This window comes from Hylobates moloch, unplaced genomic scaffold (genome assembly GCF_009828535.3).
Source record: "Hylobates moloch isolate HMO894 unplaced genomic scaffold, HMol_V3 SCAFFOLD_15, whole genome shotgun sequence".
Taxonomy (NCBI): domain Eukaryota; kingdom Metazoa; phylum Chordata; class Mammalia; order Primates; family Hylobatidae; genus Hylobates; species Hylobates moloch.
The window spans coordinates 86,320,273-86,390,753 of NW_026652290.1; the positions used below are offsets into that span (position 1 = coordinate 86,320,273).

At 45.6% G+C, this 70,481-nt stretch overlaps 2 protein-coding genes and 1 long non-coding RNA gene across 6 annotated transcripts; 1 reads left to right on the forward strand and 2 right to left on the reverse strand.

Moving 5' to 3' along the window:
• Positions 1–9,796: 9,796 nt before the first annotated feature.
• Positions 9,797–29,107, reverse strand: GEMIN6 (gem nuclear organelle associated protein 6). Of its 3 annotated transcripts, none has more exons than XM_058428695.1 (3): positions 28,749–29,107; positions 12,940–13,086; positions 9,797–10,248 (listed from the first exon to the last, which is right to left on the reverse strand). In XM_058428695.1, the coding sequence occupies exons 1-3, from the start codon at positions 28,820–28,822 to the stop codon at positions 9,873–9,875; spliced, it is 597 nt and encodes a 198-aa protein (XP_058284678.1). In that variant the 5' UTR covers positions 28,823–29,107; the 3' UTR covers positions 9,797–9,872. The 3 variants fall into 3 exon arrangements, with proteins under 3 accessions (XP_058284678.1, XP_032034963.1, XP_058284679.1); XM_032179072.2 differs by lacking the exon at positions 28,749–29,107 and adding an exon at positions 13,777–13,892; XM_058428696.1 differs by lacking the exon at positions 28,749–29,107 and adding an exon at positions 13,749–13,828.
• Positions 29,108–29,212: 105 nt separating this feature from the next.
• Positions 29,213–35,677, forward strand: SRSF7 (serine and arginine rich splicing factor 7). 2 transcript variants are annotated; one of them, XM_032179073.2, is made up of 8 exons: positions 29,213–29,336; positions 30,358–30,538; positions 30,829–31,005; positions 31,882–31,956; positions 32,675–32,785; positions 33,870–33,923; positions 34,432–34,467; positions 35,382–35,677. In XM_032179073.2, exons 1-8 carry the CDS (start codon positions 29,309–29,311, stop codon positions 35,434–35,436), a joined length of 717 nt encoding a protein of 238 aa, XP_032034964.1. In that variant the 5' UTR covers positions 29,213–29,308; the 3' UTR covers positions 35,437–35,677. The 2 variants fall into 2 exon arrangements, with proteins under 2 accessions (XP_032034964.1, XP_032034966.1); XM_032179075.2 differs by lacking the exon at positions 34,432–34,467.
• An 11,574-nt stretch (positions 35,678–47,251) lies between these two features.
• LOC116484176 (uncharacterized) lies at positions 47,252–50,781 on the reverse strand. Its single transcript, XR_004252484.2, has 3 exons — positions 50,643–50,781; positions 49,457–49,631; positions 47,252–47,869 (listed from the first exon to the last, which is right to left on the reverse strand). It is a non-coding gene; the product is annotated as an uncharacterized LOC116484176 (long non-coding RNA).
• Positions 50,782–70,481: the final 19,700 nt, after the last annotated feature.

Sequence of the window (70,481 nt, forward strand, 5' to 3'; positions counted from 1 at the left end):
TCTATGTTGAATGAATTTATACTATAGAAATTGTCCATGTCTGGTTTTCTTTCGTGGTAATAAAATACATGAACCTTCAGGTGGACAAAAAGAAAATAATAATAAAAGACAGGATAGCAGCCAAGAAGGTCCATTTATGTCCTGAGAGTCCACTTTGAGCAAGTGTTGCTTCATTCCATCCTTTGGGTCCTCTTTTTTTTTTTTTTGAGACAAGATCTCACTCCAATGCCACTGGAGCGCAGTGCTGCGATCACCGCTCACTGCAGCCTCAACCTCCCTGGGCCCAGGGGATCCTCCTGCCTCAGCCTCTGGAGTAGCTGGGACTACAGACATGTGCCACCATGCCCAGCTAATTTTTTGTACTTTTTGTAGAGTCGGGGTTTCACCATGTTGCCCAGGCTGGTCCATCCTTGAGTTTGAAATGTATTTTAACAACAATGCCTGTTAACCTTTCAAATAAGACTTTATTTGTTCATAGAGATTAACAAATACGGGGCCCTATCCTGTACAAACAGTATAAAGAAGTTTCCTCACCCGGGAGACAATGTAGGGGTTCTTTTATTTTTCTGTTTTCTGAGACAGGGTCTTGCTCTGTAGGCCAGGCTGGAGTGCAGTAGTGCAATCTCTGCCTCTCGGGCTCAAGTGATCCTCCCACCTCAGCCTCCCGAGTGGGTGGGATTACAGGCATGCGCCACCATGCTGGGCTAATTTTTTTTTTTTTTTTTTTTTTGTACTTTTAGTAGAGACGGGGTTTTGCTGTTGCCTAGGCTGGTCTCCAACTCCTGGGCTCAAGCAATCCACCCACCTCTGCCTCCCAAAGTACTGCGATTACAGGCTTGAGCCTCTGTACCCGGCTCAATGTAGTTTTTATTTGTTTTAAACAAATGGTTCTCAAATGCGGGCAGTTTTGAGGGGGCAGGAAACATTTGGCAATGTCCAAAGACATTGTTGGTTTTCACAGCTTGTGGGGTGGGAGTTGCTACTGGCATCTAGTGCTTAGAGGCCAGGGATGCTGCTAAATATCCCACAAGGCACAGGATATCCAAAGAAAAAACTACTATAGCCAAGGTGAAGAAAATCCTGCTTTAAACAAAATGAGGTAAGTAATCACTAACAAAGTCTAATAGCTATTAGGTGTAAATTATGCCCATAGACATCTCTGAAAACGAAAATATATTTTGAATTACAGAAAGTGAAAATCTCGGCTGGGCGCGGTGGCTCATGCCTGTAATCCCAGCAGTTTAGGAGGCCAAGGCAGGTGCATCACCTGAGGTCAGGAGTTCGAGACCAGCCTGGCCAACATGGTGAACCTCTGTCTCTACTAAAAATACAAAAAAATTTAGCCTGGTATGGTGGCACACGCCTGTAATCCCAGCTATTCAGGAGGCTGAGGCAGGAGAATCGCCTGAACCCAGGAGGCAGAGGTTGCAGTGAGCAGAGATCGTGCCATTGCACTCTAGCCTGGGCAACAGAGCAAGACTCTGTCTCAAAAAAATAAAAATAAAAATAAAGTGAAAATCTCTGGCAAATCAACTCTAATAAATATGTACTGTGTGAATAAGAGCTTGTGTATACATTGTGTTGTTATCAAGAATTCTGAGTACTTAAGAATTTGAAGAAATTGTATGTACAAATGAGAAAAGCCTGGCACAGATGAATAGGGATATATTTACTTTAAAAACATGTTCTACCATTAAATTTTGTTTTGGCTTTTTACCAAAAAAATCACTTTTGTTTTGTTTTTGTTTTTGAGATGGAGTCTCACTCTTGTTGCCCAGGCTGGAGTGCAATGGAGCGATCTCAGCTCACTGCAACCTCTGCCTCCCGGGTTTAAGCAATTCTTCTGCCTCAGCCTCCTGAGTAGCTGGGACTACAGGCACCTGCCAACATGCCTGGCTAATTTTTATATATTTTAGTAGAGATGGGGTTTCACCATGTTGGCCAGGCTGGTCTCAAACTCCTGACCTCAGGTTATCTGCCTACCTCAGCCTCCCAAAGTGCTGGGATTACAGGCATGAGCCACCGCACCTGGCCAGAATCACTTATTTTGAAAATGTGAAGACATGACTTGTATGTGAATGCTGCTACTGCTAAACCTCTGCACTACAAAATTCAAGTTGTCACACTTAGGCCCACATTAAAATGTTTAAAACACACACATGTACACACACACACCCTGTTACCTTATCTTTGAACAAAGTCCAACCTAGTTGACTTTGGCCAATATGCTTTTTTTTTTGAGACAGAGTCTCGCTCTGTCACCCAGGCTGGAGTGCAGTGGCACAATCTTGGCTCACTGCAAGCTCCGCCTCCCGGGTTCATGCCATTCTCCTGCCTCAGCCTCCCGAGTATTTGCGACTACAGGCGCCCGCCACCACACCTAGCTAATTTTTTTTGTATTTTTCGTAGAGACGGGGTTTCACCATGTTGGCCAGGATGGGCTCGATCTCCTGACCTCATGATCTGCCTGCCTTGGCCTCCCAAACTGCTGGGATTACAGGCTTGAGCCACCATGCCTGGACTGTTTTGTTTTAAAGTATATGACTCTAGGGTTATGAATGTAGAATTTTTTTTTGTTTTTTGTTGTTTTTTGTTTGTTTTCTTTGAGAAGGAGTGTCACTGTGTTGCCCAGGCTGGAGTGCAATGGCATGATCTCAGCTCACTGCAACCTCCACCTCCTGGGTTCAAGCAATTTTCCTGCCTCAGCCTCCTGAGTAGCTGGGATTACGGGCACTCACCACCACGCTAATTACCACCTGGCTATTTTTTGCATTTTTAATAGAGATGGGGTTTCACCATGCTGATCACGCTGGTCTCGAATTCCTGATCTCAGGTGATCCACCCACCTCGGCCTCCCAAAGTGCTAGGATTACAGGCGTGAGCCACCACACCTGGCTGACTGTAGGATGTTTAAAGTGAAGCCTGATTAGAAACTTTAGTTCCTAGGCTCAGTAACCCTTCTCCTATAGCGTGAACTGGAAAAATCTGTTTGTTTTAGGACTTGATTACTAGTAAGATTACCAGACAGAACAGCAAAGACATGCTATGCTCCTTAGAAGACAGATGTCTTTACAAATCAGGAGCCATGCTATAGGATGGACACCAAGGTACTATCCCATGTGGTAAAGAAACTAATCCACTGATTATAGACCAAGAGCAAAACAATTAGTAATTAGAAACGTTTCTGTTAATGCTGCCCTTCTGTCTCTGAAATTCACCTGTGCACCTTCCCATTAAACTCCAGCTGTTGCTATTACTTCTAGCTCATAAATATTTATACCATCCTTTTTTACAGTAAGCGTGACTAAGACTGAATTAACCGAAGCATGAAATCTGATTAGTTAACAAGAAAGCCACCCGGCGCGATGGCTCACGCCTATAATCCCAGCACTTTTGGAGGCCAAGGCAGGCTGATCACCTGAGATCAGGAGTTTGAGACCAGCCTGACCAACAAGGAGAAACCCCATTTCTACTAAAAATACAAAATTAGCCAGGCGTGGTGGTGCATGCCTGTAATCCCAGCTATTCGGGAGGCCGGGACAGGAGAATCGCTTGAACCTGGGAGGCGGAGGTTGCGGTGAGCTGAGATCACACCATTGCACTCCAGCCTGGGGCAACAAGAGTGAAACTCCATTTAAAAAAAAAAAAAAGCCAATTGTCCAGTTTATAACTAATGTTTGCCACTTGGCTAGTTTGAAACCCATATTGGGGTTGCCAAAATGCCCCCCATGTTTATGCTTATAATTTATTTCCCTCCCTCCTTCCCTCTCTTTCTTTGTACACAGTGTCTTGCTCTGTTGCCCAGACTAGAGTGCAGTGGCACAATCTCGGCTCATTGCAACCTCCGCCTCCCAGGTTCAAGTGATTCTCATGCCTCAGCCTCCCGAGTAGCTGGGATTACACACGTGAGCCACCACGCCCAGCTAATTTTTGTATTTTTTTTGTAGAGATGGGGTTTCACCACGTTGGCCCGAACTGCTGACCTCAAGTGATCCACCCGCCTCAGCCTCCCAAAGTGCTGGGATTACAGGCGTGAGTCGCAGCACCTGGCCTTAAAATTTCAATTTAGCATATTTTAAATAAGTGCTATGTGTCAGTCACCCTGTTAGGAACTCAGAATACAAAGATAAATAGGGATACATGCGAACAGAGAAATAAAGTTTATTTGAACACTTTTTTTTTTTTGAGACGGAGTTTCACTCTGTCGCCCAAGCTGGAGTGCAGTAGTGTGATCCTGGCTCACTGCAACCTCCGCCTCCCGGGTTCAAGTTATTTGAATAATTCAATCTGGACCATAATTTAGCCTCCAGAAGGGTCTGAACAGTATGGATGTCTGTCGAAATTAAAAGGGAGCTAAGGGATTCAACCAAGTCTCTTAATTGTGCTTTTTAAGACTTTCTCAGGCGGGGCTCTGTGGCTCATGCCTGTAATCCCAGCACTTTGAGAGGCTGAGCTCAGAAGTTCCAGACCAGCCTGAGAAACATAGTAAGACCCTTCCTCTACCAAAAAAAAAAACTTTTTTAATTAACTGGGCATGGTGGGTGTGCCTGTGGTTCCAGCTACTAGAGAGACTGTGGTGGGGGCACTGCTTGAGCCAGGTGTTCCATACCAGCCCTGGCAACATAGGGAGACCCTGTCTCTAAAAAAAAGCAAAATGTAAAAATTAGCCAGGCACGGTGGCGCCCGTATTCCCAGCTACTCTGAAGGCAGAGGTGGGAGCCCAGGAGGTAGTGGTTGCAGTGAGCTGAGATCGTGCCACTCCACTCCAGCCCAGGTGACTCAGTGAGACCCTGTCTCCAAAAACAAACAAACAAACAAACAAAAAACAAGCACCGTTAAGAACATACAAATGAGAGAGGCTGGGAGAAAATATTTGCAAATCACTTATCTTCGTTTTTGAGAGGTGTGATCTCGGCTCACTGCAACCTCCGCCTCCCAGGTTCAGGCGATTCTCTTGCTTCAGCCTTCCGAGTAGCTGGGACTACAGGCGCACATCACCACGCCCAGCTAATTTTTGTATTTTTAGTAGAGACGCGGTTTCACCATGTTGGCCAGGATGATCTCAATCTCTTGACCTCGTCATCCGCCCGCCTCGGCCTATCCAAAGTGCTGAGATTACAGGCGTGAGCCATTGCGCCCGGACAATAAATACCCTATTTTAAAAATGAGTGCCTTCCTGGAAGAAGTTGCAAAAAAAGGGGGGGGAGGGGCAAAATATCTCAATAAACGTTTCAACAAAGAAGATAAACAAACGGTTTAATATGCACATGAAAAGATGCTCAATATCCTTAGTCGCTAGGGAAATGCAAAACAAAACCACAAGGAGATACTGCTTCACAACCTAACTAGAATGGCTGTCATCAAAAACAAAGGCTGGGTGTGGTTAGTGCCTCAAGGCTATAATCCCAGCACCTTGGGAGGCTGAGGAGGGAGGATCATTTGAGTCCAGAAGTTGAAAACCAGGCAGGACAGCACAACCAGACCTCCTCTTTGCTTAAAAAAAAAAAAAAAAATTAGCTCATGTGGTGGCCTGCACCTGGAGGCTGGATTGCTTGAACCTAGATGGTCATGGCGGCAGTGACCTATGATTTTGCCATTAAACTCCAACCCCTGTCACAGAGCCAGACTCTGTATCAAAAATTAATTAAAAATAAAAAACTCAGCAAAGTCTAAGTAATCACAATTTTATTTTTAAAAATGGGCTAGGTGCAGTGGCTCACGCCTGTAATCCCAGCACTTTGGGAGGCCAAGGCAGTCGGATCACCGGAGGTCAAGAGTTTGAGACCAGCCTGACCAACATGGAGAAACCCTGTCTCTACTAAAAAAATACAAAAATTAGCCGGGCGTGGTGGCGCATTCCTGTAATCCCAGCTACTTGGGAGGCTGAGGCAGGAGAATCACTTGAACCCGGGAGGCGGAGGTTGTGGCGAGCTGAGATGGCACCATTACACTCCAGCCTGGGCAACAAGAGCAAAACACCATCTCAAAAATAAATAAATAAATGAATAAAGATTACAGAAACAAAGAAAAAAGCATACACATTGATTACAATTACCTACATATTAATATGCAAAAGCGAAAAACATGTATGGGTACTGGAATAATTTTATTTTTGCTTGAAAAAACACTTAATGGGGGCCGGGTGTGGTGGCTCATGCCTGTAACCCCAGAACTTTGGGAGGCCGAGGTGGGTGGATCAGGAGTTTTAGGCCACCCTGGCCAACTTGGTGAAACTCCGTCTCTACTAAAAATACAAAAAATTAGCTGGGCGTAGTGGTCCACGCCTATACTCTCAGGTACTCAGGAGGCTGAGGCAGGAGAATCACTTGAACCTGGGAGGCAGAGATCGCAGTGAGCCGAGATCGCGCCACTGCACTCCAGCCTGGGCAACAGAGCGAGACTCCGTCTCAAAAAAAAAAAAAAATTAGCTGCATGGGTGGTGTGTGCCTGTAGTCCTAGTTACTCAGGAGGCTGAGGTGGGAGTATCGCTTGAGGCCAGGAGTTTGAGGCTGCAGCGAACTATAATCGCGCCACTGCACTCCAGCCTGGGTGACAGAGCGAGACCTTGACTCTTAAAAAAAAAAAAAGCATTGTGAAATTTTCATCAATTCTCAGCAAATTAGAACAATTGATTGAATGTTTTAAATGTCACTTAAAAAAAAACTAAGTGCATGGAAAAATCAACTTCAGTATCTTTAGAAGAAAAAAGTGGACTTAGGAAATCAGATGAAAAGGGGATGGTGAGAAATCAGTGCAAAGATTGGAAACTTTGCTTCCAAGTTTACAAAATACACAGTGGAAGTCGAAACAGCCTTTTATTTTAAAAAGTATTCTTGATAATGTGTTCAAAGACTGCCCTGGCTACCGCCCAGAACTGGCAGTAAATAGAACCAGCTTTGGGGAGGAATCTATCTCCGGGGAATCTGGAATCACAGATGCTGACAGCCCAAAGGAGGAACTGGAAACAGGTGAGTGAAACTCCTGGGGAGAATCTCAGCTGAGGAACTAGCTAGGGAAACTCCCTAAGCACGAAGGTTTCTATGGCAGATCAGGATCACTTACCCCTTCAAGCACTCAGGTTTTGTTTGCAGGCAAATTGTTTACACAATCAGAGGACTCAGTTGCCAGGAAATAGTCAATGTTCCCAGCTCATTAGTCTGATGGCAAATAAATCTACCAATATCAAGGCACCAGGCCTGGTCCCTGAGCCAAGATCAAGTCCAATTGATGCTGTGGATAATTTCCTACATGGCTTTTTTTTTTTTTTTTTTTTTTGAGACAGTCTCATTCTGTTGCCCAGGCTGGAATGCATACAATCTTGGCTCACTGCAACCTCCGCCTCCCAGATTCAAGCGAGTGCCTCAGCCTCCTGAGTAGCTGGGATTATAGGCGCTCGCCACCACACCCAGCTATTTCTTTTTTTAGTAGAGACGGGGTTTCACCATGTTGCCCAGGCTGGTCACGAATCCTGGCCTCAAGTGATCCGCTCGCCTCGGCCTCCCAAAGTGCTGGGATTACAGGCGTGAGCCACCGCGCCCAGCTGGCTTCTTCCTTTTCAAAGGCCTCCCTCATCTTGTCAGAGTCATTTCCTTGCTGACTTCAGTCTGTTCATGTTTCCCTTCTATTTGCTTTCTGAAGACATCCAGGGTTTGAACAGGAGAGTCTTAGCCACTAGGAGAAAGGCGATGTGTGCTAAATTTTGCTTTCAGGATCATGGAACTTCGAAGCCGTGAGGGAGGAACTTTCTGTTCCCCTAAAGTTTCTGAACTGCTTCTGCAAGTGTGGTCTGGGAACGGTAACATCATTATCTGGGAGTTTGTTGGAAATGCAAATTCCTGGGTCCCAACTAGAACTACTGAATCAGAATCTGTTGGGAGGAGGGTCCAGCAATCTGTTTTGAAAAGCCCTGCAACTGATTCTGATGCTTGCCAGCGTGGACTATACCATCTTGTTATTAGACAACTATGCAGGAAAACAGCTGTATTATCAGACTGTATTCAAAGGCCCTGAAACCTAAATATTTGCTGATTTTGATGCTTGCCAAAGTGCAAGAAGCACTGGGCTATACCATCTTGTTATTAGACAACTATGCAGGAAAATAGCTATGTTATCAGGGCCTGTATTCAAAGGCCCTGAAGCCTAAATATTTTAAAATATTTCTTACAGCTAGACATGGTAGCTCACACCTATAATCCCAGCACTTTGGGAGGCCAAGGTGGAAGGATCACTTGAACCCAGGAGTTGAAGACAAGCCTGGGCAACATATCAAGACCCTCTTTAAAAAAAAAAAAAAAAAAGCCAGGCACGGAGGCTCTCATGCCTGTAATCCCAGCACTTTGGGAGGCCACGGCGGGCAGATCATGAGGTCAGGAGTTCGAGACTAGCCTGGTCGACATGGTGAAACCCTGTCTCTACTAGATATACAAACATTAGCTGGGCATGGTGCTATGTGCCTGGTAATCCCAGCTACTGGGAGGGGGGTGGCGTGAGGAAGAATGGCTTGAACTCAGGAGGCAGAGGTTGCAGTGAGCCGAGATTGTGCCACTGCACTCCAGCCTGAGTGACAAGAGAAAGACTCTGTCTCAAAAATAAACAAACAAACAAAAAACAGCCGGGTGCAGTGGCTCACACCTGTAATCCCTGCACTTTGGGAGGCCAAGGCGGGCAGATCACCTGAGGTCGGGAGTTTGAGACCAGACTGACCAACATGGAGAAACCCCATCTCTACTAAAAAAATGCAAAATTAGTGGGGCGTGGTGGCACATGCCTGTTATCCCAGCTACTCGGGAGGCTGAGGCAGGAGAATCGCTTGAAGCTGGGAGGTGGAGGTTGTGGTGAGCCAAGATTGCACCATTGCACTGGTGGATTGCCTGGGGAACAAGAGTGAAACTCCATCTCAAAAACCAAAACAAAAACTCCACGAAAAAAACAGAAAACAGTAATTCAATAGGTAATGCTGTGTCACAATAAATTTTTTTTTTTTGAGATGGAGTCTCGCTTTGTCACCCAGGCTAGAGTGCAGTGGCGCGATCTCGGCTCACTGCAAGCTCTGCCTCCCGGGTTCATGCCATTCTGCCTCAGCCTCCCAAGTAGCTGGGACTACAGGTGCCTGCCACCATGCCCGGCTAATTTTTTTGTATTTTTAGTAGAGAAAGGGTTTCACCGTGTTAGCCAGGATGGTCTCGATCTCCTGACCTCATGATCCACCCGCCTCGGCCTCCCAAAGTGCTGGGATTACAGGCGTGAGCCACCGTGCCCGGCCAAGACAAATCTTTTAAAAACAGACATATACAGTTAGTGAAGAGACTTAACAAGACCATGATCTTACCATAATATTTTATATTGAATCTAACATGTTACATTTTTTTCCAAATGCTTTTCTTGCCTAACAAAAATGGGGGCGTAACCTCATGACAAGAAAAGACCCATACAGATGAAACCCCGTCTCTACTAAAATATAAAAAATTAGCTGGGCGTGGTGGCGTGTGCCTGTAGTCCCAGCTACTTGAGAGGCTGAGGCAGGGGAATCAGTTGAACCTGGGAAGCGGAGGTTGCACTGAGCCCAGATTGCGCCACTGCACTCAAGCCTGGTGACAGAGCGAGACTCCATCTCAAAAAAAAAGAAAAAAAAAAAAGAAAAGACCCATACAATTCTAATGTCCCTGTGCTAATTTTATGCATGGGATGCTATACTTGCCCTGGTTCATTAATTTCCCAAGGAAATTAGCACTTATAACCCACTCCGATTTTACCAAAACAACAAAGAATTTTACACACACACACACACACAGTCATGTGCCTTTACATTCAAAACATTTTATGAGGGATAAAAAACAGTCTTTTTCTATCAGTATGTTCACACTTCTGGCCTCTCATTGGGAAGCTGTAAGATGTCCTTCAATAAGATCCTGAACACGCGACAGAATAATCTCATTAGAGCTGCTGCAATTTTCTGGACCATACGGTGGGTCTATAGTCAGGACCCCAGCCACACAGAGAGTCCTGGGAGAATCTCCCTGTTCAGTGATGGGGATGTGGTTCTTCTCAAGCCATTTCTTTAGGCTGTTCTTTCTCTCTTCCAGATCCTCTGAGCTGTACGCTTTGCAGTCTCCAGACGTGAACAAATGCATCAGCTTCTCCCTTACTCTACGGTCGCCTTCATTCATAGTTTCAACAGTCTGCACAGCATGTCCCATAATTCCGGTCACAGACATGCTGCCATCTTCAAGGAAGTTCACAAGGACGATACTTTGGAGGAAAAGTAAGTTTAGAGGCATCATCAACCCAAGTAGGTCACTAAAATAATAGATGACACTCTACTCTGTTTGAAATTAATCCTGCACCAATGAATGCTTCCATTTATTCAACAAACATTCACTAAGGATCCTAAATACGTCAACTTTTTGCCCAGCCTACAACCAATCATTGTGGGATACAATTAAAGGATCAGGGCCGGGCGCGGTGGCTCACGCTTGTAATCCCAGCACTTTGGGAGGCCGAGGCGGGCGGATCACGAGGTCAGCAGATCGAGGCCATCCTGGCTAACATGGTGAAACCCCGTCTCTACTAAAAAATACGAAAAATTAGCCGGGCGTGGTGGCGGGCGCCTGTAGTCCCAGCAACTCAGGCGGCTGAGGCAGGAGAATGGCGTGAACCCGGGAGGCGGAGTTTGCAGTGAGCCGAGATTGCGCCACTGCACTCCAGCACGGGCGACAGAGCGAGACTCCGTCTCAAAAAAAAAAAATAAAATAAAAAAATAAAGGATCAAACAAGAGTTATGAATGCCTTAAATGTGTATTAGAAAAGAAGGCAGGGTAGCCGGGCGCGGTGGCTCACGCCTGTAATCCCAGCACTTTGGGAGGCCAAGGCGGGTGGATCACGAGGTTAGGAGTTCAAGACCAACCTCTGGCCAAGATGGTAAAACACAATCCCTACTAAAAATACAAATATTAGCGGGCGTGGTGGCAGGCACCTGTAGTCCCAGCTACTTGGGAGGCTGAGGCAGAGAATTGCTTGAACCTGGGAGGCGGAGGTTGCAGTGAGCCAAGATCATGCCACTGCACTCTATCCTGAGTAAGACTGTTGCGGAAAAAAAAAAAAAAAAAAAAGAAGGCAGGGTAGACTTAGAGTCAAAAGAACAGTAACTAGGCCGGGCACGGTGGCTCATGCCTATAATCCCAGCACTTTGGGAGGACAAGGCGGGCAAATCACTTGAGGTAAGGAGTTCAAGGCCAGCCTGGCCAACATGGTGAAACCCCATCTCTACTAAAAGTACAAAAATTAGCCGGGTGTGGTAGCACACGTCTGTAATCCCAGCTACTCAGGAGGCTGAGGCAGGAGAATGACTTGAATCCGGGAGGCAGAGGTTGCAGTGAGCTGAGATCGAGCCATTGAACTCCAGCCTGGGCAACAGAGCAAGGCTCCATCTCAAAAAAAAAAAGGCCAGGTGAGGTGGCTCACGCCTATAACCCCAGCACTTTGGGAGGTCAGGTGGGCGGATCACAAGGTCAGGAAATGGAGACCGTCCTGGCTAACACGGTGAAACCCCATCTCTACTAAAAATACATGACTGTAATCCCAGCTACTTAGGAGCCTGAGGCAGGAGAGTCACTTGAACTGGGGAGGTGGAGGTTGCAGTGAGCTGAGATCACGCCACTGCACTCCAGCCTGGGCAACACAGCGAGACTCCATCTCAAAAAAAAAAAGTTTTCGTGGTTACATTTATTTAAAGTCCTTATCTTTTTTTCTTTTTTTTTTGAGACGGAGTCTCGCTCTGTCACCCAGTCTGGAGTGCAGTGGCACGATCTTGGCTCACGGCAAGCTCTGCCTCCCAGCTTCACGCCATTCTCCTGCCCCAGCCTCCAGAGTAGCTGAGACTACAGGCGCCTGCCACCACGCCCGGCTAATTTTTTTTTGTATTTTTAGTAGAGACGGGGTTTCACCGTGTTAGCCAGGATGGTCTCGATCTCCTGACCTCGTGATCCACCCACCTCGGCCTCCCAAAGTGCTGGGATTACAGGCATGAGCCACCGTGCCCGGCCTTAAAGTCCTTTTCTTTCAAGAGATATAGTGAAGTATTTATAAACAAAATTATAGGCTGGGGATGGTGGCTCAAGCCTATAATCCTAGCACTTTGAGAGGCCGAGGTGGGCAGATCACCCGAGGTCAGGAGTTCGAGACCAGCCTGGTCAACATAGTGAAACCCCGTCTCTACTAAAAATACAAAAAATTAGTGGGGCATGTTGGCACACATGTGTAACCCAGCTACTGGGGAGGCTGAGGCACGAGAATCACTTGAACCTGGGAGGCAGAAGCTGCAGTGAGCCAAGATCGTAACTGCACCACTCCAGCCTGGGCAACAGAGTGAGACTTCATCCCCCCGGCCCCCCCCCCCCAAAAAAAAAAAAATATATATATATATAGTAAGAATAATTTCTATGCCCAATTTCTATGAAGTTGCCTGGTCTGATAAGTAATCCATAGTCAGAACAGCATTTAGATTCAAAGGCAGTTAAGTTCTCATATGTAGGCTGGGTACAGTGACTCAGCCTGTAATGCCAGCACTCTGTGAGGCTAAAGCGGGCAGATCCTTGGAGCTCAGGAGTTTGAGACCAACGTGGGCAACATGGCGAAACCCCGTCTCCACAAAAAATACAAAAATTAGCCAGACGTGGTGGCGAATGCCTGTAGTCCCAGCTACTCTGGAGGCTAAGGCGGGAGAATCGCTTGAACCTGTGAGGCGGAAGTTACAGAGAGCCAAGATCTTGCCACTGCATTCCAGCCTGGGTGACAGTAGAACCCTGTCTCAAACAAACAAAAAATTCTTATATGAAAATATTAATAATTAGCTTTTCATTTATCTGCTTTCTTAGTTTGTCTGTAACATACAGGCAGCACGAAGGGGTGTCAAGATTTCAGGCAAGTAGGATGCATACTCACTTGGCAGAGACTGGGTCTGTAGTTAAAACCCATCCTTTATACTCCTTCTTCTCACTGGCTGTCACTCGGACCTCTTTGTAAATGTAATCTTGCCATTCTAAGGGGCCTTTCTTCATCCATTCACTCATGATTGCCGCCTGGCTAGATCTGAAACAACCACCAGTGCTGGTTAATATATGTTCCACCTAAGCAAATGTCTTATCCCTAATCTCCATCCTATCCTAGAGACAGAGAACATCTGTTTTTTGCCTCAAGTTCGTAATAAGTTACTTAATACAATTAAGTATTAATGCATGTACTGATAGGAAGTGATACTATAGTTGGGGAAAAGAACACGTGTTAAGGCTGCTTGAGAATTTTTATCAGGAAAAGGAAAATAGTTAATATGTACAATTCGGCCTAAACCAGAGGGGTCACCGATTTGCCGCGGGTGCAGTCTGAGGAAATTCATCTGGCACAGATCTATTCCGATCCACAACCACATTCCAAATCGCCTTCCCTCTGGCCTGCAGATGATGCTCAAATCCTTCAACTCTGCTTTTCCTTCCATCGATCAAAGGAGTTCGCCCCACTCCTCAACTGAAGCAGAAAACTCTCCTGATATCCACCCACGCGCTCTCTGGCTCTGTGTCTCCGCTGGATCCCGCCATCGAGAGGCACCCCCAATTTATGACAACTGCCCCTTAAAATTTGTTTGAAGGATGCACAAACGAGGGGGCAGCGGCTACAGCTCTAGAGCTTAGATTTCTGGTCCTGTCCTGCAGCCACACGATACCTAAGGCTGTACTCAAAACCAAGTGGTACTTAACGTTTAATCCTGACAAACGAGAAAAATACCAGTTAAAAAACCCCTCGCAGCACTGGGTACTCAGCAACCACGCTTTGAGGAAGGATCGTTGAGCGGAGCCAGCCTGAGACCAGCATGCTTTGCGCCGATCGTCACTTCCTTCCCCCAGAATCCTCTGTTTTGTAGTCCTACTGGGAGGTCTGAGAGTCGCGGGGCCTCGAGTGCAGGGTGCGGACAGGGGCTGAGATTCTTCTGTAGTAATAATAATAATGAGCCGCCATGTCCTCTAGGGCTATCCCTCTCCATTGCCACGACGGACAGTTCAAATAATCTTTTTTGTTTCTTTAAAGAGGAAAAAGCAGCCGGGCGCCGTGGCTCACGCCTGTAATCCCAGCACTTTGGGATACCGAGGCGGGCGGATCAGGAGTTCGAGACCAGTCAGGAGTTCGAGACCAGCCTGGCCAACATGGTGAAACCCCGTCTCTACTAAAAATACCAAAAATTAGCCGGGCCTAGTGGCGGGCGCCTGTAATCCCAGCTACTTAGGAGGCTGAGACAGGAGAATCGCTTGAACCCGGGAGGCGGAGGTTGCAGTGAGCCGAGAAGGCACCATTGCGCTCCAGCCTAGGCAACAAGAGCGAAACTCCGTCTCAAAAAAATTAAAAATAAAAATAAATAAAGAGGAAAAAGCTCGTGCCAGGTCCTCAATGATAGTAGACTTGGAAATGCGCTTTTGCCTTAGAATCAAAGCACACGAACCCTCAGAGTAAATCCTAAAGCTCTATGAATGTGAGGTGAACGTGCCGTGGAGAAGAGCGATAGGGCTGCTACAGGAAAGGGGTCCTGATCCAGACCCCAAGAGAGAGTTGTTGGATCTCGCGCAAGAAAGAATTCAGAGCGAGTCCGCAGTGCAAAGCAAAAGCAAGTTTATTAAGAAAGTAAAGTGGTGAAAGAACAGCTGCTCCATAGACAGAGTAGGATGTTCCCGAAAGTAAGAGGAAAATGTCCACCCTAGATACAATAGTCCTATGTGTGAGGAGATGCACTCTGCTACAAGGGTTTATGATAAAGGATTAATTATCTTAATTACTATATTTTTCAAGCATCAATATTATTATCTTTAAAGCAAAATTAGGAATGCCTTTGTTCTCCAGCTATTGGGATATCTGGACACTCCCAAGTCTGGGTCTGTTTAGTAAACTTTTTTTTTTTTTTTGAGACAGAGTCTCATACTGTCACCCAGGTGGAGTGCAATGGTGCAATCAAGGCTCACTGGAACCTCCACCTCCCGGGTTCAAGCGAGTCTTGTGCCACAGCCTCCCTAGTGGCTAGGATTACAGGCATGCACCACCACATCTGGCTAATTTTTGTATTTTTAGTAGAGATGGGGTTTTGCAATGTTGGCCAGACTGGTCTCAACTCCTGACCTCAAGTGATCCGCCCGCCTCAGCTTCCCAAAATGCTGGGATTACAGGTGTGAGCCACCACGCCCGGTGGTAAACGTTATTAATTTGTTCCCTTAACCGTAAACATCTAGAGGCTGGGAATGCCTAACTTTCTGAGAATGCAGCCCAGCAAGTCCCAGCCTCATTTTCCTAGCCCGCACTCAAAATGGAGTCACTCTGGTTCCAACGCCTCTGACAGGGCCAAGGTATTTCTTGTTTGCTTGGCTTGTATAGGCAATTAAAATGCCTGGTCCTTTGGGATGTGCCCTCAGTACAATCTTGAGAAAGGTGCAGAAGCTGGAAAGAAATGAACCAAACCGGGTTGAATTTTATCTAGCAGATCACTCTCTACAAACCCCTCCAGTGGAAAAGTGCAAAAGACTTGCTTCTGCTACGGATTTCTGGTCACGCACTTAACTGGCTTCTGGCATGATCCAGAATCTTTTTTAGGACTGAAAAATGGTACAAGGTGGTAAACACTGAATTCCTGGAAATGTAAAAACCAAGGGAGATTTACAAAAACCGAATGAAAACACTATTAAACAAAGGTGTAGAAAACATCAAAAATTAATCAGCTTTTCCCTTACTCCTTGAGATTTAGGTTCCATATAATCTTCAAAGTATATTTTCTTATTGTCATCATTTGAATAATCTTTCCCATAGCCTTTATTCATTGCATGATTGGCTGATTATATTAATGTAGTTTTAGCGGATTCTTAGATTTTGCTGGTTAAAGCCCTCTGTAAATCTACAAAGAACTCATATAAGTGCCAATTGTTATCACAGTGTGAAGGAAAACACTTGAACTTGTAAAAATTCAGTCCAAAAGAGTTACAACCAACATGTGACAAACTGTTCATTTTCTTTTTTTTTTTTTTTGAGACGGAGTCTTGCTCTATCGCCAGGCTGGAGTACAATGGCACGATCTCACCTCACTGCAACCTCCGCCTCCCGGGTTCAAGCGATTCTCCTGCCTCAGCCTCCTGACTAGCTGGGACTACAGGTGCCTGTCACCACACCCAGCTAATTTTTGTAGTTTTTTAGTAGAGACGGAGTTTCACCATGTTGGCCAGGATGGTCTCGATCTCTTGACCTTGTGATCCGCCTGCTTTGGCGTCCCAAAATGCTGGGATTACAGGCGTGAGCCACCGTGCCCCACCAACAAACTGTACATTTTCATTTTAAGCTATACTCTATACTCCAGAATGAAAGACTTTGGCCTTTGTGCGTGTGTGTGTGCGTGTGTGTGTGTGTGTGTGTGTGTGTGTGTGTGTATTCTGCAAGTAGAAACTAGTGTCAAGGTAAACTTCAGTTACTCCCCATTCTTTTTTTGTTTTGTTTTTGGTTTTGAGACAGGGTCTCATTCTTTCTCCCAGGGTGAAGTGCAGTGCAAGGATCATGATTCACTGCAGACTGGATTTCCTGGGCTCAAGCGATCCTGCTGTCCCAGCTTCCAGAGTAACAGGGACTACAGGCGTGTGCCACCATGCCCTCCCTGCTAATGTTTTTGTTTGTTTGTTTGTTTGTTTTAATTTTTGGTAGAGACGAGGTCTTGCCATGTTGCCGAGGATGGTCTCTAACTCCTGAGCTCAAGTGATCTTCCTGCCTCAGCCTCGCAAAGTGCTGGGATTGCGGGCATGGGTCACCCTGCCTGGCCAGTTACCCTTTTTAAGGTGATGAGATTGGGGCAATTTCCCTACCTTTTTGCCCCTTTAGCCTCCTAAGTAAAATTCTCAGGAACTGCTGATGCAAATCACTGACTCCTAAGAGACTGTAAGTTCTCAGAATGGCCCTCTCCTGTAGCTGGTTGTCACTGAGTTCAAATGGTGCCACCTCCTTTCCTAGCTCAGCCCTTACCCTTGGTCCCCCTAGAACCTCTCTCACTCCAGTTGGTGTCCCTCCCTTCACATTCTCTTCTTTTCTGCTTCTCCTCTATCTCCTTCCAAAGGTTTGCCTGCCTCACCCTCAAACCCACAAATACACACATACCTTCCTCTGCCAAATCCAAAATGACTTATTTTATTTTATTTATTTATTATTGTTATTATTTTATACAGTCTTACTCTGTCACGCAGGCTGGAGTGTAGTGGCGCCACTCGGCTCATTGCAGCCTTGATCTCCTAGGGTCAAGCAATCCTCCTGCCTTGGCCTCCCAAGTAGTTGGGACTACAGGAACGCTCCACCATGCCTGGGTAATTTTTTGTAGAGACAGGGTCTCACTGTGTTGCTCCACTGGTCTTGAACTCCTGGGCTCAAACAATCTGCCAGCCTTGGCCTCTCAAAGTACTAGGGTTACAGGGGTGAGACACAGTACCCGGCCACTTATTTAACAAACTTCTGTTTGTTAGAAGTTGTGCCAGGTACTATTCTAATGACTTTCAAACATTCACTCATTTGGTGAATGAGTAAATAGCCTATAGACAATGGAGAAATTTTGATATATGGAGTGGCATGATTCAATTAGTATATTAGAAAGGATTAGAATCAGCAAATAAGCTACAGAGAATGGGGAAATTTTGATTTATGGGATGATGATTTGATTAAATTTGCATATTAGAAAGGATGCTGGGAAATTGGATATGGGGAAAATAGTGAAGTATAGAGCAGCTATACCATGAGACATTATGTAAAATATACTTTCCTGCTTAGACAAATAGTATTACGAAAAAGACTCCAGAAGGCCAGGTGTGGTGGCTCACGCTTGTAATCGCAGCACTTTGGGAGGCCGAGGCGGGCGGATCACGAGGTCAGGAGATCGAGACCACAGTGAAACCCCGTCTCTACTAAAAATATAAAAAAGTAGCCGGGCGTGGTGGCGGGCACCTGTAGTCCCAGCTACTCGGAGAGGCTGAGGCAGGAGAATGGCGTGAACCCAGGAGGTGGAGCTTGCAGTGAGCCGAGATCGCGCCACTGCACTCCAGCCTGGGCGACAGAGCGAGACTCCGTCTCAAAAAAAAAAAAAAAAAAAGGAAAAGACTCCAGAACAACCATCTCTCTAATAGAAAATCCAGGCCGGGCACAGTGGCTCACACCTGTAATCCCAACACTTTGGGAGCCCAAGGTGGGAGGATTACAAGGTCAGGAGTTCAAGACCAGCCTGATCAATATGATGAAACCCCAACTCTACTAAAAATACAAAAATTAGCCAGGCATGGTGACTTGCGCCTGTAATCCCAGCTACTCGGGAGGCTGATGCAGGAGAATCACTTGAACCCGGGTGGTGGAGGTTGCAGTGAGCTGAGATCACACTACTGTACTCTAGTCTGGGCGACAGAGCGAGACTCCATCTCAAAAAAAAAAAAAAAAAAGAAAGAGAGAAAGAAGGAAAAAAAGAAAGAAGAAAATCCAATTTTAGCCTGGGAGAGGTGGCTTATGACTGCAATCCCAGCACTTTGGGAGGCCGAGGCCGGTGGATCGCTTGAGGTCAGGAGTTGGAGACCAGCCTGGACAACATGGTGGAACCCCATCTCTACTAAAAATACAAAAAATTAGCCAGATGTGGTGGTGCGCACCTGTAGTTCCAGCTGCTCAGGAGGCCGAGGAACCAAGAATTGCTTGAACCTGGGAGGCAGAGATTGCAGTAAGCTAAGATTGCACCACTGCACTCCGGCCTGGGCGACATTGAAAAAAAGAAAGAACGAAAGAAGGGAGGGAGGGAGGAAGGAAGGAAGGAAGGAAGGATCCAATTTTAGAGAGGGTGTCTCCAAATTGTTTACTGTAATCTGCCCTGCCCAGAGGGAAGGTTTTACAACCTCAGAGAGGGAGGATTGGTTTCCCTAGCAGTAAAGTGAAGGTAAGATTGTTTTCCAAGGATGAAAATGCTTTGGTTGGATGTGGTGGCTCACTCCTGTAATCCCAGCACTTTGGGAGACTGAGGCGGGAGGATTGCTTGAGATCAGGAGTTCGAGACCAGCCCGGCCAACATGGTGAAACCCCATTTCTACTAAAAATACAAAAATGAGCCGGGTGTGGTGGTGCGCATCTGTAGTCCCAGCTACTTGGGTGGCTGAGGCAGGAGAATCGCTTGAACCCAGGAGGGGGAGGTTGCAAGGAGCCAAGATCACGCCACTGCACTCCAGCCTGGGCGACAGAGCAAGACTTCATCTCAAAAAAAAAGAAAAGAAAAATCATCTGTTCAATGGAAATGTTAAGAAAAAAAGAGAAAGAAGGAAAAAGTGCTTCGACGGCACTATATCTGTGTTTATGTACAGGAAAGCAACAGTGAGGTACCTTCTCCAAGCTCTAATAAACTGGCACTAAAAATTAAACTGAATGAGGCCGGGCACGGTGGCTCACGCTTGTAATCCCAGCACTTTGGGAGGCCGAGGCGGGCGGATCACGAGGTCGGGAGATCGAGACCACGGTGAAACCCTGTCTCTACTAAAAATACAAAAAATTAGCCGGGCGTGGTGGCAGGCGCCTGTAGTCCCAGCTACTCGGAGAGGCTGAGGCAGGAGAATGGCATGAACCTGGGAGGCGGAGCTTGCAGTGAGCCGAGATTGCGCCACTGCACTCCAGCCTGGGCGACAGAGCAAGACTCCGTCTCAAAAATAAATAAATAAATAAATAAAAATAAAAATAAATAAACTGAATGGACATGAGCACTTCGCTGGGTGCAGTGGCTCACACCTGTGATCCCAACACTTTGTCAAGACCCTGTCTAAAAAAAAAAAAACAGAGCATACACCAAATTTTGTTAGAAAAGAGATTAAGGGCCGGGCGCAGTGGCCCAGACTGTAATCCCAGCACTTTGAGAGGCTGAGGCAGGTGGATCATCTAAGGTCAGGAGTTGGGGCATGGTGGTGGGCACCTGTAATCCCAGCACTCTGGGAGGCTGAGACAGGTGGATCACTTGAGGTCAGGAGTTTGAGACCAGCCTGGCCAACATGGCAAAACCCTGTGTTTACTAAAAATACAAAAATTAACCGGGCATGGTGGCGGGTGCCTGTAATCCCAGCTACTCGGGATGCTGAGGCAGGAGAGTCTCTTGAACCCGGGAGGCGGAGGTTGCAGTGAGCCGAGATTATGCCATTACACTCCAGCCTGGGCAACAAGAGCAAGACTCCGTCTCAAAAAAAAAAAAAAAAAGAAAGAAAGAAAAAGAAATTCAAATGTTAATAGTTGTTATCACAGTATTAACATAGTATTTGGTAGGAAATCTTTTTTTTCTACTGGGAGTCATTTAATACCTGGAAACTGGGGTGGGAGTGGGTACAATGGAAGGCCAATTACAAATAGCAAGCTGGGATTACAGGTATGAGCCACCGCACCTGGCCATAACCTAGCTTTTAAAAGATTAGTGATTACTGTTGCTAACAACCTGAAACGTAACTGAATCTTCAGTGTAAAAACAAGCATTTATCAGGCCAGGCACAGCCAATTAGCTTGCTACAAGAGCAAAACTCCGTCTCAAAAGAAATAAAAATAAAATAAATAAATAAAAGCTAGGTTATTTATACATTTACCTGACAGGCTCAGTTCTGAGTGGAAAAGCCATGTAGCCAATTAGAAGAGAAATTTTTTTCTCCTTTTTTTTTTTTTTTTTGAAACGGAGTCTCGCTCTACCACCCAGGCTGGAGTGCAGTGACACGATCTCAGCTCACTGCAACCTCTGCCTCCCACGTTCAAACGATTCTCTTGCTTCAGACTCCTGAGTAGCTGGGATTACAGGTGCATGCCACCATACCTGGCTAATTTTTGTATTATTAGTAGAGGCAGGGTTTCACCATGTTGGTTAGGCTGGTCTCAAACTCCTGACCTCAAGTGATCCACCCTCCTTGGCCTCCCAAAGTACTGGGATTACAGGAGAGAGCCACCACCCCTCACCAAATGTTTGTGTTTTTAGTAGAGATAGGGTTTCACCATATTGGCCAGGCTGGTCTCAAACTCCTGACCTCAGGTGATCCACCTACCTCCACTTCCCAAAGTGCTGGCATTATAATCCTTTTTTTTTTTTTATTTTTTTTTTTTGGATCGTATCCCGAGGTGGATCAGGGGACAATTCGGCTCACTCAACCGCCACCACACCTGGCTAATTTTTTATATTTTTAGTAGAGACAGGGTTTCACCGTGGTCTCGATCTCCTGACCTCGTGATCCACCTGCCTCGGCCTCCCAAAGTGCTGGGATTACAAGTGTGAGCCACCGCGCCCGGCCGGTCCTATTTTTTTTAATTTGACATTTTTATTTTTCTTTTCTTTTATATATAGAGGTGAAGTATTTCTATGTTGCCTGGGCTAGTCTCAAACTCAAGCGAGTTCAAGCTTGAGTTCAAGCCTGGGTTCAAGCAATCCTCCGACCTAGGCCTTCCAAAGTGCTGGGATTACAGGCATGAGGCACTGCACCCAGCCTGTATTTTTAAACATTTGTCTTCTGATTATGTTTCTTGTATCTGTCTTCACCACTGATTACGACTGGCACTTAGTCATTAAACTAAGTTATGCTGGGAGTAGTGGGTCATGCCTGTAATCCCAGCATTTTGAGAGGCAGAGGTAGAGGTGTGCTGAGGTAGGAGGATCATCTGATCCCAGGAATTCAAGACCAGCTTGGGCAACATGGCGAAACCCTGTCTCTACAAAAAAAAAATACAAAAATTAGCCGGATGTGGTGGGGCATGCCTGTGTCCCAGTTACTCTAGAGGCTAAGGTGGAAGGATCACCTGAGCCTGGGGAGGTCAAGGCCACAGTGAGCTGTGTGGGTGATAGAGTGAGACAAAGAAAAGAAAAAGAAAAAGAAAAAGAACCTAGGCCGGGTGCTGTGGCTCGCTGGGACCAGTGGCTCACGCCTGTAATCCCAGCACTCTGGGAGGCCGAGGCGGGTGGATCACCTGAGATCAGGAGTTGAGGTAAGGAATGTCGTAGTACACGCCTGTAGTCCCAGCTACTTGGGAAACTGAGGCACAAGAATCACTTGAACCAGGGAAGCAGAGGTTGCAGTGAGCTGAGATCATGCCATTCGCACTCCAGTCTGAGCAACAGAGTGATACTCTGTCTCAAAAAAAAGAAACAACCTAAATTAACATTTACCAGATTGTTATGATTATTTTCAATATACATATACTATAACAAATTTAAGATATAGTAATCATTTAACTGTTAATACTACAAAAGTCAAGAAAATATACCAGTGAATACAAACGACTGATGTCCTTAAAGTAGGAAGAGTTCCTATGAATCAGTAAGCTAGAACATATACCCCAACAGAAAAAAATCAGCAAAGGACATAAACAAATTGCCAATAAGCATAATATTCAACCTCACTGTAAATCAACAAAATACAAATTAAAAAATATAAGATTCTTTTTTTTGTTGTTGTCTCAGGAGTCTCTGTCACCCAGGCTAGAGTGCAGTGGCACGATCTTTGCTCACTGCAACCTCTGCCTTCCGAGTTCAAGCGATTCTCCTGTCTCAGCCTCCCGAGCAGCTGGGATTACAGGTGCGTGCCAGCATGCCCGGCTAATATTTGTGTTTTTAGTGGAGATGGGATTTCACCATGTTTGCCAGGCTGGTCTCGAACTCCTAACCTTGTGTTTTGCCCACCTTGGCCTCCCAAAGTGCTGGGATTACAGGCATAAGCCACCACGCCTGGCCAAAAAGATCCTTTTTTTTTTTTTTTTCAGACGGAGTCTCGCTCTGTCGCCCAGGCTGGAGTGCAGTGGCACAATCTCGGCTCACTGCAAGTTCTGACTCCTGGGTTCACACCATTCTCCTGCCTCAGCCTCCTGAGTAGCTGGGACTACAGGCGCCCTCCACTACGCCCGGCTAATTTTTGTGTTTTTAGTAGAGATAGGGTTTCACCACATTAGCCAGGATGGTCTCCATCTCCTGACCTCGTGATCCGCCTGCCTCGGCCTCCCAAAGTGCTGGGATTACAGGCATGAGCCACCATGCCCCGCCCAAAAATCCATTTTTAAAATCAAATTTGGCAGATTAAAAAATTAACATCCAGTATTAAGGAAGGTACTGAGAATCAAATACCATTGCAGACATGTTTTTCACTTCAGCGTTACCTATAACATAAAACATGAAAGCAATCTAAACTTCTTACAAGAGAGGATTCCTAATTAATGGAATATTATGCAAACAAAACGTTGTAGAAGAATATTTAATGACTTAGAAAATTGTTTATGGCACAATGCATTGTATTAGTTGGGGTTCTCCGGGGAAACAAAACCAGTAGGATATCTATATCTATATCATCTATCTATCTATTGAGATTTAGTGTAAGGAATTGGCTCATGTAATTATAGAAGTGAAATAGTTTGAGTTTGCAAATCTATCAAAAAATAAAATGTCAATAAACTACAGGATTTTTAAAGAAAACAGACAGTCACAAATAGTGACTGGGAAGGTATAAAACTGAATGTGACTTTTAATTTTTTTTTTTTTTGAGACAGGGTCTTGCGATCTCGCCCAGGCTGGAGTGCAATGTCATGATAGCTCACTGTAATCTCTGCCTCCTGGGCTTAAGCCATTCTCCTGCCTCAGCCACCCAAGTAGCTGGGGTTACAGTTGCATGCCGCCATGCCTGGCTAATTTTTGTATTTTTAGTAGAGACGGGGTTTCACCATGTTGGCCAGACCGGTCTCAAACTCCTGACCTCAGATGATCCACCTGCCTCTGCTTCCCAAAGTGCTGGGATTACAGGTATGAGCCACCGCACCCAGTCTTGAATGTTATTTTTTAAAAAAGATTCATGGGGCCGGGTGCAGTGGCTCACGCCTGTAATCTCAGCACTCTGGGATACTGAGGAGGGCAGATTAGGAGGTCAGGAGTTGAAGAGCAGCCTGACCAACATGGTGAAACCTGTCTCTACTAAAAATACAAAAAATTAGCCAGGCGTGGTGGCGTGGGCCTGTAATACCAGCTACTCAGGAGGCTGAGGCAGAAGCATAGCTTGAACCACAGTGGCGGAGGTTGCATGCCATTGCACTCCAGCCTGGGCAACAGACCAAGACTCCATCTCAAAAAAAAAAAAAAAAAACCAGAGGCCGGGCGCAGTGGCTCACTCGTGTAATCCCAACACTTTGGGAGACCAAAGTGGGCCCGGGCCTAGGAGTTCCAGACCAGCCTGGGCAGCACAGTGAGATTCCCTTCCCAATCTCCCCCACCCCCACCATCTCTACAAAAAAATAAAAAGCCAGGAGTGCTGTTGCATGCCTGTAGATCCGGTTAGTCAGAAGCTGAGGTGGGAGGATCCCTTGGGCCTGCGAGTTCCAGGCTGCATGAGTTGAGATCGCACTCCAGCCTGGATCAGGGAGAGAGATCCTCTCTTAAAAACAAACAAGCAAACAAACAAAAACCCACCCCACTGTTTCCTAGAATTATTCCGTCTGATTATGTACCATGGAAGGTTGTTTACTGTTTTTGGCTTTGTTTTTTAATTGTTTTGTAGAGATGGGGGTCTTATCATGTTACCCAGGCTGCTCTTGAACTGGACTCAAGCAATCCTCCTGCTTTGGCCTCCCAAGTGCTGGGATTGCAGGTGTGAGCCACCAGGCTCAGTCTATTGTATTTTTATGCACAAATACCTTTATTCCTTCTTTAGAAAAACAGCCCCTGGACCGGGCATGGTGGCTCACACCTGTAATCCCAGGACTTTGGGAGGCCAAGTCAGGCGGATCAACTGAGGTCGGGAGTTCGAGACCAGCCTGACCAACATGGAAAAACCCCATCTCTACTAAAAATACAAAACTAGTTGGGTGTGGTGGCACATGCCTGTAATCCCAGCTACTCAGGAGGCTAAGGCAGGAGAATCGCTTGAACCCAGGAGGCAGAGGTTGCAATAAGCTGCAATTGCGCCATTGCACTCCAGCCTGGGCAACAAGAGCGAAACTCTGTCTCAAAAATAAATAAATAAATAATAAATAATAAAATTATTTAAAAAAAATAATATCGATAGGGTCTTGCCATGTTGCCCAGGCTGGTCTCAAACTCCTGAGCTCAAGCGATCCACCCACCTCTGCCTCCTGAGTGTTGGGATTACAGGATGAGCCACCTCACCCGGCTGTTTCATAATACAATGTAACATTCCTCAGAAAACCTCAACATTACCTAGATTGTTTTACACACCTAAACCATCCATTTAGGTAATATTTGTATCAGTGGGGCATTCCTACATCACATTAATCCTTTTCCTAGTTTCACTCTTGAAGTTAGTCAAAGCACTGCAGTTCTTTAACTATTGCTCTCTCTAGCCTCTCATCTTTTAGTACTGATGGTTGTCCTGTACTTGGCTAATGAGAAATTAATTTCTTAATACAGTATGAAAGAATTATGAACATGCCTCTTCCTTCCCAGAATGTCCTAACAGCATTCTAGAGGAAACAGAAAATCATGAAATGTTGAAAAAGAAAAGAAAGCTGAACATAGCTGTTTGGCTTGACCTACAGTACACACATACACAGCACATACATAAATACATATTAAAGACTAGTATTTGTTAGCATAGACTACTTATTTATATTAAAAATAGATTATTGGTGTGGCAGAGTGGAACGCTGGGGTCCAGGAGGCGGACTCTGAGGTCTGCCCACTTCTTACCCTGCCTTAAAAACAACAACAAAAAAACAAAATAGATTAATGTGCAGAAGGTTTAAATTTGTTTTTCCTTTCTTGTTTTAACGTTTTCACATCCTAGCTCAAATGCTGATAATGACTTAAAAGTGAAACTGAAATGGTGAGAGAAGTAAGATTAAAAAGGGAACTTTTTCTTTAATATTTATCTGGAAATACCAAATGTAGAAAATGCAGATACATTTTGAAAACTGCTGTAAAAGGCTTATGAATTACTCCCCTTTCCTAAACTAATAATATTGTTAAAATTTAACAATAGTAACATGTTAATAACTAATATTTCATATTAGGAAATATTACAATATTTGAATTAAGTAGTTTTCATATTCAAACAATCTGAGAATGTAATCTAAATTTAACACAGATTTCTAGAGGCAGAAACTTATGTGGGTGAATGTGATTTCAAAAAGAATCAGCAGGAATAAAATTTCTCTGCACAGTAAAATCTCCCTGATTTGGACTGACATTTAGTGAAAAGAATTGGTTGCCTGTTCTTAGAGAAAGCGTGTTCAGTAGAAAGTAGAATAGTCTATGGAAATAGTATACAGTACTATTATTTTTTCATGGTAACCAGATTAACAAAGCCTGGCCTTGTACTGGCCCTGCTTTCATAGGAATAAATAGTATGTAATTAGCTTATTGAACACCTGTCTCCAAGACAGGCATGTCTGTGAATCAGGATTTGAAAGCAATTGGTTATAAATTTTAAAACTGCTTCTGTTTACTATTACTTGCTTAGAAATTTCTTTAGTACACCTATAGACTTTGTTTTGTTTTGTTGGTAGAGATGGGGGTCTAGTTCTGTTGCCCAGGCTGGTCTCAAAGTCCTGGCCTCAAGCAATCCTCCCACCTCAACCTCCCAAAGTGCTGGGATTACCGGCATGAGCCACGAAGCCTGACCTAGACTTTGTATTCAGAGTCAAAAAAAGTTTATTGAAAAAAAAAGTTTATTGAGGTTTATTAGGAATTATACAGTATCATATGCATTGTCTTTCAAGCAGTTATCTATGCTTGGTTCAACAGTAATTTTCTTTTTTTTTTGAGTCAGAGTTTTGCTCTTTTTTTTTGGAGACGGAGTTTCACTCTTGTTGCCCAGGCTGGAGTGCAATGGCGCGATCTCGGCTCCCTGCAACCTCCGCCTTCCGGGTTCAAGCAATTCTCCTGCCTCAGCCTCCCAAGTAGCTGGGATTACAGGTGCGCACCACCATGCCTGGCTAATTTTTTGTATTTTTAGTAGAGACGGGGTTTCACCATGGCCAGGCTGGTCTTGAACTTCTGACCTCAGGTGATCCGCCTGCCTCGGCCTCCCAGAGTGCTGGGATTACAGGCGTGAGCCACAGCGCCCAGCCTAGGAGTTTTGCTCTTGTTGCTCAGGCTGGAGTGCAATGGCAAGATCTCAGCTCACCGCAACCTCCACCTCTCAGGTTCAAGCAATTCTCCTGCCTCAGGCTCCTGAGTAGCTGGCATTACAGGCATGCACCACCATGCCCAGCTAATTTTGTATTTTTAGTAGAAATGGGGTTTCTCCATGTTGGTCAGGCTGGTCTCGAACTTCTGACCTCAGGTGATCCGCCAGCTTCAGCCTCCCAAAGTGCTGGGATCACAGGCGTGAGCCACTGCGCGCGGCCTCAACAGTAATTTTCATAGCTTCTTAACAGAAGAAAGTCAACTTAGTGAGGCCTTACAGAATTTATATTCTATCTTTCAGGGACTATATCATCTTTTTTTTTTTTTTTTTTTTGAGACGGAGTCTTGCTCTGTCACCCAGGCTGGAGTGCAGGGGCATGATCTCGGCTCACTGCAACCTCTGCCTCCTGGGTTCAAGCATTTCTCCTGCCTCAGCCTCCCGAGTAGCTGGGACTACAGGCACACGCCACCATGCCAGGCTAATTTTTTGTATTTTAGTAGGGACAGGGTTTTACTGTGTTGCCCAGGCTGGTCTCGAACTCCTGAGCTCAGGCAATCCGCCCGCCTAGGCCTCCCAAAGTGCTGGGATTACAGGTGTGAGCCACTGCGCCCGGCCCCTATAGAGTCTTTATAATTATTGTTTAATTCTTTTGTGAAGAATCTATAGATCTTTATAATCATTTAATTCTTTTGAGAAGAACCTTGTTAAGACAAAAATCACCAAGACTAAAGGAGAACACATATACTCTACAGAGCTTCTACTTTCTTCTTAGAGATCTTCCTGAGACAGATTAATTCTCTCCATAACTTAATCAATTTAAAAAATATGCATAAAATCATAGCATGACCTGGAGAGAATCCATGCTTTATTCACCAACTAGGCCTGCTTTCCCTGTACTCTACCATTCCACACCTATACACACCAAATGAAGCTGCAGAAGATAAAAAAGATAAAAATGCAAATACCTAAATATGTCTTTTTTTATGTACATTTCCAACTTTTGTGTATTCCAAGAATTTACGATGTAATGTCTATGTTTCTGGCAAAAAAGAACTTTTTCTCTATTTGTAGTTGGTGTCTAGAGCAATTCTAATGTAAAGAAGTTTTGCATTTATTTGGTACTGTTGAGTGGCTGAGCAGCAAGGCTGATATTTCCACTGAGTGGAGATACACAAAGATGACTTAGGAGTCCCAGTCGTCAGGATCTGAGTATTGGTGGATCACACGTGTTACAAAGCAGAAAGCATTAGGAAGAGCAAATCAGTTACTTTGAGCTTCAGATGCAAATAATTTCCAAATTGTCACTGGCCAAAATGCTTTAAACATTCAGGGTTTTGTCACAATTTCAATATAACGGGGGGAGGGGGGAGCGGGACCCCACAGCTCTATTCCTTTGTCTTTCATACTCCAAGAACTCAGACCGTAGTGGTGACAAACTGGTGACTGGTTCAGAAGAAGCTGGAGGGGGCGTGCAGGACAGGAGGCTTTACCACCAGTCCCTGGGTGCGTCATCCTTCCTAAGGTCTGTGGTGTAAAAACCACCACTCAGAATGACGGGGTTCACGGACTTTTCACCATGGCCAAACCTTCGATTACCTCTGATGAGCCCCAAAGATCACAGAGTAGCTGACTGGGCCAGGTCCCCCAACAGAAAGGCGCGACGGCTGCATCAGCGGTTAAATTGTACAGCCTTTCGTAGGCCGATCTAATGCATCCGTACTAAGGTTGTTAAGGCTGAGCGTCCCTAGACTGGGGAAAACGAAAGGAGGCAGAGGGTAGGGAGACGGGAAGGAAGACAAGGAGGGTGTAGAAAACCGGGAGACGAGGGGGCGGGACAGCATGGGGAAGGCCTCAGGTTTACGGGAGAGATCGTGGCGTTTCCATGGAAACGTATCCCTCCGCCCCAGATCCGCCTGTTAGTCTCTTCAGTTCCTTCCGCGTCGTTCCTCGGCTGTTTCCGCCCAGCTCCTTTGTGCCGCGCAGAACAACGAGATGACGCATGCGCAAAGCTCAGCTGCCGCATATATAAATGCGAACCCGGGTTCTTCCTCGTAGTGCCGCCGGGACTGTTGGCGGGTGAGGGTGTGTGTCAGCTTTTGTGTCAGTCTAGCCTTGGGAGCTGCGAGCTGAAGAGCCGAGCACGCGGGTCGGTCATCATGTCGCGTTACGGGCGGTACGGAGGAGGTAAGAAGCTAGAGTCCGGTGAGGGACGTTGGTGTGGGTGTAGTGAGCGCTGTGAGGCCGTAGGGTTGGCGCGGCGGTTGGGAGACGGTTATTCCGCGTGCGTAATGGCGGCTTCGGCGCACGCCATACGAAGCCGGAGGCAGCGGAGGCCGGGTGCTGAAGGGAGACAGGGGATGGCGGGTGTACATCTCTACCGAGTTCCGTACTCTTGGGCATTTTTGTGGCCCAATCCAGCCTGAAGCAGGGTTGAGATGACGGTTTTCGCGTTGCCTTTCTCGGAGCCGCCCGCCGGCCCCCCTCCCCCCGCCCTCGGCGGCGGCTGCCATTTTGCGCACATTGACGACCGTGGTGGCGCATTTCCTCAGCGCTTTCCCGCCACTTCAGCGGACAGATCTGGCAGCAGCTGTAAGATCGTGGTTGTGTTTGAGACGGAACGAAATTCGTAGCTGTGAGCTGCGTGTTCTCGTCAAACAATCGGTTAAATTGCGGAATGGGAATGGGGACGTAATCAGCGACTGGCTTTTTTTTTTTTTTAGTTATTTCGAGCGCGGTTTACGGCTCTGGGGCGGGGAGCTGGAGTCTTGGGCGAGCCTGTGCCTGGGACGGTTGCCGCGGAGGACGAGAGGCGGCGCAGCCCTGCTCTCCTGGCCCGGCCCCTACCGAGGCGACGCCGCTGCCGCTGCGGGCCCGCGCGCTCCGGGTGCGCCCGGCGCTGCTGGGACTCATGGGCGGGGCCGGGTCGGGTCCCGCCCCAAGCCTCGGTGTATCCTACCACGCATCTCTGCTTGTGTTCGGGAGGGTCACCCCGCATTATTTAGAACGTTAAGAACTTTGTCAGAAGTCTAGTTTTTTAGGGATTTTCGGGCTTTCACCAGTTTTAGGACTAAGTTCAGTGTGGGATAGAGGGCATTAAATGTGCGTTACCCAATCTTGAGGATGGCCCGTTTTAAGGCAAATAAGTAATTGAAACTTGGGCCAGATTTTGCATAACGTGCATTCTTCTATTTGCGTTTTTAAACAGAAACCAAGGTGTATGTTGGTAACCTGGGAACTGGCGCTGGTAAAGGAGAGTTAGAAAGGGCTTTCAGTTATTATGGTCCTTTAAGAACTGTATGGATTGCGAGAAATCCTCCAGGATTTGCCTTTGTGGAATTCGAAGATCCTAGAGATGCAGAAGATGCAGTACGAGGACTGGATGGAAAGTAAGTAAGATGTTATGAAACTTCTGTTCATTAAAATATACTGTGGCTAGATAATGAACTTAGTGCTAAGTTTGGATTCTGAAGTCTAGAAGAGGTCTTAAATAGCTGGTCATAGTGTTACATGCTAAAGGCACACGAAGGTTAAAGAAGATAGCAGAGATGGAGTTAGGGCTTAGTAAAGACCGCCAAAGTTTCTGAGGGTGAAGGAGTGGTTGGAAAGAGTTCTTTGTAAATCTAGAAGTCCTGAATATATTTTTAACTTTAGAATTTTGTTAATTTGCTTTTATTAGAGTGATTTGTGGCTCCCGAGTGAGGGTTGAACTGTCGACAGGCATGCCTCGGAGATCACGTTTTGATAGACCACCTGCCCGACGTCCCTTTGATCCAAACGATAGATGCTATGAGTGTGGCGAAAAGGGACATTATGCTTATGATTGTCATCGTTACAGCCGGCGAAGAAGAAGCAGGTATTTATTTTAATAAAGGAATGGTTGGTATTCTAGTTAATCAAGTAATTCTTTTATTAGCAAGGCAGAAACTAGTGTTTTTCTATAAACTTGAATGTTAATTGTACAGGTGTATTTTACAATTTTTGTTTAATTAAAAAAATGTTACTATATTAATAATCAACCTGGTCAAAACCTTTCAGGTTTCTTCGTTTGAGTCAGTCGCCTTGATTCAGAATGTCACGAGCCTTATGATATGCTGAGGCGCCTTGCAAATCCGACAATTAAGATCCTCCTAGACCTTGAGGTGATCAGCATAAGAGGCCAGATCCCCTCGAGTCATCTACACCTAGCTTCACCTTATTCTTTAAAGGGCAGAAAATTTGAGACGGTGATCGCCGTAACAGTAAATTTGGCTTACAATTGGGGGCCCCCCTCCGGTTTAGAAAGAGGAACACCAGATTGACCACATTCCCAACTAGAAAAATCTTCTTGCGTCAATCAAGCCTCACCTGGCTCATTTGGCTGTCAGTTTGATCGTCGTTAGATTGAAGAAAACATCTAGATGCAGCGATCGGCTATAGATACTTCTAGATCGTCTAGATCTACTAGACCATGGGCCAAAGAGGGTCGACCTGCAAACTTGCAAGGTTTATTTTAAATACACATTACAGTGTTTTATATTATGTAATTCTAAGTTGTAATTCAGCTTTTAACAAACCTTTTTTTAGGTAGTAAAAAAAAAAAAAAAACTCAACAACTAATAGGCCCAGAGTTTATTTCCAAATGAGACACTAAATTTAAATAGTTTTGAGATTTGATTTCAGCAGAGGCACACAAACTCTTAAAAATGAGTTATTGTCTGACATTTTGTTTTTTCTCTAACTTGAAAAATAGGTCACGGTCTAGATCACATTCTCGATCCAGAGGAAGGCGATACTCTCGCTCACGCAGCAGGAGCAGGGGACGAAGGTGAGATCTTGTTTAATTGAAGTCTTTCTGTATTATTATTAAATTCACTGATAGTCCAACACAGAAAAAGCTCATTATTTTTTTGGAGACAGGGTCTTGCTCTGTCACCCAGGCTGGAGTACAGTGGCATAACCACGACTCACTGCAGCCTTGATGACCTCTTGGGTTTAAGCAGTCCTCCTGTCTCAGCCTCCCGAGTAGCTGGGACTGTAGGCACTGCCACCATACCCAGCTAATTTTTATTTTTGTAGAAATGGTCTTGCACTGTTTCCCAGGCTGGTCTCAAGCTCCTGGGCTCAAATGATCCTCCCACAGTGCTGGGATTACAGGCATGAGCCACTGCACCGTTCCCCTGTTGAAGTTTTTTTTTTTTTGAGACGGAGTCTCGCTCTGTGTTGCCCAGGCTGGAGTGCAGTGGCGCGATCTCGGCTCACTGCAAGCTCCGCCTCCCGGGTTCACGCCATTCTCCTGCCTCAGCCTCTCCAAGTAGCTGGGACTACAGGCGCCCGCCACCACGCCCGGCTAATTTTTTGTATTTTTAGTAGAGACAGGGTTTCACTGTGGTCTCGATCTCCTGACCTCGTGGTCTGCCCGCCTCGGCCTCCCAAAGTGCTGGGATTACAAGCGTGAGCCACCGCACCCGGCCCGCAGTTGAAGTCTTAACAGGCCAAAAAAAAAAAAAAAAATGTGGAGATGGACTTAAAGTTCTTTATTGTAGGTCAAGGTCAGCATCTCCTCGACGATCAAGATCTATCTCTCTTCGTAGATCAAGATCAGCGTCACTCAGAAGATCTAGGTCTGGTTCTATAAAAGGATCGAGGTATTTCCAGTATGTAACACTTTTTTTCCTTACTTGTGTTTGGATTGTTCACATCTTAGCAGTAGAGTGTCTTAAAGACATAGTTCAAATGGATTGCTTCGGGGAATATTTGAGATGTAAAAGTTTGGAATTTATATGTAACTTGTAAAAAAAAAAACTAAAGAACCAGAGCTTTACTCTTTGTAGAAAGCCTTAAAAGGAGATAGAATGGAAAAAATTGTAAAATAAGTATTGCAACATGTAATTAACAATATTGTTATCTGTACCAACGATAAAACCGTGGTACAGAATGCTACTGGGAGTTAAATGGCTGTTTAATAGCACAAAACCTTTAAATGCAGGAATTCTGAATCTTGTGGTCTATTTGAGAAAGCTATGAACCATCTCTTTAGATACATTTAAAAGATAGATATGTCAGTCTGATTTGGTTTGTCTGACAGATTGATGGCTCTCAAACCTAACTTGATCCAGGAATAAAGCCTTACTAAGTGGGGGTGGCTTTCTTTTCGTCTGGCCTTATCACCTGAATTAGTCTCAGTTCAGGGGTCTGGTTATTTTCATCTTGCCTTAGCCTCCTGAGTAGCTGGGACTGCCATTGTGTACCACAGTGCCCAGCTGAGGGATCTGTGCCTTAAGTGAGGTTAGTTTTTTGGTTTTTTTTTTTTTTTTTTTTTTCCCCCTCCCCAGGCTGGATCATGACCGATCTTGGCTCACTGCAACCCTCCGGTTCACCCATTCTCTGCCTCACCTCTCAAAGCGTGAGCCACCGCGCCCGGCCAAGTGAGGTTAGTTTTGCTTCCTTCATACCAGTCTCATCAAATGAAAACCATGTATTTCCCTTGGATATTACACAGTGTTTGAGAATGTTACTCCTGTACGGAAACTAACCAATTGAGTGATAGAAACAAGTAATTGAAATGGTGGTTCCTTATGTCTGGTAACAGTTTGTTTGAAAGTGTTTTAGAGTAAGGCAAGTGTTGCATCTTGTTTAGTTTTAGCTTCTCTGCGCCTAACCTAATACAGTGTTGAGTAGTTAAGGAAATTCCTTTGGACTGATTGATATAATTGTGTTTTTCACTTTTTTTTTATTAAGATCCCCGTCGAGGTCAAGATCAAGATCCAGGTCTATTTCACGACCAAGAAGCAGGTAGGGTAAAAATTTGATTATGCTTTTCTAGTTATATGGCACCAATATCCAAAGAGTTCAAAGTGTTAATTGTTGAAGTTTTAAGTGTTAACTCTAAACTTAGGTGTCAGTGGGAACACAGTACCTTATTTATGTATGTCCTATTTATTACTGGCTGACTTTCCCTAAACAAGGGAATGTAAAACTATAGTGAGAAAGAAGCTTGTGACTTGGGGGATTAAAGAGGCCCCTGTTAGAACTGATAGGTGCATGGAGAAGCATCCCGAAATTAATGTGCTTAAAGCAGAATGTAAAAGATTCATCATGGTGTAGTAATTGACTCATTTTTTGAAAAACAGTTGTTGAAAGATTGGCCTTTGTTAGCAACAACTGGTAGGATGTTTTTCAGTTTAAGTGCAGTCTGACATTTTAAGCTTAGGACATTTGGGGGTTTGTTTTGGTATTGGTGACTACAAGAGAGGGAGTGGTTAGTACTCTTTATTTAATAGAATTTCTCATGTTTTGACAGCCGATCAAAGTCCAGATCTCCGTCTCCAAAAAGAAGGTAAGCTAAATGTTTTGTTGCCAAATCTTGCCTGTCAAGTGTGGCCTCTGCAGAATTTGTTTGCTTACTGCTTTGCAGTCTTTGAGCTCTTTGGAGAATTGGTGCTATATAGATTAAAATACTATGCTAAGTTTCTGAAATAATTTTTTTTTTTATTCAAGAACATTAGTTTATACTTTTGCTGGAAATATTTAGTCATAAAATGTTAGGGTGATTATTAAGATGTGATTGGTCCTGTGAGTACTTGGTAGAAATTTTTCTAAGAAATATGCCTTTTCCCCACATGTGCAGTAGATACAAAGGAGAAAAGTCTTGCAAATAAGTTACCTGCCTAGTGCTACTTAATGACCAGAAAACTTCAGATAGTTGTCATATTTAACTGCAAGTTGACCTTCCAATTTTGACGAGGAGGATAGTCTAATTTTTTTTTTTTTTTTTTTTTTTTTTGAGATGGAGTTTTCGTTCTGTCATCCAGGCTGAGGTGCAGTGGCTCAATCTTGGTTCACTGCAGCCTCTGCTCCCCGGGTTCAAGCAATTATCCTGTCTCAGCCTCTTGAGCAGTTGGGATTACAGGCGCCCACCACCATGCCTGGCTAATTTTTTGTATTTTCAGTAGAGACAGAGTTTGACCATGTTGGCCAGGTTGGCCTCAAACTCCTGACCTCAGGTGATCCACCTGCCTCGGCCTCCCAAAGTGCTGGGGTTACAGGCGCAAGCCACCGTGCCTGGCCAGGATAGCCTAATCTTAAGCCAGGGACAAAAGATGAATATATGTAAGTCTCATGTCATTTTTAGGTGTTTGCTCTGGGAAATTAGTACCTTAGGCCACCTTTGAATTTATTGAAAGTTAGTACATGTACATGAGAGTTTCAATTGACACTAATTGGATCCAAACCTAATGTTTTTCTTTTTAGTCGTTCCCCATCAGGAAGTCCTCGCAGAAGTGCAAGTCCTGAAAGAATGGACTGAAGCTCTCAAGTTCACCCTTTAGGGAAAAGTTATTTTGTTTACATTATTATAAGGGATTTGTGATGTCTGTAAAGTGTAACCTAGGAAAGATAATTCAACCATCTAATCAAAATGGATCTGGATTACTATGTAAATTCACAGCAGTAAGATAATATAAATTTTTGTTGAATGTATTAACATCCTATGGTCTGAAAATGTGGGTTTTTATTTGGCACATTTAAATAAAACATTTCTAACTAGATTTTTGATTTGTGTTCAATATTAACACTTCTTAATTTGATAAATTTCAGAGTCAGACGTTACAATTGTTAACCTTATTCATGCATACCTACGTTCAGAATTGAAAGGTGTTGGTTAAGTCTTGAACATCACTATTCTATACATAAAACTTGGCCAGGATCTTAAGGGACTTTGAAAATTCCATTTTACCCTTGTAGCTTTGGGTAAGATGACCTGAGTCCCCTATAACACAGCATGAATGCATCATGACAGATCCTTAAGTTGGCTAATCTGTTTGAAGTTGGCGTTGGTAGGTATTGTATGATCAGTAGTGAAGCTAGTAGGACCACGGATTTGTCTAAATGAGCATGACAGGAACTAAGCAAAACTGATTAAATGTATGAGAAATAGGGAGAAACTGATTTCTGGATGATAGTATAAATTGCAGCTTTCAGGCTACTAGGTGGCATAGTGTCAATTAGAACTCCCCAAGATAATGGGGAGTTCTACTCAATCGTCTTTTGTTTCTTTGCTTTCTACATTAGTTAACCACTTTTATACCAAAAAATGCATGTGTGAGGAATTGTCTGAGATTGGGACAAAACACCTTCATGTAAACCAGCTTTGCAAAATTTTCCAGCCCAGATACTCTTCATCTATTCAAATGGATTGTCTTATTCTGAGCAAAGACCTGTTAATCTTCAAGCTAGGTTTTGCAGTTCCCAACCACAACATTCTTCTATTTTGCCAGGCTGGTGCAAAGTAATTAAAGATGTCAATCAGAATGTCTATGAGACTAAAGTGGTTTTGTAAATCTCAGCTATATTTAGCAGCACTCCATGTAGCTAGTATTTTTTGGTAGCATCTGGTAGACCTTAGAATGTTATAGCCAGTAGGTTCTTTATTGGAATTTTAAATATCTTAAGAATAGGGCAGTAACAGTTACTTTTGAGAGTTTTCTGGTCAAGCTTTTACCAGGCATTCTCTAGCCTTGGTCCAAAAAAAAAAAAAAAAACCTGCTGGTTGCACAGATACCTAGGCTTGTCCATTTTATGCATTTCAGCAAAGTCATTGGATACCATTGCAACTTGGGAATACTGGTCTGCATCAAGTTTATTCGGTAGTTTGATCGCTAGTATGTTGGAAGTTATTTGGATTCTTTGTTTTTGGAATTTTGACTGGCTGAATTATGGTTGGTATAAAGTTATGTGTATAATTGGCAGGCTTATTTATCTGTTGCACTTGGTTAGCTTTAATTGTTCTGTATTATATAAAGATAAGTTTACTCAACAATAAATCTGCAGAGATTGAACAAATAATCCTGATACTTAATTTTTGGAAGTGGGAGCTCTCAGCCAAAAGTAGGAGGCATTAATCCTGTAGCTTTAGGATGGGCAGCTAGCAGTGTCCTAGAAATGAGTATTGAAAGGATAAAAAGGTGTGGAGGAGGGGTAGGGGCAAAAATGGTTTTAAACAAATTCTACGCTTGTGGGGAAAAGGGCTGTTTGGGCCAATACCTCTTACGTGCAGCTTGGCACCCCTGTTACCGATAGATGCATTTTAAAATAAGGTTTGGTGCATTCCCCCACTTGTTTTCTGTGATTGGAACTGCCAAGTTGATTGTTACTGATTTGAAGTGCTGGTCCAGACTCATTCCTTCTAAACTTCTAGTCTAGCACTGATGAGTAATCAGTTTTTATTTTTAATTTAAAAAATTTTTTTGCTTGCTGCAGTGGCTCACGCCTGTAATCCCCCAGCTACTTGGGAGTCTGAGGCAGGAGAATCGCTTGAACCTGATTGAGTAGAGGTTGCAGTGAGCCAAGATTGTGCCACTGTACTCCAGCCTGGGCGACAGAGAAAGACTCTGTCTCAAAAAAAATTACTTAGTGTTGCAGTGAATAACTGTACAGTACATCATTGGCAGGTGAACATGCTTATTTAGATCATCCTCGGAAATGGGTATGTGCCTTATAATTTTTGCTGGGTACTGTTGGTTTGCCTTCATGGCAGTGTGTAGGAGTACATGTTTGTATCAGTTCCTACCTGACGGGCTATCAAACTTGATTTTTACCAATCTCAAGTTGAAAAATGGTGTTTCAGCATGGATTTTTTTTCTAAGACGGAGTCTTGCTTTGTTGCCCAGGCTGGAGTGCAGTGGCGTGATCTCGGCTCACTGCGCCCTCTGCTTCCTGGGTTCAAGTGATTCTCCTGCCTCAGCCTCCCAAGTAGCTGGGATTACAGGTGCCTGCCACCACGCCCTGCTAATTTCTACTTCTAGTAGAGACAGGGTTTTGCCATGTTGGGCAGGCTGGCCTTGAACTACTGACCTTAGGTGATCTGTCTGCCTCGGCCTCCCAAAGTGCTGGGATTACAGGCGTGAACTACCACGCCTGGCCTCAGCATAGATTTTTATTTTTTTTGAGGCAGGTTCTCTGTCGCACAGGCTGGAGTGCCATAGTACAATCAGCTTACTGCAGCCTCTGAACTCCCGGGCTCAGTGATTCTGCCACCTCAGTCTCCCAAGTTGCTGGGACTACAGACGTGCACCACCACACTTGGCTATTTTTTTTTCTTAATTTTTCTTAGAGATCTCTCCTTGTTGCCCAGGCTGTTCTTGGACTCCTGGGATTAAGTGATCCTTCCATTTTGGCCTCCCGAAGTGCTGGGATTCCATGTGTGAGCCACCGTGCCCGGCCATTTTACATTTTGAAGTGTTTGAAAAAGAATAAAAATTTTAACATTTTATGACATGTAAGTTGTGTGAAATTTAAATTGTAGTGTTTATAAAGTTTTATGGAAATAGCTATGACTTGTTTGCTTATGGGCTGTGACTGTTTTTGTGCTAACAGTAGTGGAGTTGAGTAGTTGTGACAAAGTCCGACAAAGCCTGTAATATCTACTCTCTCCTTTTCATTTTACAGAAAATATTTGCCAGCCCCTGGTTTAGATATTTGTCTTCAACTTTACAACTTTCAAAACAATTTTATCTCTGGGGATCTTGGGTACCAAGATTATTTGTAGGGTTGCCAGGGCCTTACCAAGATAGACTTTTGGTCTGGGAAGCCTGACTTCTCCAGGACTCTTTTCTTGAAGTGCTTTGTGAAGCTAGGGGGCAAATTCTAGCCCAACACATTTACGCACTTACCATAAAATTGATGAATGAGACCATACTAGGGAAAGCTTTTACTTTAGGGTAGTGGGCAGACTAAAGTCACCCAGGGTGCTTAAAGACATTCAAATGAAAGAATCACTGAGGGTGAAACCTGGGTATTAATCTAAAAATTTCGCCTGGTGATTTTTTCTGAAACAGCATCTGTCACCCAGGCTGGAGTGCAGTGGCATGATTGCTGCCTTTACTCCCTGGGCTCAGGTGATCCTCCTGCCTCTGCCTCCTGAGTAGCTGGGACTACAGGTACATGCCACCCCACCCAGCTAACTTTTGTATTTTTTTTTCTTAAAGATGGGGTTTCACCATGTTGCTTAGGTGGGTCTCGAACTCCTGGGCTTAAGCATTCCACCGGCCTTGGCCTCCGAAAGTGCTAGGATTACAGGTGTGAGCCACAGTGCCTCACCTCTCCCCTGGTTCTTCTAATATGCAACCAGAATTGAAAACCACTGCTCTGGAAGTGGTGTTAGTTACTGGAAGATTGGCCTGGTTTATTCTACTATAATAAGGAAGTAGCAGCACTCACATGTGAATCAAAGAAGGATTCTACTATGCGTCCTCTAGGTTTCTCTGATTGTCTCCAAATGATCCCATGCTGGAAAGGAAACTGAAAAAAAAAAAAAAAAAAAAAAAACTGTATTTTAATTTATATTAGTACCAGTAGAGGTCGCTGTGCTCAAAGAAATACTCATCTTAAGTTAACGTTCTATTCAGAAATTTTGTTTTTTTGTTTTTTTGGTTTTTTTGAGACAGAGTTTTGCTCTTGTTGCCCAGGCTGGAGTGCAGTGGCGCGATTTTGGTTCACCGCAACCTCCGCCTCCCGGGTTCAAGCTATTTTCCTGCCTCAGCCTCTTGAGTAGTTAGGATTATAGGCATGTGTCACCATGCCTGGCTAATTTTGTATTTTTAGTAGAGATGGGGTTTCTCCATGTTGATCAGGCTGGTCTCAAATTCCCAACCTCAGGTGATCCACCCGCCTCAGCCTCCCAAAGTGCTGGAGTTACAGGTGTGAGCCACCATGCCTGGCCCTCTATTAAGGAATTTTGAAGAAGTATTTACCAGGTCTGTATGACGACCTAAACTCCCCTACACTCCGTCACAAAATAAGCCCTGGCGGGGCACTGAAGGAGAAGGACAGCATTTTGTGTGTGTGTGTTTTTTTGGTGGTTGGTTTTTGTGTTTGTTTTTTTTTGTTTTTGAGATGGAGTCTTGCTCAGCCACCCAGGCTGGAATGCAGTGGCATGATCTTGGCTCACTGCAACCTCCTCCACCTCCTGGGTTCAAGTGATTTCTCCTGCCTCAGCCTCCCAAGTAGCTGGGATTACAGGTGTGCGCCACCATGCCTGGCTAATTTTGTATTTTTAGTAGAGATGGGGTTTTGCCACGTTGGCCAGGCTGGTTTCAAACCCCTGACCTCAGGTGATCCACCCGCCTTGGCCTCCCAAAGTGCTGGGATTATAGGCATGAGCCACCATGCCTGGCCTAAATATTTTTTTTAGTATAAAAAATTAAGTCTTAATTCCTCTTGATTTTTTAAAACTATTTTTTAGTTAGTGGTTGAATCTTAATTTATCACAATCTAGTTCTGATTAATACTCTGGTAAAATATAGAAATTACACTCCAATGCTATTTCCTTTTACTCTTCCCTCTTTTAAACTCGATACTGTGTTGTAAGTATTGTTTTGTGCAATCTTACATCTTTTTTTTTTTTTTTTTTTCGAGACAGAGTCTCACTCTTGCCAGGCTGGAGTGCAGTGGCATGATCTCGGCCCACTGCAGCCTCTGCCTCCTGGGTTCAAGCAGTCCTCCTGCCTCAGCCTCCCGAGTAGCTGGGACTACAGGCACATGCCACCACGCCCGGTTAATTTTTGTAATTTTAGTAGAGACGGGGTTTCACCATGTTGGCCAGGATGGTCTCGATCTCTTGACCTTGTGATCCACCTGCCTCAGCCTCCCAAAGTGCTGGGATTACAGGCGTGAGCCACCATGCCTGGCCAATCTTATGTCTTTTAAGAGAATAAATGAAAAAATACAACGTCTTTCTTATTAATCCATATATTTACTATTTCTGATCTTTATTTCTTTCCATGGATTCTGGTGTAATTTCAGTATGAAGGACTTCCTCTAGTATTTCTCATAAGGCAGGCTTGCTAGCAATGAATTCCCTAGTCTTTATTTCACCTTTGCTTTTGAAGGATAGTTCTGGGTGATAATTGAATCTCTGGTTTTGAAGCACTTTGACCATGTCATTCCACGGCATTGTAGACTCCATTGTTCCAGATGAGAAGTCAGCTGTTAATTGTCTGGTGCTAGTGGTCCCCTGTAGCCAGGAGTCATTTTTCTCTTGCTGCTTTCAAATTTTGTTTGCTTTTGACATTCAGCAGTTTAAATGTGTCAGCAGTTTGATGTATCTAGATGGGAATCCCTATTCTTGAAGTTTGTTGAGCTTCTTAGATTTATAGATTAATGGTTTTCATCAAATTTGGAAGTTTTTTGCCATTTTTTTTTTTGTTCCCCTCTTTGGACTCCCATTACACATATGCTTATGTGCCTGTTTTCTCACAGGTCTCTGAGGTTCTGTTCAGTTTTCTTCAATCTCTTTTCTGTTTTTCAGATTGAATAATTCCTATTAATCTATCTTCAAGTTCACTTACTCTTCTACTGTCTCAAATCTACTTCTGACTCTCTCTAGTTAACTTTTTGTTTTGTTTTGTTTTGTTTTGTTTTGAGACAGTTTCACTGTGTCGCCCAGGCTGGAGTGCAGTGGCATGATCTTGGCTCACTGCAACCTCTGCCTCCCAGGTTCAAGTGATTCTCGTGCCTCAGCCTCCCAGTATTACAGGCACAGGCACGTGGTGATGCCTGGCTAATTTTTGTATTATTAGTAGAGATGGGGTTTCGCCAGGTTGACCAGGCTGGTCTTGAACTACTGTCCTCAAGTGATCTGCCCACCTCGGCCTCCCGAAGTGCTGGGATTACAGGTGTGAGCCATTGTGCCTAGCCTCTCTAGTTAACTTTTTATGCATTATTGTAGTGTTTTCAACAAACTTTTACTTGATTCCCTTTCTTTTTTTGAGGTAGTGTCTCACTCTGTCACCTAGGATGGAGTGCAGTGGCACGATCTCAGCTCACCACCTCCCAGGTTCAAGCAATTCTCCTGGCTCAGCCTCCCAAGTAGCTGGGATTACAGGTATGCACCACCACACCTGGCTAATTTTTGCATTTTTAGTAGAGATTGGGTTTTGCCATGTTGGCCAGGCTGGTCTCAAACTGCTGGCCTCAGGTGATCCACATGCCTCGGGCTCCCAAAGTGCTGGGATCACAGGTGTGAGCCATCAGGCCCAGCCTACTTGATTTCTTTTTATAATCTCCAGTTTTTTTGTTTTTGTTTTCAACATTCTTGTGTTAATCTTTTAAGAGACAGAGTCTCCCTGTGTTGTCCAGGCTGCAGTGCAGTTGGCTATTCACAGGTGGGATCATAGTATACTATAGTCTTGAACTCCTGGGCTCTAACAACCCTCCTGTCTCAGCCTCCCGAGTAGCTGGGACTACAGGCATGAACTACTATGCCCAGCTTCTTACGCTTATTTTAAAATTCTGGGGGGTTGCCTTGTGTCTGCACAGCTTAGGGGGCAGCCACTTTCTGGAGAGTTTGTGCTGACACCTCAACTAGTCCTCTGCTGATGGGTCTGTGTGTAGGTAGGTGAATAATTTTAATATTCAGGCTGCTTTCAAGTCTATCCTGAGTTTTACTTTTTGTTGAGCCCTTCATCTCTGTTGCACAAGCACCCAGCCTCCGATCAGCCAAAAATCTGCTTGCTGCAGCCACGACTGCAACCTCAGGCCAGTAGAGCCATAGGCCCTCCGTGCCTGCACAGCACTGGGATCGTTACTTCTATTGATGATGGTTTGGGTATGGCTGCCACTCACACCTCCAAATGGAGTGAACCGTCTTTCAACCACAGCTGCTTGCTCGTCCTCATGTTCTGTTTTGCCTCAGCAGAACCTTCACAATTACTGAGTTGGCGGAGTGAGGGGGATGCGAACAGCCCCAGGCAAGAACACTACAGACTCCCACTATTCCTACTCAAAGCTCAGTAGTTTTTCAGACAACATATCTCAGACTGGAAGGTTTTATGTCTGTTTCCAGAGCACCAAAATTGTTTTGAGCTGGGAGTAGTGGTGCGTGCTTGTAGTTGCAGGTACTTAGGAGGCTGAGGCTGGAGGGGGGATTGCTTGAGGGCAGGAATTCAAGACCAACCTGGGCAACATAGCAAGACCCCCATCTCTATAAACAACAAAAAAAAGTTTTGTCAAATTTTTTCAGCATTTTAATTGCTTGAACTATAATAAGGAGAGGATTTGCTGACGTCCTTTCCTGACTATAGCTGGAAGTGCTGCCCAGAGCACGAGAGTTTAATGATGATCTGTGCAACTGAGTTAAGCAGGAAACGCCTTGATTGGAAAAGGATTGCACTCCTGTCCAAACAGCCTCTTGAAAACTGGTGATCCAATTGCTTAAAATGGTTAAGAGTGAAAATGGGAACTGGCCAGGGACCAGGACACATGCTGGGCTTCCTTCCTGCCCTGTGCTGGTAGTCCTGCATTTTTTTCATGTTCCACTTTTTGTAAACTCTCCAGTTCCACCTCCACAGCATGACATCTTAGTCTTTACAGCAATGTTTGTGTAATTATTTTAATATGACATCTTACCTTGTACAATTTTTTTTTTTTTTTTTTTTTGAGACAGAGTCTTGCTCTGTAACCCAGGCTGGAGTGCAGTGGTGCAATCTAGGCTCACTGTAACCTCCACCTTGCAGGTTCAAGCAGTTATCTGCCTCAGCCTCCCTAGTAGCTGTGATTACAGGCACCCGCCACCATGCCTGGCTAATTTTTGTGTTTTTAGTAGACAGGGTTTCACCATCTTGGCCAGGCTGGTCTTGAACTCCTGATCTAGCCATCTACCGCCTTGGCCTCCCAAAGTGCTGGGATTACAGGTGTGAGCCACTGCACCCAGCACCTTCTAAAATTGTATTTCTTGCTGGTGGCTTCAGCGATTTTATCATAAAATCACACAATTATGCTCACATGCTGTCACATGTCACAATCTGTCTTATAAGCACATGGAAGGGCTTCTCAAGCAAAGTTCTCGTGTGTTTCATGAAAAAGGACAGATTGGTTGCTGCCACAAAAAGAGTTTCTCTAAATTTTTGCTTCCCTCAGATGCATGGTGTGGCAAACGTAGCCTTTTTTTTTTTTTTTTAAAGAGTCTTGCTCTGTCGCCCAGGCTGGAGTGCAGTGGTGAGATCTCGGCTCACTGCAACCTCCACCTCCCTGGTTCAAGCAATTCCCCTCTCTCAGCCTCCTGAGTAGCTGGGATTACAGGCGCACACCACCATGCCCAGCTAATTTTTTTGTATTTTTAGTAGAGACTGGGTTTCACCAGGTTGGCCAGACTGGTCTCAAACTCTTTTTTTTTTTTTTTTTTTTTTTGAGACGGAGTCTTGCTCTGTCCCCCAGGCTGGAGTGCAGTGGCGCGATCTCGGCTCACTGCAAGCTCCGCCTCCCGGGTTCACGCCATTCTCCTGCCTCAGCCTCCCAAGTAGCTGGGACTACAGGCGCCCGCCAACACACCCGGCTAATTTTTTGTATTTTTTTTTTTAGTAGAGACGGGGTTTCACCATGTTAGCCAGGATGGTCTCGATCTCCTGACCTCGTGATCCGCCCGCCTCGGCCTCCCAAAGTGCTGGGATTACAGGCGTGAGCCACCGCGCCCGGCCTGGTCTCAAACTCTTGACCTCAGGCAATCCACCCGTCTTGGCCTCCCAAAGTGCTGGGATTACAGATGTGAGCCACAGCGCCTGGCCGCCTTTTTACTTGCTTTTATAAACACCATTAATTTAAATGCCAGTAACTTATTTCAGCTGCCCCACAGGTAATGAATATCCTTACTTGGACTACTGTAGACTTGGCTTATAAAAACAATAATCTTTTTGGACGGAAGAAAACAAAAAAGTATTTGGCTAATTAATTAATTTGGCATTCTCAAACTAGAGGCCATTAAGAACTAATTTGTAGTTGTTACATTTCTTTGTTTTGTCTCAGTGGATCCAGGGCTGCAATCGCCCCCATAGTGGCAGCAGGGGAGACCCCATCAGGGAGTGCTCCAAACTGTCTCGAGGTAGGGCTGGCTGGGATTCCAAAGAAAGAAGCTCTAAGCGCCAGGGTGATCAATCCAAAGCATTTATTAGAGGAACTTCCTTAACAGAGTGCTGCAGCAATCGTTGAGAGAGAAAAGGGGTGTTCTGCCCAGGTATGTCAGCAGTGAGGGAGTTTCTATGACAGTTAAAGGAATTTGGCTCAGGGCCAGAGCCAGTTTCTTTTTTCTTTCTTTCTTTTTTTTTTTGAGACAGTCTTGCTGTCACCCAGGCTGGAGTGTGATGGCGCGATTTTGGTTCACTGCAACCTCCGCCTCCTGGGCTCAAGCAATTCTCCTGCTTCAGCCTCCCGACTAACTGAGATTACAGGCGCCCTCCACCATGCCCAGCTAATTTTTTTGTATTATTTTTTTTTTTTAGTTGAGACGGGGTTTCACCATGTTGGCCAGGCTGGTCTTGAATGCCTGATCTCAGGTGATCCACCCGCCTCGGCCTCCCAAAGTGTTGGGATTACAGGCGTGAGCCACCGCGCCCGGCCCAGCGCCAGTTTCTTTTAGTGTTTTAGGGAACAACCTAGAGAGCTTTATCAGTGCCTGGGAATGTTCAAGGCCCGGTTTGGGTTCAAGCCTGCTGGGAAAAATCTGTAGCTGGCTAGGTGACAAAGGTCAAGGCACTCTGTGACTTTTGGTCAGGATACAGACAGCAGGGGCAACTGGCAACTCTACACTTGTGAATAAGAAAACGTTCATTCTCTTCTTCTCTGGGATTTCCTAAATGATTGCTGGCACCTAGAGTATGAGAACCCTGCATCGAACAATTTAATAATCAGATTGGTAGCTGGGTTGCAGTCAGCTTAATAGTTCACCTCTGAGGCCTCTTGGCTAATGTATACATTGGTAACTTTAAGTGTGGAGAGATCTGCAGGCAGCGTCTTACTCAAGTCAGCAAAGTTAACCTCACCAGTGAGAAGACAACTGAGCATGTGCCCCACCTGACCGGCTGCCGTGGGCAGCATCACACCTGACCTGAACCCCTTCACAGACCCAGCAGAGGGCTGTGTACAGAGCAGGTGCTCAGAAAATCCATGCTGAAATGAATTAAAAAATAAACAAGATCTTTGGTTTACTATCAGTTACAAAGAAAGAGGAAGTGTGGAAAGCTACTTCCACTGAGATAGCTTTCTTAACTGTTAGGTAGGAAAATGCCAGGGCTCCCACTGGAGGGCAAAGTAGAATCCAGAACACACCCATATTCTTGGTCCATTTCCCAAAGGTCCACGCCTGAGAGATTTCAAGCTGAGTAAAGGAACAAGTCTTCTGAAGATGCAGATTTTGGTTTTATTTCAATTCAGTACAGTATGTATTAGTATAACATACTTTTTTTTCTTTTATTTTCAAAATCACCAACCAAAACCCATCACCGATACTTTGTCTAGGAAAGAAGGAGCCCCCAGCCTTGTCACATAACACAACCTCTGTCCCTGGTGCAATGTCATCCTCACTGTGCTGTGAAAGGCAAGGCTCTCTCCTCACCCTAATAGCTCCTGTCTCCAGTGCTTGCCTGCCTTTCTTCCCAAGCGTTGGCCGGGCTGTGCTTTCTTAGTTAACCCAAAGGATCCTGCCGGCCTTTTCCTCTCGGAAGTCCCCTCCCTCTCCCTAGAGAGAGAGAGCTGTTTTTTCTCTCTCTCTTTTTTTTTTTTTTTTTGAGATGGAGTTTTGCTCTGTTGCCCAGTGCAGTGGCACGATCTCGGCTCACTGCAACCTCCACCTCCCAGGTGCAAGCGATTCTCCTGCTTCAGCCTCCCAAGTAGCTGGGACTACAGGTGCGTGCCACCACACCCAGCTAATTTTTTATGTAGAGATGGGGTTTCACCGTGTTAGCCAGGATGGTCTCGATATCCTGAACTCGTGATCCGCCTGCCTCGGCCTTCCAAAGTGCTGGGATTACAGGCGTGAGCCACCGTGCCCGGCCTCAACTTTTTATTTATTAGCTTGTTGGTCTTCGACCTCTGTAAGCCTCAGTTTCCTCACTTACCAATCATCTACTGCTGTATAGAGAAAGGTCCATCTCCTAGCATGCAGGGTGAGGCTAATGTGACATTTGAAAACTCCGGAGTGCTGCTGACAGTGGTTGGAGGTGAAGGAGGAGGAAACAAAAGCAATGTGAGAATAGCTTTAAAGAAAAGAAGGGTGGGCCGGGTGCGGTGGCTCACGCTTGTAATCCCAGCACTTTGGGAGGCCGAGGCGGGCGGATCACGAGGTCAGGAGATCGAGACCACGGTGAAACCCCGTCTCTATTAAAAATACAAAAAATTAGCCGGGCGTGGTGGCGGGCGCCTGTAGTCCCAGCTACTCGGAGAGGCTGAGGCAGGAGAATGGCGTGAACCCGGGAGGCGGAGCTTGCAGTGAGCCGAGATTGCGCCACTGCACTCCAGCCTGGGCGATAGAGTGAGACTCCGTCTCAAAAAAAAAAAAAAAAAAAAGAAAGGAAGGGTGAAAAGTTGAAAAGAAAGAGGCAGCGTGGAGAGATGGAGCCAACAGCAGCATGGGAGTCCCTGGCTAGGGTCAGGGCTTAGATGACGACATTGTTGGTTGGGTTCACTTGCTCTCGGAACTGCACAGGGAATTGAGTTGGTCATTAGACATGGCCTGGAGCCAGTCACTGGAAAAGGAAATCAATACCCAGACTGATTCTCACGATAGCCACCATTTGTATGATTTTAATCCATAGAATCATTCTGAAAGCTTCTTAATCTTCACCTTTCTTCTGGACAGGAGACAGCCCTGGACCGGATCATATCTTCACACTTTCTTAAGCCACAGAAAAGTTGAACCAGGTGGTGTGGTCATACTCCTCACCAGGCCTCAGCAGCACAGGAGGGAAGCGGGGCTGTGAAGGGGGAAACAACACAGGTGATGCTTGACACCGCAGGCTGCAACATTAACCATTCGGGTGTGCTTCTGGATGGTCCTCTAGACCAGTGCTCTGTGGATGGCCGCCAGTGCGGGAACTGTTTGATTGGTTCATAGTGAGATAAAGAACTTTAATCAGAGTGAAAAAAGCACTTTGTTAAAGGAAGGCTTTCCTGATGAAGGGAAGCAGTGTGTTGATCTATAATCTGGTGCAACGTGTAGGCTTTTTTTTTTTTTTTTTTTTTGAGATGGAGTCTCGCTCTGTCACCCAGGCTGGAGTGCAGTGGAGCGATCTCAGCTCACTGCAAACCCCGCTTCCTGGGTTCAAGCACTTCTCCTGCCTCAGCCTCCCGAGTAGCTGGGATCACAGGCACCTGCCCAGCTAATTTTTGTATTTTTACTAGAGACAGGATTTGTCATGTTGACCAGGCTGGTGTTGAACTCCTGACCTCAAGTGATATGCCTGCCTCAGCCTCTCAAAGTGCTGGGATTACAGGTGTGAGCCACCGCACCTGGCCGTGGCGGGAGAATGTGTGAACCGGAGGCGGAGGCGCATGATCCATTGTGCATGAACCAGCCTGGAGATAGAGACCCACAGGGTCTCATTCTGTTGCACAGGCTGGAGTGCAGTGGTGTGATCATGGCTCACTGCAGCCTGGACCTCCCAGGCTCAGGTGATCCTCCCACCTCAGCCTCCCAAGTAGCTGGGGCCACAGGTGTGCACCACCACACCCAGCTAATTTTTCTAATAATCTGTAAAGATGGGGTCTCCCTGTGTTGCCCAGGCTAGCCTCAATCTCAGGCTCAAGCAATCCTCCCGCCTCAGCCTCCCAAAGTGCTGGGATTACAGGCATGAGCCACCTTGCCCAGCCCAAGGTGCAAGCTTCTTATTGTGGGCTGGCACTTTCAGGAGTACTGCTTTAGGTAATAACCAGAAAAGAAAGTTATGAGGGAGCACATAGGAGGAGATGATATGGAAGCTCTCCTTAAGTGTGGCTGCAGAAAACGAGAAGGTATTGGTAAGGAGAAACAAACTGGATAAAGGCTTTGAAGGTACAAAATTTGAGCTTTCTTAAAACCATGTAAATCCCAAGTCAGTAGATTGGCTATGGGTTTTCTGTGACTTGCAGAAAAGAATAAGCATGAACTTTTGAGCTGGGCACAGTGGCTCACGCCTGTAATCCCAGCACTTTGGGAGGCCAAGGCAGGTGGATCACTTGAGGTCAGGAGTTTGAGACCAGCCTGGCCAACATGGTGAAACCCTGTCTCTAATAAAAATAAAAGAATTAACCAGGCATGGCGGTAGGTGCCTGTAATCCCAGCTACTTGGAAGGCTGGGGCAGGAGAATGGCTTGGATCCAGGAGGCGGAGGTTGCAGTGAGCTGAGATCGTGCCACTGCACTGCAGCCTGGGCGACAAGAGTGAGACTCTGTCTCAAAAAACAAACCAAACAAACAAAGCATGATCTTTTGAATCATACAACCTGATTCGAGTGTAGTGAACTCTGTCGTATAATGTGACCTTGGACACAACTCCACTCCAACAAGCCAGCCTGTGGTATTACCTGATTGACTGCATCAGGCCAGTTCTGAGTCTCCAGGCAGAAACCAGAGTGCTTGGGATAGACAGCTCCATTCTTGCCCTTTAATGTGCCATCCAGGAAGTTGCCCGTGTAAAACTGGACCCCGGGCTGGGTGGTGTATACTTCCAGTACCCGCCCGCTTGCAGCATGATGCACCCTGGTAAGAAACACAACCAACATGAGGCCAGGGCAGAAAAGCAGGCGGCGAGGAGCAGAAGCTGGGAGGCGGCTTTGAGACAGGAATCAGACCCAGCCACAGAGCAGGGACAAGATGTAAGGAGGAGATAAAGGTAGGAAGAGCATGATGGAAAATTCTTCCAGTCTCAAAGGCAAGGCATGAGCAGGTGGCTTTCAGGATCCTCAGTAGCAACGTCTCACTCTGATCTTGGCTTCTTTGGGGCATCACAAAACAGACTCACTCCTGCCAGCTGGGGAATAGGGAGGAAGGCAGCAGCCAGGTTGGAGAGAGGAAGGTCCTGAGAGGCTTCCTAGATCATGCCACTGCACTCCAGTCTGGGCGACAGAGCAAGACTCCGTCTCTCTCTCTCTCTCTCTCTCTCTCTCAGACACACACACACACACACACACACACACACAAAACTGTTAATTCTGCAAACATTTATTCATTATTTGCTAGTGCCAAGGATGATATTAGGTGTTGGGGTAGAGGTAGGGCTTCACAAAGATGAAATGGCAGGAGGAACTGGGATTCGGTGAGAAGGCAAGAGCGTGCACACAAGTGTCTATCGGTCAAGGCTGGAGGCGGTGAGTGGTGCAGGAGATGCCTAGCCTCCAACTGGCCATGGAGTAGGCAGGCATAAGTCACAGATCAAGAAAGCACAAAGCCTCTGGAAGTTCAATGACGTCTGAAGTGACTTCACTAGGAAGAGTTAAGGCTTCTAACAGAAAATGGGCCTTTAAGAACAGGCAGAGAGGGAGAGAGGGGGTGCCAAGCAGGGGCAATAGGGGTAATGGCAGGTAGGGGGAGGGGGATAAATTCTACAGAGCTCACCTGTGCCGTGGGAGCTTTGAGAAAATATGGGATGTGGTATTGGGTCACCTGTAGCATAGTAAATGCTATTGATATGGCCAGAGGAAAAGCTCCAAAGGAAAATAGGACTTGGTGTCATTTCTTCCTTACAGACTCAGGAAGTGAAAAGTACCTGACCTTGCACAAAAATGCTTTTCTTTAGATCCCTTCAGACAGAAATTGTGGTCAAAACCATTGAGATGGAAGTCCTGCAGGTGTTTTCCAAGCTCCACTGGCTTTCTCAGGTCGAATGCAGTTCCTTGCACTGGGGCAACTTCTCCTGATGGGAAGAGACAGAAAACAAAGGTGATAAATGCCCAAGTCTCATCTTTATATAGAGCCTCCGCAAAGACTCACTGGTTCTACTCTCTCCGCCTTCATTTTAATTTGTTAAGGAGATGGAAGCCCAGATCCCGGGAAACATGCAGAGACCCCATCTCTACCTAAATAAATAAATAAATAAACAAATAAATAAATAAATGTAAAAAATTAGTCAGGCATAGTGATGTGTCCCTGTGGTCTCAGCTACTCAGGAGGCTGAGGCAGGAGGACTGCTTGAGCCCAGGAGGTCAAGGCTACAGTGAACCATGATTGCACCACTGCACTCCAGCATAGGTAACAGAATGAGACTGTCTTAAAAAACAAATATAGAGAGGGTGGGGAAGAGAAAAAAAAAAAAACCCTCAAATAAATAGAGTATATGGGAGTATGGGCTCAGGTTATATGCAAATACTGCACCATTTTATTGAAGGAACTAGAGTATCCAGTGATTTAAGTATCAGTAGAGGGTCCTGGAATCAATCTTCCATGGATTCCAAGGGACAATGGAAAATATATACTCATAAATATATAGTAACATATATATAAAAGCCAGAGTTGTTCTAGTGAATCAAGTACAGGTTCTGAGCAGCTCAGGTGGAAAACCCCAGGATAAGATGATGGCAGAGGTCCACTTCCTCTTAAAATTATGGCCCACCCAGGAGTAAGTAACAGCCAGGTGCTAGAACCTTGCACCAAGTACAGAGAATACCAGTTTCCTCTGTAGCAGGCCAAATCACTCTGACCATTTTTTCTCAAAGAGGAAAGAGAAAAGGGCTCTGTTTCAGAGCCTTAAACAATGATATGGTTGAGTTTTTGTTTTGTTTTGTTTTGTTTTTTGAGATGGAGTCTTGCTCTGCCACCCAGGCAGTGGCGCGATCTCAGCTCAGTGCAACCTCCGGCCCCTGGGTTCAAGTGATTCTTCTGTCTCAGCCTCACGAGTAGCTGGGATTACAGGCGCGCACCACCACGCTTTTGTATTTTTAGTAGAGATGGGGTTTCACCATGTTGGCCAGGCTGGTCATGAACTCCTGACAGGTGACCTGCCCACCTCGGCCTCCCAAAGTGCTAGTATTATAGGCGTGAGCCACTGCACCTGGCCAAAAAAAAATTTTTTTTTTTTTGAGACAGAGTTTTGCTCGTCGCCCAGCCTGGAGTGCAATGGCACAATCTCAGCTCACTGCCACCTCCGCCTCCCAGGTTCAAGCGATTCTCCCACCTGAGCATCTCAAGTAGCTGGGATTACAGGCACATACCACCATGCCCAGCTAATTTTGTAGAGACAGCGTTTCACCATGTTGGCCAGGCTAGTCTCCAACTCCTGACCTCAGGTGATCCACCTGCCTTGGCCTCCCAAAGTGGTGGGATTACGGGTGTGAGCCACCATGCCCGGCCTAAAAAGTTTTCTTATAGTCCCAGAGCTGTCTTATATATTTTAAAGGTAAATGCAAATGTTAGGAGGTTAACGTACCCTTTTAGGGTGATAATTATTTTTCCCTTTCATGTGGTCAAATGGCAATTTTAGGAACTTGGCTTCCACTGTAATTAGGGGAGAGAAGTAGCATGCAAAGTAGGGCTGAAATCTTAGGAGGCTAAGAAAAAGCAGGAACTTGTACCTTACCATTAAAATAATTTAAAAAGTAAAAGAAGAACCAATTGCCAGTCATTTAAAACATTTGGTTCTGCTTTTGTGGGTTCCTAAATACTGAGAGAACACAAATCTATCTGAGCAAAAGAGGACATTTCATTTCTTTTTCTTTTTTCTTTTTCTTTTTTGAGACGTAGTCTCCCCACTGTTGCCTGGGCTGGAGTGCAATGGCCAGTCTAGGCTCACTGCAACCTCTGCCTCCTGGTTCAAGTGATTCTCCTGCCTCAGCCTCCCGAGGAGCTGGGACTACAGGCACGCACCATCATGCCCAGCTAATTTTTGTATTTTTAGTAGAGACGGGGGTTTCACCATATTGGCCAGAGCGGTCTTGAACTCCTGACCTCGTGAACCACCCACCTCGGCCTCCCAAAGGGCTGGGATTACAGACGTGAACGACTGTGCCCGGCCCCATTTCTTTTCTTAAACTCAGAACTGCTGTTCAGAAATGTAGTCTCCCTAGTGCCTGAAGACTGGAGTTCTGAGTTCACATACAGGCTCAGGATGCCTAGGTACGAGGCACTCAAGTGAGACACTGAGGTCCAGGCGATACCATCCTGGTGTCTGGGTGTCCACTGTTCAACCGAGAGAATCTGGGAAGTGCACAAAGGATTCCTTTTCCTTGCTTTTTTTTTTTTTTGAGACGGAGTCTCACCCTGTCGCCCAAGCTGGAGTGCAGTGGCACGATCTTGGCTCACTGCAATCTCCGCCTCCCGGGTTCAAGTGATTCTCCTGCCTCAGCCTCCCAAACAGATGGGATTACAGGGGCACACCACCATGCCCAGTCAATTTTTGTATTTTTAGTAGAGACGGGGTTTCACTATGTTGGCCAGGCTGGTCTCAAACTTCTGACCTCAAGTGACCTGCCCATCTTGGCCTCCCAAAGTGCTGGGATTACAGGTGTGATCTGGCCAACTTTTTAAATAGGGAATATTTGCACATGCAACCAATTTTTTTTTTTTTTTAAAGACAGAGTTTTGCTCTTGTTGCCCAGGCTAGAGTGCAGTAGCATGATCTTGGCTCACCACAACCTCGGCCTCCCCGGTTCAAGGGATTCTTCTGCCTCAGCCTCCCAAGTAGCTGAGATTACAGGTGCCTGCCACCACACCCAACAAATTGTTGTATTTTTAGTAGAGACAGGCTTTCACCGTTTTGGCCAAGCTGGTCTCAGGTGATCTGCCCATCTCGGCCTCCCAAAGTGCTGGGATTACAGGCAGGAGCCACTGAGCCCGGCCGAGACTACTTCGGCTTGCATTTGTCTGGTTTACTTTTGCATTCTTATTCTGAGTCACTTGGTTTGTGTACAGCATTGTGTTGGGATTAAATGTGAGAGACTTGGCCAGGCGGGGTGGCTCATGCCTGTAATCCCAGCACGTTGGGAGGCCAAGGTCGGCGGATCACTTGAGGTCAGAAGTTTGAGACCAGCCTGGCCTACATAGTGAAAACTTGTCTCTACTAAAATACAAAAATTAGCTGGGTGTGGTAGCACACGCCTGTAGTCCCAGCTACTCAGGAGGTTCAGGTGGGAGGATTGCTTGAGCCCAGGAGTTCAAGGCTGTAGTGAGCTATGATTGTGCCACTGCACCCACCCCAGCCTGGGTGACAGAGTGAGACTCCATCCCCCCAAAAAAACAAAAAACAAAACAAAACAAAAAACAAAAAAAAAGAACAAAAACACACACACATACAAAATTGAGAGACTCTGTTTAATAGGCACATTTAACTGCATTAATACAGCATATATATATATGTATATATATAAACGTGTGTGTGTGTGTGTGTGTGTTCTAACTGTTGTTAGTTCTATCATTATACTTTATAGTATACTTTCTGTTTTTATGACTTCTGGTTTTTTGTTTTTCTTTTTAAATCTTTGGGATGCCAAGGCGGGGGGATCATTTGAGCTCAGAAGTTCAAGACCAGCCTGGGAAACATGATCAAACCCCATTTCTATAAAAAAAAATGCAAAAATTAGCAGGGCATGGTGGTGCACACCTGTAGTCCCAGCTACTAGAAAGGCTGAGGTGGGAGGATCGCTTGAGCCCAGGAGGTCGAGGCTGCAGTGAGCCAAAATCATGCTACTGCACTCCAGGCTGGGTGACAGTGACACCCTGTCTCAAAAAAAAAAAAAAAAAAGAAAAAGAAAAAAAATCTTTTACCATATGGCCTGTGTTTGCTTGTGTGCATTTCTGATAATTTAAATTTAGGTTTGTTATTTTTGTTTTAGTGGTTCCATCTATATATAAGCATTTAATCCTCTTTTTCTTAGATAGAATCTGCTCTGAGCTTGTCTTTCCTCCCCTTTTCTCCTTCCTCTGCTACCTGAGTTAGGCTGCTGACACTTTCATCTGAAGGTATTTTAATAAAGGCACTTTTGTTTCCCAGTAGATGGTGCTAGAGACACAATAGAAAGAGGTTGCTTTACATCCTCTAAACCCTGATCAGTTCTGGCAGAACTCATAGTTGAACTTTTTGGATCTTGAAAGACAAAGGCCAAATCCTAGATAGCAATGTGACCCACTTGGGTATGCTTTTGTCCTGCAATGTTTACATGATAAACCACCTCCCAGACTTGCATGGTGGCTCATGCCTATAAACCCAGCGCTTTGGGAGGCCGAGCTGGGCGGATCACTTGAGGTCAGGAGTTTGAGACCAGCCTGGGCAACATGGCGAAACCCCGTCTCTACTAAAAATACAAAAATTAGCCAGGCGTGGTGGCGCATACCTGTAATATCAGCTACTCAGTAGACTGAGGCACAAGAATCTCTTGAACCCGGGAGATGGAGGTTGCGGTGAGCCAAGATTTCGCCACTGCACTCCAGAGAGTGAGACTCTGTCTCAACAAAACAAAACAAAACAAAACAAAACAAAACAAAACAAAACAAAACAAAACAAATGAAAAGAAAAAGGCAACAATAATTCTTCTTTTTTTTTTAGAGACAGGGTCCTGCTATGCTCAAGTGATCCTCCTGCCTTAGCCTCCTGAGTAGATAGGACTACAGGTGTATGCCCAATTATATATATATACATATGTGTGTGTCTGTGTGTATGCGTGTGTGTGTGTGTGTGTGTAAGCGAGGATCTCATTCTGTTACCCAGGCTGTAGTGCAGTGGCATGATCACGGCTCACTGCAGCCTCGACCTGCCAGGCTCAGGTAATCCTCCTGTCTCAGCCTCCTGAGTAGCTGGGACCGCAGGCATGTACCAGCACCCCTGGCTAATTTTTAAATTATTTGTAGAGATGGGGGGTCTCACTTTGTTGCGCAGGCTGGTTTCAAACTCCTGAGCTCAAGCAATCCTCCTGCCTCAGCCTCCCAAAGTACTGGGTTTACAAGCATGAGCCACCATGCTCAGCAATTCTTCATGAAACAATTAGACTTGGAAAAAAAAGCAGGTATTCTCATGGGCTCAGGAAGATTTTAGTCTTACCAACCTATATTCTGAGTGGTAACTTATGCTTTCTTCTGTAACTTTAAATGGTGTTCACAATATTTAATTCTTCCTTAAAGCCACAGTCAACTCAAAATCTAACCCTTATGACGGTCCTAGTGTGATCGACACAGGTCAGTCAAAATTGCTTATAATTATCTCCCTTAAAGTATAACTACAGGTAGAAGGCTTGAAGAAATAAAGAAAGCTACAAAATTTTTGTGAAGGAAAGACAGAGGGCATACATCAGGTCTCTTTCCTGTTACCAGGCAATCTACAAATCAGTGTTTGCTTCAGCTCTTCCCTCTGTAAAACGTAGCTGTTATTTGCTGCCACACTACATGGAAATATTTGATAAATGATATGCTTGAACACCTTCAGGAGGCTGGCATAAATAAATATATATAACAGGGCCAGATTTCAGGCTACCATATAGAACACAGAGCAGAGGTCACAAGACTTTAAGCATGACAAAGAAGCCCTGACTTAAAATTAGAAAACTGGGACAATTCTAAAATGATGAAATTTTTAGGCCGGGCGCGGTGGCTCACGGCTGTAATCCCAGCACTTTGGGAGGCCGAGGCGGGCGGATCACGAGGTCAGGAGATTGAGACCATCCTGGCTAACACAGTGAAACCCCATCTCTACTAAAAATACAAAAAATTAGCCGGGCGAGGTGGCGGGCGCCTGTAGTCCCAGCTACTCGGGAGGCTGAGGCAGGAGAATGGCGTGAACCCCGGGGGGCGGAGCCTGCAGTGAGCCGAGATCGAGCCACTGCACTCCAGCCTGGGCGACAGCGAGACTCTGTCTCAAAAAAAAAAAAAAAAGATGAAATTTTTGCTAAATGAGAAGAAAAAAAGAGAGAAGGCTCCAATCTATCTTGTCCAGTCTCATGCACTGACACACTTGGTCCTGTGCTTAATGGTCAGGTATATGGAAAATGTGGAATTTGTCCCCCAGATTCGCCACATCTCTGGGCCCTTTCTCATAACTGGAATGAATGTTCCTTCTGGGTTCCCTATGCCCACCACACTCTGGCAAAGTCCAATTGATCGTTCAAGAATATTCTCTAACATAATTTCTTCTTGTGAAATATTCTAACCTCTATAGCCAGAACCAATCTTTTTTTCTTTGTTCCCGTTATACTTAGAACAGACTTTTCTCAAAACATTCATCACATTATGACATAATTACAGGATTTGTCAAAGTCAAAATAAAATATAGAGATGAATCTCTCAATGTTTTATTTGAGAATCACAGAATTGGCCGGGCGCAGTGGCTCACGCCTGTAATCCCAGCACTTTGGGAGGCCGAGGCGGGCAGATCACGAGGTCAGGAGATTGAGACCATCCTGGCTAACACGGTGAAACCCCGTCTCTACTAAAAATACAAAAAATTAACCGGGCGTGGTGGCGGCCGCCTGTAGTCCCAGCTACTTGGGAGGCTGAGGCAGGAGAATGGCGTGAACCCGGGAGGCCGAGCTTGCAGTGAGCTGAGATCGAGCCACTGTACTCCAGCCTGGGCAACACAGCAAGACTCCGTCTAAAAAAAAAAAAAAGAGAATCACAGAATTGGCCAGGCGTGGTGGCTCATGCCTGTAATCCCAGCACTTTGGGAGGCCGAGATGGACAGATCACTTGAGGCCAGGAGTTCGAGACCAGTCTGGCCAACATGGTGAAACTCCTCTTTACTAAAAATACAAAAATTAGCTGGGCATGGTGGTGCGCGCCTGTAGTCCCAGCTACTCTGGAGGCTGAGGCAGAAGAATTGCTTGAACCAGGAGGTGGAGCTTGCAGTGAGCTGAGATTGTGCCACTGCACTCCAGCCTGGGCAACATAGCAAGACTCAGTCTCAAAAAAAAAAAAAAAAAGAGAATCACAGAATTGCAATTCAGAGTGCACACACAGCCTGGGTGGTCCTCAGTATGTCTAGAAAACAAAGAGAAGGTTGGGAGTTTTATTAGATATATATATTTTTTGTTTTTGCTTTTTTTTTGTTTTGTTTTTTGAGTCAGTGTCTTGCTCTCTCACCCAGGCTGGAGTGCAGTGGTTTGATCATAGCTCACTGCAGCCTCAAACTCCTGGGCTCAAGGGATTCTCCTGCCTCAGCCTCCCAAGTAGCTGTAAGTACACTGCAGTACACCACCACACCAGCTATAGTTTTTAAATTTTTTTGTAGAGATGAGGTCTCACTAAGTTGCCCAGGGTGGTCTTGAACTCCTGGCTTCAAGTGATCCTCCTGCCTCAGCTTCCCAAAATGCTATGGTTACAGGTGTGAGTTGCTGCACCTGGCCGGGAGTTTTATTAGAAAGAGAAATGTTACATACTGTTCTGAAAGAATGCTCATTGGCACTAAAGAAACTTCTGGGAGCTGGCAGGCTCTGACTGGTGAGTGACAGCAGTAGGTAAAACTAGTATTAGAGTCACAGCAGGTCATTTTAGCAATTACTAGGGTGAAACTGTTCTTAGGGTTATAGCGGGCTGTTTCAGCTTTGCAGAAAAATGAATTCTTGGAGCAGGTGCTATGTACCCTAACTGCTCTTTTCCCCCGGCCTCTCACCTCTGACTTAGTTGGGTATGACAATGACCCAGTTTGTATAACCAACTTTCACATATATTAAGTGATTTGTCTATAAGGAAAGTGAGTTCCTAAAGGGCAAGAATTGTGCCCTATTTATCTCTGTACCCTCTGGGCATGAGGCAGAGCCTTTCGTTGATTGAAAAACTGATGAATGAAGGCAGGAGAGGCAGAAAAAAACCCAGAGGCAACCGTGTATATTGTAGCATCTGGTGAGGAAGAATGAAAGATCTGGAAAGGGGCTTAGGAATTCCCTCATCCCGTCCCCGCACTTTGCAGATGGCGAGCTTGAGCCTCCGGCAACTGGAGGGACTTGCCAGAGGTGACACATCTGCGTAGTGTCAGAACCTTCACTCAGGCACTTTCCACCTCCCTCTGGAGTGTCCGACTTGGTTACATCCCCTTACACCCCCAACCCCGACAGGTGCTCTTGATTTTTCTCACTAAGACTTTAGAAAATGAATGTGCAGTTTTTCTAGCCTTGGTTTATCTGCATATATGACTTTGTGCTTTGGTGCTAAGAATAGAAGGAGCTGTCAAAATAGCTCTCTCAGCAATGCTGAGTGTTCAGAAAAATGAAGCGGAAGTGGAAGGGGTACCCTCAGACAGAATGTCACATCTTCCGACTTTAGTTCTGAAGCCACCAGAAAGCCAGGGGTGTCGGCAGGGAGAAGCAGTTTCTGAAGAGGGTTTCTTATTCTCCTGGAGGCCAGATGGGTGTGTATTAAGGTCTGGGCAGCAGTGCCTGGCAGATGAGGGGCTCTGACCCAACAATGTAGGGTTACAGCTCTGGGCCAGAGGAGCAGCTCATGCCCTATTTCAGAGAATGTCTGACTGCAGGCAGCATCAAGGGCCCACTAGAGGTTGTTTTCATAAATACAGAGACCAGAAGCTGCATGGTGACAGCTGTGGAGGGTGTGGGGGGTGGGGCTAATCAGGGTTGGGTTTGTTAGGAGCATACAAGAAGGAGGGAGGGGGCAAGAGAGTTGAGTGTGTGAGAAGGGGTGATTCTCATGATGGACTTCTTAGTAGAGACAGGGTTTCACCATGTTGGCCAGGCTGGTCTCGAACTCCCTACCTCAAGGGATCCACCTGCCTCCGCCTCCCAAAGTGCTGGGATTACAGGTGTAAGCCGCCTCACCCGGCCCGCATGATGCACTTCTGTTCTAGGTGGGTGGGGGGAGGGGGGGAGGTGGGGAAGGGAAGGCATAGTTGGGGAGGGACAGTGAAAAGGTGGTAGTTATACCAAAGAACTGTATGTTCTTTTGGTGCTGAAGAATTACTGGAGCTGAAAGACATCTAGAATAGCGATCATGGAAGGTTGCAAAGAGAGGTCATGACAAAGTCAAAGAAGTGAGCAGCTGAGAAGGGTGAAGGACAAGATCATTGGATGAGTGGATCTCAAGCTGAGTGGACCTGGCACAGTGGCTCACGCCTGTAATCCCAGCACTTTGGGAGGCCGAGGCGGGCAGATCCCTTGAGCCCAGGAGTTCGAGACCAACCTGGGCAACGCGGTGAGATCCCGTCTCTACAAAAAATTTAAAAATTAGCCAGGTGTGGTATATGGCGCACACCTGTGATCCCAGCTACTAGGGAGGCTGAGGTGGGAAGATCACTTGAGCCTGGGAGGTCAAGGCTGCGGAGAGCCATGATCATGCCACTGCACTCCAGCCTGGGTGACAGAGTGAGAGCTCGTCTCAAAAAAGAAGCAGAGTGGTCAGGGTATCACCAACATGGATAAGAAAATAATCAAGGATTATGACAAGAGTGATGTCAGAGTGACAGTAAGCCAGGAAGAGGTGGAAGTGACTGGGAGGGGGGATGACTTAACAAAGAGAGTTTGTGAGGGTGTTACTCTAGCCACTACAACTGCCTCATTTTTGCAAGAAGATGAAGTAGATCTGATCACTGGCAATAGGACTTTCTAACATTCCAGATCTGTCACAAAAGATTAAACCTTCCTCTTTCTATTTGCATTCTTGACAGAGTTATAATTACCTGTACTCTGAAAGTGAAGGAAAAACTCACTGCCTTCACAAAATCCATCTGCCTTGATTCATATCTCTTGTCTTACATAAGAGATTCACACCCACATTCTATTATGAGGAATTTGGCCTTTTCCCCATGACTGCTTGTGACAGATTGCATTCTTCAAAGATGGCCACACTAGTCTAGATCCCATCCACATGCTCTCCTTACAATGTGATGTTGACACTTCTTCACTGAGCGGTGGACTCTGTGTTTCCTCTTTTGAACTTGGATGGACCTTTTTAACCACCTTAACCAAAAGAATGTGGCCAAGTGTTGTTGTGTGATTTCTGTGGCCAGGTTATGTAAAAGGCTCCAGCCTTGCCCTCTCTCTCTCTCCAAGATGTTTGCCCTTGGAGCCTAGCCACCATGCTGTAAGGAAGCTCAAGTCACGTGGAGACGCTGTGTGTGGGCTGTTCTGGCTGACAGCCCCAGCAAGGCCTCCAACCAACAGCCAACATCAACTGCCAGACATGTGAGTGAACAAGCCTTCTGATGAGTCCAGCCCTGTTCTAATCTTTTAAGCTGAGGCCCTAGACATCATGTGCAGAGACAAGATGTGCCCTGTCTAAATTCCCGGCCAAAAGAAACGATTAGAGATAATAAACGAAGTGCTGGAGTAATTTGTTGTATAGCAATAGATTGCTAGTATACTGCTAGTATCTAAGAGCTGACGTTTTCACCTCCTAGCACTGACTTCACAAATTCTGACAGGAGACTAATTTTCCTCCCCAGCTCCTCCTTGCCCCCACCCCCCGCCTTTTTAAAATTTGTTAACATAGTCAGAAGTGCGTTTATGTGATTATACCTTAAGACTATTAATCCTTGCAATTACTTTTGGATGGGGAAAAAACAAACACAAATTTGTTAGTTTACCAGTTTTTGAGCATTTTCTATGTGCCAGGCATTAAACTGACCTCAGAAAGCCTAGAATCTGGTGGAAGAGACAGATTAAAACAATAAAAATTTATTTATTTATTTATTTATTTTTTTTTTTTTTAGAGATAAGGTCTCACTCTGTCACCTAGGCGGAGTGCAGTGGCGTGATCACAGCTCAATGAAGGCTTGACCTCCCTGGGCTCAGGTGATCCTCCCACTACAGCCTCCCGAGTAGCTAGAACTACAAGTGTGTGCCATTGCGCCTGGCTAATTATTATTATTATTATTTTAGTACAGGCTTCACCGTGGTCTCGATCTCCTGACCTTATGATCCGCCCGCCTCGGCCTCCCAAAGTGCTGGGATTACAAGCGTGAGCCACTGCGCCCGGCCCAGACGGAGTTTCACTATCTTGCCCAGGCTGGTCTCAAACTCCCGGGCTCAAGCAATCCACCCAGTCAGCCTCCCAAAGTGTTGGTGTGAGCCAACGCACCTGGCCGAAACAATAAACATTTACAGGAGAGTGTGAGACATGCAAGGACAGTGAAATCCCTAAGGCTCTAGGGGAGCAAGGAGCAGCATCAAACTCAGCCTCGGGGGTCACAAAAGGTTCTCCGAGGTGTGACAGGATCCTAATTTTTTTTTTTTTTTTTTTTGAGACAGAATTTCGCTCTTGTCGACCAGGCTGGAGTGCAATGGCGTGATCTCGGCTCACTGCAACCTCCGCCTTCTGGGTTGAAGTGATCCTCCTGCCTCAGCTCCCAAGTAGCTGAGATTATAGGTGCCTACCACCACATCCGGCTCATTTTTGTATTTTCAGTAGAGACAGGGTTTCACCATGTTGGCCAGGTTGGTCTCAAACTCCTGACCTCAAGTGATCCGCCCACTTCAGCCTCCCAAAGTGCTGGGATTACAGGTGTGAGTCACTGCACCCAGCCAGGATCCTAATTTTTTTTTTTTTTTTTGAGACGAAGTCTCACTTTGTTGCCCAAGCTGGGGTGCGATGGTGTGATTTCGGCCCACTGCAACCTCCACCTCCCAGGTTCAAGCAATTATTTGCCTCAGCCTCTTGAGTAGCTGGGATTACAGGCACCCGCCACCACGCCTGGCTAATTTTTGTATTTTTAATAGAGACAGGGTTTCACCATCTTGGCCAGGCTGGTCTTGAACTCCTGACCTCGTGATCCACCCACCTTGGGTTCCCAAAGTGTTGGGATTACAGGCATCAGCCACCGCGCCCAGCCAGGATCCTAATCTTGGAGGGTAAATTGGGATTGGCTAACTGACGAGGTGCAGGAGAGAACACGCACAGGACTGGCTCCAGCCACCAGTGACAGTGCAGCTGTAGCACAGGCAAGATACATTTATGCCACACACATTCTACAGGCTCCTAGCGCTAACTGAATTTTGAGGGGGAAGACTGAAGAAACGGAGTAGAAAGTGAACTGGGTCTATGAACTTCTGACCAAGCACTGATGACAGGAAAATAGCTTTTTTTGTAATATTTGGCCATGAACACTCTCATCTGGGTGAATTTTAATTAAAAGCTTTTAATTTCTCATGATCTGAAGTCATTTTTTTCCCTGCCTGGTGGCCCTCATGCCTGACTCTCTGAGAAGAGGAACAGATGGTAATGACGCTGTAAGAGTCGTTGACTCTTGACGTTCATTCATTTTTAGACTCTTCCTTCCCAGCAGATCCTCTTTCTAGCCCATCTTCACACAACCCAGTAGACAGTGCAGGAATAAAACCACAGTCCTGCTAGACACTCCTCAGCACAGGTACATCCTGCTTATAATAACAAAAATTATTTTAAGGGGGAAAAGATAAAAGAAAGGAAATCTGACATAGACTTCCTAGAAAAATTTGGGAAATTAGTAGGAAAGAAATTTTCTCCAATAATTTTTTCTCCCCTAAAAAAGAAATACTTGGGCCGGGTGCAGTGGCTCACGCTTGTAATCCCAGCACTTTGGGAGGCTGAGGCGGGCAGATCACCTGAGGTCAGGAGTTCGAGACCAGGCTGGCTAACATAGCAAAACCCCATCTCTACCAAAAATACAAAAATTAGCTGGGCGAGGTGGCGGCACTTGTAATCCCAGCTACTTGGGAGGCTGAGGCAGGAGAATCACTTGAACCTGGGGGGCAGAGGTTGCAGTGAGCCGAGATTGTGCCACTGCCCTCCAGCCTGGGCGAGAGAGGGAGATTCCATCTCAAAAAAAAAGAAAAAAAAAGGAAATACTTGTGCAAATATTAAGCATGTTATTTGGAAACTGTCTTCTGGCTGGGGGCAGTGGCTCACACATGTAATCTCAGCACTCTGGGAGGCCGAGATGGGAGGATCTCTTGAGCCCAGGAGTTCGAGACCAGCCTGGGCAACATAGCAGGATCCCCGTCTCTACAAAAAACAGAAAATATTAGCTAAGCATGGTGGTGTGTGCCTGTAGTCCTAACTACTTGGGAGGCTGAGGTGGGAAGATCGTTTAAGCCCGGGAGGTTAAGGCTGCAGTGAGCTGTGATTGTGCCACTGCACTCCAGCCTGGGCTACAGAGCGAGACTCTGTCTCAAAAAAAAAAGAAAATGGTTTTATATAATTTGTTCCGTATTTTGCTTTACAAATCTATGCAAGCTGTCTTAGGGCTCATATGGACTTACTCACTGATCTTGGGTATTTCTATGCCTCCGTAAGATTGAATTTCCCCATTTATAAAATGGAGCTAAGGCCAGGGATGGTGGCTTCCACCTATAATTCCAGCACTTTGGGAGGCTGAGGCGGCGTGGATCACTTGAGGCCGGGAGTTCGAGACCAGCCTGGCCAACATGGCAAAACCCTGTTTCTGCTAAAAATACAAAAAATTAGCCAGGCATGGTGGTGTGCACCTGTAACCCAGCTACTTGGGAGGCTCAAGCGTGAGAATTGCTTGAACCCAGGAGGCGGAGGTTGCAGTGAGCCGAGATGGTGCCACTGCACTCCAGCCTGGGCGATAGAGTGAGACTCTGTCTCAAAAAGAAAAATGGAACTAATATTAGTATTTACCTGGCACATAGTGTGTGTGTATTCTCTTTTACACACACACACACACACACACACACACACACACACACACTCCCTTAATACAGAGACCAGGTATTAATCACAGCATAAACTTTTTTTTTTCTTGAGACGGAGTTTCACTCTTGTTGCCCAGGCTGGAGTGCAGTGGTGCAATCTTGGCTCACTGCAACCTCGGCCTCCTAGGTTCAAACGATTCTCCTGCCTTGGCCTGCCAAGTAGCTGGGACTACAGGGTTGTGCCCCCACGCCTAGCTAATTTTGTATTTTTAGTAAAGACGAGGTTTTCCCACGTTGGTCAGGCTGGTCTTGAACTCCTGACCTCAGGTGATCCACCTGCCTCGGCCTCCCAAAGTGCTGGGATTACAGGCATGAGCCACTGTGCCCAGCCCCATAGCGTAAATCTTTCATGCAAAAAGGAAGGTGCATTTCTGCCTCCAGGGCACACTGTCATTTTCATTAGAGTACTTAAGGTTTCTGGTTTTGCTTTTTTTTGTTGTTTTTTGTTTTTGTTTTTTTTTAGAGTCAGGGTCTCTTATGTTGCCTAGGCTGCAGTGCAATGGCTATTCACAGGTGCAATCATAGCTCACTGCAGCCTCAAACTCCTGGGCTCAAGCCATCCTTCCACCTCAGCCTCTTGAGTAGCTGGGACTACAAGCACACACAACTGTGCCTGGCTTATTCTGTTTTCTGAAGCTTCCTCTTCTAGTGATTTTAAAATTGAGAACAATGGTTTTTAAATGATTTTTTTGGGTCATGAACTCCTTTGAGAATATTATAAAAGTTATGAGATCTCTCTCCAGTAAAATGCACACACACATACAGAATGTTCCCAGAGCCTCTGCAGCCCCGCCATGCATCCCTGGCTAAGAGTCCTTGGTCTATAGAATATGTTCTACTTATAGTGCTATTCATCACAAAAACAAGTTGCGCCGTCACAACCTGATGTTGAAATGCACATTTGGAATCTCACAGTCACATAACCTCAAGTGTTTGCTCAAGCAACACAGATTCCTCCCATAGCAATGTGGCAAAAACTTTGTGTAGTACACCAGGGCCTCCTGGATTGTTTATGATTCCTCCATACTCTTGAACACAACAATCTGACACGCGAAAGGCACAGAAGCTGGTCTTAATCTGAGCAAATCAACAGCTTTCAGAAGCTGCAGGGAAATGAAGCATCAGAGAAAGTGAAAATTGTCCCTAACGACAGCTCAGAAAATAGGGCTGATTAGGCAAACTGCGTATCCCTGGGTTTCAGTGGATCCCAGAAGTCACGGATTACCAATCACTGTTACCACCCTCCTAGGAGCATCCTGCTCACCTGTTTGACAGTCAGACTCAATAGACCAGATTTTAGAGTCAGGAAGGCCTGGATTTAAATGCTGGCTTTCTTTGCTGTATAAATTTGTGGAGGCTGCTTAGCTTCTCCGAACCTTGGTTACCTCATCTGTAAAATGGGGATAACGAGACTCTACCTCATAGGATTATTGTGAACATTAAATGAAATAAGGCATGTAAAGTGCCCAGCACCCTACTCAGCAAGTGGTAAGTACTCAGTAATATGGCTATTACTATGGACAGTAGCAGAGGGCAATAACAGCGTCGGAGTTAGGAAAACTCGATTGCAGGCCGGACACGGTGGCTCACACCTATAATCCCAGCACTTTGGGAGGCCAAAGTGGGCAGATCACTTGAACCCAGGAGTTCAAGACCAGCCAGGACAAAAAAACCCTGCCTCTACAAAAAATACAAAAATTAGCCAGGTGTGGTGGTGCATAACTGTGGTCCCAGCTACTCGGGAGGTTGAGGTGGGAGGATCACTTGAGTCCAGGAGGTTGAAGCTAAAGTGAGCTGTGATTGCACCACTGCACTTCAGCCTGGGCAACACAGCAAGGCCCTGTCTCCAAAACAAAAAACAAACAACAAAAACCCCTTGATTCTAGATTTTGACTTCACCAATTACTTACCAGTTTAACTTTGTGCAGGTTACTGAACTCTCCCATTTTTAGCTTCCTCAACTGAAGCACAGGGTTAAACCCTGTTTCAAAGTGTAGTTTAGCCGGGTGCAGTGGCTCACCTGTAATCCCAGTACTTTTGCAGGCCGAGGTGGGCGGATCACTTGAGGTCAGGAGTTCAAGACCAGTCTGACCAACATGGTGAAACCCTGTCTCTACTAAAAATACAGAAATTAGCCGGGTGTGGTGGTGCACGCCTGTAGTCCCAGCTACTCGGGAGGCTGAAGCAGGAAAATTGCTTGAGCCTGGGAGGCAGAGGTTGCAGTGAGCCGAGATTGCACCACTGCACTCCCGCCTGGGCGACAGAGCAAGACTCCATCTCAAAAAACAACAACCTCCCTGCAAAAAAACCCCAAAGTAGTTCAATGAGCTAATAATGCATGTACTATATGTGTTTAGACATGTCCAGTACATATTAGACACTCAGTAAATAGTGGCAATAAAGATGATGATGGTACTAATAATAGTTAATATTTACAAAGCTCTTACTAAATGCCAGGAACTGTTCTAAGCACTTTACATGTATTTTTTTTTTATTTAGTTGTCACAACCAATAAGGTAAGTCCAATTATTATCTTTGGATGAGGCCTACAGAACTCAAATAAATTGTCCTAGATCACACAGCTGGTAAATTTTTTTTTTTTTTTGAGGCAGGGTCTTGCCCTGTTGCCCAGGCTAGAGTGCTTTGGCACAATCACAGCTCATCACAAGCTCGACCTCCTGGAACCAAGTGATCCTCCTGCCTCAGCCTCCTCAGTAGCTGGGACTACAGGTGTGTGCCACCATGCCCAGCTAATTTTTTATTTTTTTTGTAGGGATAGGGTATCTCTATGTTGCTCAGACTGGTCTCAAACTCATAAGCTCAAGCAATCCTCCTGTCTTGGTCTCCCAAAGTGCTGGGATTACAAATGTGAGCCAGCACACCCGACAAGATTTCAACCTAGACAGAGCTTGAGACCATGCCCTAAACCACTGTTTTCCTGAGAATAATGTGTCAAAATCAGCCCTGTAAATCAGCGATTCAAGATCACTTCACTAAGGTTTGAGACACTTCCCATTTCAGGCTGGAGCTCCCCTGCCTGCCCCATCAGTTTTCATGGCATGAGGGGGCACCACTGTCCAAGAACAGGAAGACTGCTAGGGCCACATGCTGTTCTAAGAGAACCAAGACAGCCTTCTCCAAATCTTTCTAGATCTGCCGTTAGGCTCAGTCAGCTAATGGCCACTGACTGCTCTAGTATGAGAGAGACAACCCTTCTGCCTGACCACACCAAGAGAAGGCAGTCAGGGTTTGCTTGATGATTTCATGAGGGGAACATATTGGGGTGGAAGAATGTTCCCTGCATGCTTATTTTGCTATTTCCCAGCAGCTCGGGCAGGCTCCGGTGACAATGGTGTGATTAGGGAGCCCATGCTGATGGCAGACCCAGGGCCTCCTGCTCTCCTCCAAAAGTCGCAAGGCTCCCACAGTCACGACTCACAGGAAGCCAAGAAGGGCACCAGGGACAGGTGGCAGACATCCCGGCATCGTGAAAAGGGTAGGTAATTGCAAATAGCTAGGTTACATTAATCACCTAGGGTCAGAGAACAGAACCAGGAAACGAGAGAGGGGAGAAATCAGTCCAGCCTTTCTGGGCAGTTGGTACAGGAGCAGTGGCACAAAATGGTTTTATGTGGGGGATTTAGCCCCATAATCTCTATCAGGGCACCCCCTGCTTGCACATCGCCCCAAATAAACATGGAACCTAAATTCGAGGCCAGCCCCAGCCTCCCCTCTGATGAGATTGCTGCCCTGCACTCCTCCTTTATAGCAATGCAGGCAACACCATGGCTGCTCAGTCACCTATGGTTTAGTGGGAACATAGAGGCTTACATTTGCACTGCTGGAGTCAGAGGCAGGGAGCCCTGAAGCCCAGGGACAGTCTCCTAGATCTAACTACCTGTGGGGATTAACTGGTCATTATCCCCTCTGGGATGTGTGTTCTGCAGACCCTGCTTTCTATTTGTTCCTTGCATCTGGCCCTGCCCAGAGGACTAATTTCAGCAACTATAAATTTGGAGGGTGCTGTCCATCTTGGAAAGGATTCTGGAATGGAGACCTGAAAGTGAAGAGGAAACATGTTTCCCAGGAACCAAATACAAATATGTTCAAATACAAATCATGCCTGACCACTCTCTAGGCTTCTCTGAGTGGGTTACAAGACTACAGGCTCAGGGAGCTTCAGGAGATATGCACGATCAGGCTTCAGTGAGCGGAATCTGTAGGGAATTGCCACATGGCCTCTGACCTTGTGTATGACTAGGTGAAGATACATATTTTTCTCACAATATAACAGACAGCATGAAGCTAGGAGGCAGATACACTTGGGATGACAGAACGAGGAATCCAAAAGATAGTGTAAAGTAAGGGTAAAATGCTGACTAAAAGAAGAAATTTATGAATAGCAGAAACAGATATGGTCTTGGACTTTTGTCAACAATGAAACAAACAAAACCGACCAAAGGACACTGTTCAGATTTAGATTCTTGTCACTGTTACCCTGGGCACAAAACATAATCTTGTGAGGCCCCACTTCCTCACTTGTAAAACTGGGATAACAATAGCCCCTACATCATGGAGTTGTTATGAGAATTAAATCAGTAAATGTAGGCAAAGTGCTTGCTTAACATAGTGATGATGATGGTGGTGGTGGTGGTGATGATGATGGTGGTGATAGTGGTGGCGATGATGATGATAGTGATGATGGTGGTGATAGTGATGGTGATCATGGTAATAGTGATGGTGATGATGGTGGCAATAGTGATGATGGTGATGGTGATGATGATGGTGCTGGTGATGATAATGATAGTGATGGTGGTGATAGTGATGGTGATGATGATGGTGGTGATAGTGATGGTGATGATGGTGGTGATAGTGATGGTGATGATAGTGATAGTGATGATGGTGATAGTGATGGTGATGATGGTGGTGATGATGGTGATGGTGATTGTGATGATGGTGGTTGTAGTGATGATGGTAGGGATGGTGATGATGGTGGTGGTATGATGATGATGATAGTGATAGTGATGATGGTGATAGTGATGGTGATGATGGTGGTGATGATGATGGTGGTGATAGTGATGGTGATAATGGTGGTGATAGTGATGGTGATCATGGTAGATGGTGATGGTGGTAATGGTGATGGTGGTGATGGTGATGGTGATGATGGTGGTGGTGATGGTGATGATGGTGGTGAATGATGATGATAGTGATGGTGATGCTAATGATGATGGTGGTGAAAGTGATGGTGATGGTGACAGATAACACACGGTACTAATCATAGTGCTTCCCACTAGGCAGTCTCATTCCAGAGACTATGTTCTTAACCACCTTGTTATACTAACTCTCATAAGTATTAAGTATAATTATTATCATTATTACTGACTAGGAAGAAATGTGGCTGATCCATAGCATGTGTGAAAATGACTTTAAGGATGATGGCTGACAGCAAGTTCAACACAAGTCACATAAAGGCTATCTGTAAGGCTGGGTGTGGTGGCTCATGCCTGTAATCCCAGCAATTTGGGAAGCCGAGGTGGGCGGATCACCCAAGGCTGGGAGTTCAAGACCAGGGTGACCAACGTGGTGAAACCCTGTCTCTACTAAAAAATACAAAAATTAGCCAGGCGTGGTGGTGCGCGCCTGTAATCCCAGCTACTCAGGAGGCTGAGGCAGGAGAATTGCTTGAACCTGGGAGGCGGAGGTTGCAGTGAGCTGAGATGGTGCCATTGCATGCCAGCCTGGGCGACCGAGCGAGACTCCATCTCAAAAAAAAAAAAAAAAAGGCTATCTGTAATGAGGTGGTGAAGTCCCAAGCTACTTTTTGCAGCATGGGTATCACAAGAGGAGAGGCCTAAAGACACATAGAGCAGGATCAGAAGGAAATGACCAGGGGCGGGTGCAGTGGCTTACGCCTGTAATCCCAGCACTTTGGGAGGCTGAGGTGGGTGGATCGCCTAAAGTCAGAAATTCAAGACCAGCCTGGTCAAAATGGTGA

Excerpts from the sequence above, each read along its gene's own strand:
- GEMIN6 (XM_058428695.1), bottom strand. The coding sequence starts at position 28,822 with ATGCAGCCGTCGCGCCTTTCTGTTGGGGGACCTGGCCCAGTCAGCTAC. Across the intron at positions 13,087-28,748 it reads ATCTTTGGGGCTCATCAGAG|ATCTAGCCAGGCGGCAATCA; the intron begins GTAATCGAAGGT and ends TGGTTGTTTCAG. Across the intron at positions 10,249-12,939 it reads ACAGACCCAGTCTCTGCCAA|TATCGTCCTTGTGAACTTCC; the intron begins GTGAGTATGCAT and ends TTTCCTCCAAAG.
- SRSF7 (XM_032179073.2), top strand. The coding sequence starts at position 29,309 with ATGTCGCGTTACGGGCGGTACGGAGGAG. Across the intron at positions 32,786-33,869 it reads AAAGGATCGAGGTATTTCCA|ATCCCCGTCGAGGTCAAGAT; the intron begins GTATGTAACACT and ends TTTTTTATTAAG. Across the intron at positions 34,468-35,381 it reads TCTCCGTCTCCAAAAAGAAG|TCGTTCCCCATCAGGAAGTC; the intron begins GTAAGCTAAATG and ends TTTTCTTTTTAG.